We start from the raw sequence: 72,089 nt of genomic DNA, 5'->3' as shown, positions 1-72,089 counted from the left end.
AAGTGGGTCTTCACTTTAGTTGTAATGAATACATAAACTACTTTGATGAAAAGATCATCACCATTAGAAAACAAATAACTGACTCCTCCTTAAATAGTTATGGTCCTCAAAATCTCAGTTGTCCTAAAAATGTCCTGAACCTCCCTGACCAGGTGTCAATGGGGACACTTTCATTTTTTGATACTGTATCGCTCGACACATTTACTAAATTTGTAATGAGTTCTAAACCCACAAACTCTCAGCTAGACCCGATTCCAACAAAATTACTTAAGGAGCTATTTCCTGTGCTAGGTCAACCAATGCTGAACATAATAAATTGCTCCCTTTCCTCCGGATTTGTACCAAACTCACTACAAATAGCGGAAATTAAGCCTCTTCTAAATAAAATTAATCTGGATCCCGACATATTAAACAATGATAGGCCAAAATCGAACCTCCCGTTCCTCTCAAAAATCTTCGAAAAATGTGTTTCCCAACAACTGAATGCCTTCCTAAAGACAAATAACATTTATGAAATACTCCAGTCCAGTTTCAGATCCCATCATAGTACTGAGACTGCACTCGTGAAGGTAACAAATGACCTTCTAATGGCCTCGGACAAAGGTTTCGCATCCGTCCTGTTGCTTCTTGATCTTAGTGCTGCTTTTGACACTATTGATCACTCCCTTCTCTTAGAGAGACTGGAAACCCATATTGGGCTACGTGGACATGTTCTAGCCTGGTTTAAATCTTATTTATCTGAAAGATATCACTTTGTTAGTGTGGATGGCATATCCTCTGACAAGTCAAAAGTATGCTTTGGTGTTCCTCAAGGCTCGGTTCTGGGCCCATTATTGTTCTCACATATATGCTCCCTCTGGGCGATGTAATCCGAAATCACAATGTAAACTTTCACTGTTACGCTGATGACACACAGTTATATATTTCAATGAAGCATGGAGAAGCGCCTAAATTAACTACTTTGGAAACATGCGTTTCAGATATTAGGAAGTGGATGACAGAGAATGTCTTGCTCTTAAACTCAAGGAAAACAGAAATGCTTGTTTTAGGACCCAAGAAACAAATAGCGTTGTTAGCAGATCTCACTGTGAACCTCGATGGCTGCATGGTCATATCCCAAAAAACTGTAAAAAACCTTGGAGTTACCCTTGACCCTGACCTCTCCTTTGAAGAACATATACAATTTGTCTCAAGAGTTGCTTATTTTCATCTTAGAAACATTGCAAAAATTTGAAACTTTCTATCAAAAACTGATGCAGAAAGTGTAATCCATGCTTTCGTTACTTCTAGACTAGATTACTGCAATGCTCTTCTCTCAAAGAGATTATGTTCTTCTCACAAATTAATAAATAAACTTCAATTAGTGCTGCACACGGCTGCTAGAATCCTAAGTAGATTTTATTTTTTTAACACATTACTCCTGTCCTAGCGTCCTTACACTGGCTGCCTGTTAGGGTTAGGGCTGATTTTAAGGCTTTACTCTTAACCTATAAATTAATACATGGACTTGCTCCTACTTACCTTGCTGACATGATCCAGCCATACATACCTACACGTAACATACGATCGCAAGATACAGGCCTTTTAATTGTACCTAGAATTTCTAAACAAACAGCTGGCGGCAGGGCCTTTTCTCATAGAGCTCCACTACTGTGGAATGATCTGCCAATTAAGGTTAGAAATACAAACTCAGTGCAAACTTTCAAGTGTCTACTAAAAACTCATCTCCACAGCACGGTTTATCATTAGGTGTAGACTGGCCCGGGGGTGTGAAGGTGACCAGTAGGCTTGATACTGTCCACCCTTGCTGTCTTGCCAGGTGGGCTCTCGTCGCCACTGGGATGCCCTCCCTCCAATGCCTTTCGGGGGAAGAGTGACTGGCTTGTTGTTGTCTCTCTGTTGCGCACTTGTGCAATTGGGCTGTACGCTGCTGGCAATACTCGGCCCTCTTTCAGGGGGGTTGCGGTTGGTGGGTGTCCCTTTGGTTGATGCCTGGCAATGTGGGTGGATTGATTTCCAGCATGTTGGGCCCTGTCCGGGGCCTCCCCCGGGTAGGGCCACAGTGTCGCCGGACCCCCCCGTCTCAGTTCCAAGGTGTTATGCTGCTATATTATTGTGCTGGGGGATATGAGGAACGCACTTTCTAACTTTTCTCAGTCTCCTCCAGTTTTACATTTTAGGAGGAGATGAGGTCCTGGTCCACACCTGCGGAGTACCTGGTTTGGGGGGCCTGTTGCTGTCCCTGTCCTTGTCCACCTGGTCATACTTTTGACCTAGTCTAGAATCAAATAGACTCTGGATTTAGCCCAGAGAAATTGATTTATTATTCTAATTGGACTCTTAATATCTCTCCTGGCACAGCCAGAAGAGGACTGGTCACCCCTCTGAGCCTGGGTCCTCTCTAGGTTTCTTCCTAAAATTCGGCCTTCTTAGCGAGTTTTTCCTAGCCACTGAAATCCAACACTACTGTTGTTTGCTCGTTGGGGTTTAAGACCGGGTGTCTCTGTACATCACTTTGTGACAACTGGTGTTGTAAAAAGGGCTTTATAAATACATTTGATTGATTGATTGATTGATTGACGACAAGCATGCAGATGAGCTTCCCTGAGACGGTTTCTGACAGTTTGTGCAGAAATTCTTTGGTTATGCAAACCGATTGTTGCAGCAACTGTCCGGGTGGCTGGTGTCAGACAATCTTGGAGGTGAAAATGCTTGATGTGGAGGTCCTGGGCTGGTGTGGTTACACGTGGTCTGCGGTTGAGGCCGGTTGGATGTATTGCCAAATTCTCTGAAACGCCTTTGGAGACGGCTTATGGTAGAGAAATTAACATTCAATTCACGGGCAACAGCTCTGGTGGACATTCCTGCAGTCAGCATGCCAATTGCACACTTCCTCAATCAATCAATCAAATTTATTTATAAAGCCCTTTTTCATGTTTCTTAAGTTATCATCAATCATTAATTAAAGTAATGTAATGTGAACAGTGGATAATTGAGCCCTTATCGTAATATCAGATGTGCAGCGTCATTACTGTAACATAGATTGACATTCAAAGGAAGTTCAACAAAATAACCTGAGATATAAGGAATGTGTGTTTCAAATGTTTTAATTTTCATTGATAAAAGCTAAGACATTATATTAAAATGAATGTACTAACCAGCCAATCATCAATGTTTTAGGAGAAATTTATTTTCATATTTAATCATCAAACAAAGTTGTGATCTTACGAATAGCATCAAATCTACAACTTATAAGCCAAAACAATTAAAATAACAGGCAACTCACACATGAATCTAACTGTGAACCGTATATCAGGGCAAGCATTTTGTCCATGTCAATCTCTGGCAAACATTTCTACAACATTCCTGTAAACTATAATACATACTTATTCTCACATATTTGTTAATACTTTACATGTTAAATTCACAACAAAAATCTGGGTCAACCTTTACACCACATGGTTACCTTATAACAGGGGTGTGTGCACTAGCAATTTATTTCAACATTGATCAGAATATAAAGCAAGGGAGAGAATGAGAGCTTCTGGATAAGGTTAGAGAATTGGGGATGATCCCAGAGAATTGGGGATGAGGTGGACATGGACACATTCCAAGATGTAGGCATGAGACACATTAAAGGGGTGGAGATGGACCCAGTCCAAGAGGTGGACAAAGGCCCCATCAGAGACGTGGCAAAGTGCAAAGAACTGTTGTGGCTGACAAAAAGTCCAGCCAATCGATATTGACCATGAGACTGCAAGATTATTTCCACCTGCACTGCAAAAAACACTTCCTCAAATGTAAGAAAAAACGAATTGAATCAAATCTATCTATATATCAATCTATCTAACCTATCAGAAATACAAAGTAGACATTGTAGATGTTGTAAATCACCATTGTAGCTGGAAAGGGCAGATTCTTTATGCAATTTCTATATAGACATACATAGGCCCATTATCAGCAACCATCAGCCCCGGGTTTCTATGGCACATTGTGTTTGCTAATCCAAGTTTATAATTTTAAAATGGTAATTGATCAATAGAAAACCCTTTTGCAATTATGTTAGCACTGCTGAAAACTGCTGCTGATTAAAGAAGCAATAAAACTGTCCTTTAGACCAACTTGAGTATCTATTGTTCTATTCTTAATAACAAAATTAGAGCAACTTGTAAATAAGCATTAAGTTTAAAGTTATAAGATAAACGTGCTTACTTTGAGTCCGCATTTCAGTATTCTAATGTGTTACAGGAATATGCATTTCTTATGTGTTTCTATTGAGGTCATGGTCACTTGATGATCGAGCTGTTCTAAATTTCCTATTGCGTGATCCGTAGTTGGGAAGCGAACACTTACGCTCTTCATGCGCATTTTCAACAGTTTGCGCGAGTGTTAAATTCACGACGCTTCTATCCTATCTGTCTACTTCTCATGTCTGACGTAGCATCGTCGGTATGTATACTTTGTTTTATGAAATTATCCTGGAAGTATTATTAGCTATTTTTGACAATTTTAAGTTTGTAAAGTGTAATCTGAGGATGGTTTGAATGCACGTCGGCTATGTATATGCTAGCTCTCACGTGTTTGTTTGTTAACGAGCTGCACGGTAAAGGTGCTATGATGTCCTGAATGTAGTTCACATATATTTCTTATTAGTTTTAAAATGAGTACAAACGAAATACAACAGTAATAGTGCAAATTTGCCTTTATTCATGTGTAATTTGTCATTGCTCTTTTGTGTGTTGCACTCCATTAAACCTGTGGAATTAAGCATCGATCTTCAGAGTCTTGGTGTTGGGAAGAAGTTTAGCTGGCTGTCAGGATATTAAGCAGACATATCGAGGACGGCACATCTGTAGCATCAGCAATTTTGGGATTAATTACAGGCTCAAAATGGCTAGAAACAAAGAAGTTTCTTCTGAAACTCAGTTAATTCTTGTTCTGAAATGCAAAAGATTAGATTTTTTTAGCGTTGAAGATTTATTAAGGGTTTGGTCTTTCTTCTGAAACTTTTGTTTATATTGTTCATAAAACCAGTTTTAATGGTAGTGATTGTGAAAAACATTTCTAAATTGTTCATTCGATATGGATGAAAGCACTCAAATAATAGTTTCTTGATTGATTGTCCAACCAGATCTAACTTTTCCATAGCAAGATGCAGGCCAAACAGAAAGTCGAAAGGCCAGGATGACACATTTTATTTGCAAAATGCACTAAGACTAGTAAACATGCACAAATCAACTACTTGCATCCAAAAAGTACCACCCTCTAATATATGAAATGTTTCTCAGACAATCATTACTACATTTCCCAATAAATACCAACTACAATTTAACCTAACACGGTTAAACCTCTTTAATGTCTTTGCCCTTTGCTGATTGTCATCCTGGTCATACTTCAACAGATGACAATATATTACAGCTATAATCACGTGTATGTTATGAAGGAGTTCTTTATTTCAACACAGGTCAGAAACAATGCTCAGGTAGGCCGTGGCATTTAAACGATGCCCAATTGGCACTAAGGGGCCTAAAGTGTGCCAAGAAAACATCCCCCACACCATTACACCACCACCACCAGCCTGCAGAGTGGTAACAAGGCATGATGGATCCATGTTCTCATTCTGTTTCCGCCAATTTCTGACTCTACCATCTGAATGTCTCAACAGAAATCGAGACTCATCAGACCAGGCAACATTCTTCCAGTCTTCAACTGTCCAATTTTGGTGAGCTTGTGCAAATTGTAGCCTCTTTTTCCTAGATGAGTGGTACCCAGTGGGGTCTTCTGCTGTTGTAGCCCATCTGCCTCAAGGTTGTGCGTGTTATGGCTTCACAAATGCTTTGCTGCATACCTCGGTTGTAACGAGTGGTTATTTCAGTCAAAGTTGCTCTTCTATCAGCTTGAATCAGTCGGCCCATTCTCCTCTGACCTCTAGCATCAACAAGGCATTCTCGCCCACAGGACTGCCGCATACTGGATGTTTTTCCCTTTTCACACCATTCTTTGTAAACCCTAGAAATGGTTGTGCGTGAAAATCCCAGTAACTGAGCAGATTGTGAAATACTCAGACCGGCCCGTCTGGCACCAACAACCATGCCACACTCAAAATTGCTTAAATCACCTTTCTTCTCATTCTGACATTCAGTTTGGAGTTCAGGAGATTGTCTTGACCAGGACCACACCCCTAAATGCATTGAAGGAACTGTCATGTGATTGGTTGATTAGATAATTGCATTAATGAGAAATTGAACAGGTGTTCCTAATAATCCTTTAGGTGAGTGTATATTACAGCTATTATCATGCAGTTGTATATTTCAATGAAACATGGAGAAGCCTCAAAATTAGCTACATTGGAAGCATGCATTTCTGATATCAGGAAGTGGACAAAGAACTTCTTGCTTTTAAACTGAAGAAAAAACTAAATGCTTGTTTTAGGACCCAAGAAACAGAGTTTTGTTGGCTGACCTTACAGTGAACCTTGACCGTTGTATGGTTGTCCTTTGATGAACATGTCAAATATATCTCAAGAGCTGCTTTTTTTCATCTTCAGAATATTGAAAAAATCAGAAATTTTGCCTTAAAAATCCATGCTTTTGTCACTTCTAGATTAGATTACTGCAATGCTGTTCTCTCGGGTTACCCTGATAAATCAATTAATATACGTCAATTAGTGCTGAACACAGCTACTAGAATCCTAACTAGAACAAAAAAATTTAAACACGCTACTCCAGTAGTATATTTTTAGGTTTTATTTTTAACTATTAAAGCAATACATGGACTTTCTCCTACAGTACTTACCTTGCTGAAATTATTCAGACATACATACCTACACGTAACCTAAGATTGCAAGATGCAGACCTTCTAATTGTACATAGAATTTCTAAACAAAGTGCTGGAGACAGGGCTATTTTTAATGAGCCTGGGCAAGTCTTTGTTTTCTGGAGACAGCGGCAGAATACAGTTTATGGTCAATGAGATCTGGCAACATTGCATACAGGACCACACGGGTCCAGATTACGCGGAGATGAGCAATGTCTGATCCTAGTTTTCTTTCACACCCAAGCATGTCAAAATATTCCATTAAAATGTAATAACCTCAAACTACATCTAATCCACACATGTTTTTCTACTTTTCAGGTGACTTCTAGTAGCCCAAAATTACAGATTAATAAAATGACAAGTGAAAATACAGAGTAGGGTATGTACTATCACCAAAGGCCTTTGGCTATATATGCAATATATAGAGTAAAAAACATAATTAACTTATTTAAGTTACTAACAATATAAATATATGAACGCGACGACGATTGATCAACAGCAGCAGAGCCTATTACAGCTGAAGGAAGTCGAGGGAGATTAACGATGTGGCGTGAAGGCAAAGATGGCAAAGTCTATATTAACAAGAACATAGCATAACAAAAATAGACAACAATAATATTGACTGCGATTAATTATAAAGCTGATGGGTGATTTCATATTTCTTTTTAAATGACATGTTAATAGTTCTATGTTATGTTAAGAATATATACAGTGTGTATAGAAAATAATCACCCCCCTTTAAAATAATAAAATGTTGTTGCTTTGCAGTCTGAAATGAAAACGGACACAGTTTTTGTTTCATTCAGCTGTATTTACTCAGTGCAACTTATAACATCCAAGTGAAAGATGTAACATCAAATTGTCAGAAAAAATAAAAAAATAAACAGAATCACTGAGTTGGAAAAAGTGACTTGTAAACTCAACCAGGTGTAGTTAATCACCTTCTCAATAGCACACAAAGCCAATTGACTTTCAACTGTGATCCGTTGTGGTCATTTTGATTAGCTCAGCATGAAACAAGCTTTTCCTGAAGCATTTCAGTCCTTGGTAGTGCAACTGAAGAAAACAATCAACTATGGGTGGCAAGACATTGTCAAAAGATCTCCGGGATAAAGTTGTGGACAGGCACAAGTCAGGAGATGGATAAAAAAGAAAATCAGAGGCTTTATCAGTGCCTAGAAGCACAGTGAAGTCTATTATTAAGAAGTGGAAGGTATTTGGTACAACACAGACCCTCCCTGGGTCAGGACATCGCTCCAAACTGGATGAAAGAGCCAGGAGGAAACTGGTCAGAGAGGCTACCAAGAGGCTTACAGCAACTCTGAAACAGTTGCAGGAATTCATAACAAAGCGTACTCATTGTGTGCATGTGACAACTATCACAAATTCTCCACAAATGTGGCTTGTTTGGGAGGGTTGCAAGAAAAAAGTCACTCCTCAAGAAAGGCCACATGCAGTCACGACTGAGCTTTGCCAAAACGCACCTTGAAGATTTTTAAGGCCACGTGGAAAAAGGTGTTATGGTCAGATGAGTCTAAAATTTCATTATTTGGCCTCAATTATTTGTCTACCAATACAGCTTACCATCCAAATAACACCATTCCTACAGTAAAGCATGTTAATATCATGTTATGGGGTTGTTTCCCTGCAGCAGGGACTGGAGCACTTGTCAGGATAGAAGGAAAAATGGATGGGGCAAAATACTGTCAAATTCTTGAGGAAAATCTGCTGTTCTCTGCCAGAAAGTTGTCAATGGGAAGAATATTTACCTTCCAACATGACAATGACCCAAAGCACACAGCAAAACTGACCACACAGTAGTTAAAGGAGAAAAAGGTGAATGTACTTGCATGGCCTAGTCAGAGCCCGGACTTAAACCCCATTGAAAATCTGTGGAATGACTTGAAGACAGCAGTCCACAAATGGTCACCATCATATTTAACTGAACTTGAGCAGATCTGCAAAGAAGAGTGGTCAAATATTCCAACGTCTAGATGTGCAAAGTTAGTAGAGACATATCTCAACAGACTAAAGGCTGTCATTAAAGCAAAAGGTGGCTCAACAAAATACTGACATAAGGGGGTGATCCTTTTTCCAACTAAGTGATTTTTAAAAAAAAATTCTGACATGTTGGTAACATCTTTCACTTGGATGTTATAAGTTGCACTGAGTAAATACAGCTGAATGAAACAAAAAACGTGTCTGTCTTCATTTTAGGCTGCAAAGCAACAAGATGTGATTATTTTAAAGGGGGGGTGATTCTTTTCTATACCCACTGTATATATTGCTTGCATATTTTGGTTGATATTAGGGAGGACATTGTAGCGTGCATTAGCTGCACAAGTGGACATGGACAACAGGGCAGATTGAACACTGCAATAGTTGTCTTTTTCAAGAGTGTAGCCACATTATATAAAGTATTTCACAGAGGGGTGTCCGGTAGAGTGGGGTACCACCTTTGCCTAATAGTGACTGAACCAGTGAACAAGAGAGGCTAAGATGTAGCACACCATAGTCAAATTTTATCAAATAAAACATAATTCCCCAACATCAAAATGGTGGCTAGTGAAAATGTTGAGTGGCTAGTAACTTTGGAAAACCACTAGCCACAGTGGCCACTAGCAACTGATCCTACTCCCCCAGCACAATAATATAGCAACATAAGATCTTGGGACTGAGACGAGGAGGGTCTAGCGACCCTGTTGCGCTACCCGGGGGAGGCCCCGGTCAGGGCACAACAGGCAGGAAATCAATCCACCCACATTGCCAAGCATCAACCAAAGGGACATCCACCAACCGCAACCACCCTGAATGAGGGCAGAGTATTGCCAGCAGAGTACACCCTAATTGCACAAGTGCGCAACAGATAGACAACAACAAGCCAGTGACTCCGCTCCTGAGATGCATTTGGAGGGAGGGCATCCCAGTGGCGACGAGAGCCCACCTGGCAAGACAGCAAGGGTGGACAGTATCAAGCCTTCTGGTCACCTTCACCCCCCTGGGCCGGGCTACACCAAATCATAAACCGTGCTGTAGAGATGAGTTTTTAGTAGACACTTGAAAGTTTGCACTGAGTTTGCATTTCTAACCTTAATTGGCAGATCATTCCACAGTAGTGGAGCTCAATGAGAAAAGGCCCTGCCGCCGGCTGTTTGTTTAGAAATTCTAGGTACAATTAAAAGGCCTGCATCTTGCGATCGTAGGTTACGTGTAGGTATGTATGGCTGGATCATTTCAGCAAAGTGAGTAGGAGCAATTCCTTGTATTGATTTATAGGTTAACAATAAAACATTAAAATCAGCCCTTACAGCCAGTGTAAGGACGCTAGTACAGGAGTAATGTGTTCAATGTTTTAGGATTTTAGCAGCCGTGTGCAGCACTAATTGAAGTTTATTTATTTGTCAGGGTAACCGGAAAGAAGAGCATTGCAGTAATCTAGTCTAGAAGTAACGAAAGCATGGATAGTTTTTGTTAGAAAGTTTCTGATATCTGCAATGTTTCGAAGATGAAAATAAGCAACTCTTGAGACATATTTTATATGTTCATGAGAGGTCAGGTTTTAGGGTAAGGCCAAGGTTTCTTACTGTTTTTAGGGATACGACCATGCAGCCTTCAAAGTTCACAGTGAGATCTGCTAACAACGCTCTTTGTTTCTTGGGTCCTAAAACAAGCATTTCTGTTTTTCTTGAGTTTAAGAGCAAGAAGTTCTCTGTCATCCACTTCCTAATATCTGAAACGCATGCTTCCAAAGTAGCTAATTTTGGGGCTTCTCCATGCTTCATTGAAATATATAACTGTGAAATCAGCAGAACTGTGAATATTTTGATTGTGATTTTGGATTACATAGCCCAGAGTATATAATGAGAACAATAATGGGCCCAGAACCGAGCCTTGAGGAATGCCATAACATACCTTTGACTTGTCAGAGGATATGCCATCCACAGTAACAAACTGATATATTTAAGATAAATAAGATTTTAACCAGGCTAGAACATGTCCACATAGCCCAATATGGGTTTCCAGTCTCTCTAAGAGAAGGGAGTGATCAGTAGTGTAAAAAGCAGCAATAAGATCAAGAAGCAACAGGACGGATGCGGAAACTTTGTCAGAGACCATTAAAAGGCCATTTGTTACCTTCACGAGTGCAGTCTCTGTACTATGATGGGGTCTGAAACCGGACTGGAGCATTTCATAAATGTTATTTGTCTTCAGGAATGCATTCAGTTGTTGGGAAACACATTTTTCTAAGATTTATGAGAGGAACGGCAGGTTCGATAATGGCCTATAATTGTTTAATATGTCTGGATCCAGATACGATTTTTTTAGAAGAGGCATCATTTCCACAATGTGTTGTGAGTTTGGTACACATCCGGAGGAAAGGGAGTTTGGTACACATCCGGAGGAAATGTTAAACTTTGGCTGACCTAGCACGGGAAATAGCTCCTTAAGTAATTTTGTTGGAATCGGATCCAGCTGACAGTTTGTGGGTTTAGAACTCATTACAAATGTAGTGAATGTGTCAAGCGATACGGTATCAAAAAGTGTCCCCATTGACACCTGGTCAGGGAGGTTCAGGACATTCTCAGAACAACTGAGATTTTGAGGACCATAACTATTTAAGGAGTCAGTTATTTGTTTTCTAATGGGCATGATCTTCTCATCAAAAGTAGTTCATGTATTCATTACAGCTAAAGTGAAGACCCACTTCACTTGTTAAGCTTTGCTTTTTTTGTTAACTTTGCAACTGTATCGAAGATACATTGTTGATTGTTTCTGTTTACCTCAATCAAGTTGGAGAAATAAGCTGATCGAGCAGACGTGAGTGGTTTTTGGTATTGTAGTGTACTGTCTATCCAGGCTAGTCTGAATACTTCCAACTTGGTGGAGCGCCACTTTCGCTCCAATTTTCTGGAGGCTTGCTTAAGTACTCTAGTATTGTCTGTGTACCAGGGAGCAAGTTTTTTGTTGTGTATTTCTCTTGTTTTTAGTGGTGCCGCATCTAAAGTATTTCGCAGTGTTGAGTTTAGATCCTCGATTTGATCGTTTGCGGATTTATTTACTCTGTCGTTGATGCGCGAACGTGTAAGAATATCAAGGAATTTATTTGTAGTCCGAGAATTTGATTTCTTGTTTTAACGGTAAATGTAATAAGACAGTGATCCGATAATCCAGGATTTTAGGGGGAAATTATTAGATCTACAATATCTATTTCTCGTGACAGGACTAAAACTAAGGTGTGATTGTGGCAGTCTGCTGGACCAGAGACATGTTTGATTGAGTCAATTATGGTTTCAAAGGTTTTTTGAAGAGGATCATTGGACTTTTCCATATGAATATTGAATACTATATGAAACATTTTAATACTATCTGCCATGACTACACGGTTAGACAAGAATTCTGTAAACTCATTGAGGAACATTGTGTATGGCCCGGGGGGCCTGTAAATAGTAGCTATGTAAAACGATTTATCGGCCTGGTGAACTTTAATGAGTAAAACTTCAAAAGAATGAAAATCAGTGATGTGTTGGATAGTACATTTATATTTACTGTCATAAATATTAGCAACACCCCCTCCTTTTCGGGATGCACAAGGGATATGATCACTAGTATAGCCAGGAAGAGAGGCCTGATTTAGGGCAGTGAATTCATCAGGCTTTAGCCACCCATCCATCCATCCATCCATCATCTTCCGCTTATCCGGGGCCGGGTCGCGGGGGCAGCAGTCTAAGCAGGGATGCCCAGACTTCCCTCTCCCCAGACACTTCCTCCAGCTCTTCTGGGGGGACACCGAGGCGTTCCCAGGCCGGCCGGGAGACATAGTCCCTCCAGCGTGTCCTAGGTCTTCCCCGGGGTCTCCTCCCGGTGGGACGTGACCGGAACACCTTCCCAGGAAGGCGTTCCGGAGGCATCCGAAACAGATGCCCAAGCGACCTCAGCTGACCCCTCTCGATGTGGAGGAGCAGCGGCTCTACTCTGAGCTCCTCCCGGGTGACCGAGCTTCTCACCCTATCTCTAAGGGATCGCCCAGCCACCCTGCGGAGAAAGCTCATTTCGGCCGCCTGTATTCGGGATCTTGTCCTTTCGGTCATGACCCAAAGCTCATGACCATAGGTGAGAGTAGGAACGTAGATTGACCGGTAAATCGAGAGCTTTCGCCTTGCGGCTCACCTCTTTCTTCACCATGACAGACCGATACATCGGCCGCATTACTGCCGAAGCTGCACCGATCCGTCTGTCAATCTCCCGTTCCATCCTTCCCTCACTCGTGAACAGGACCCCTAGATACTTAAAGTCCTCCACTTGAGGCAGGCACTCTCCACCAACCTGAAGTGGGCAAGCCACCCTTTTCCGACTGAGGATCATGGCCTCGGATTTGGAGGTACTGATTTTCATCCCCACCACTTCACACTCGGCTGCAAACCGTCCAAGTGCACGCTGAAGGTCCTGGCTTGAAGGGGCCAACACGACAACATCATCCGCAAAGAGCAGAGACGAAATCGTGTGGACCCTAGAAATTCTGTCCATAAAAATTACGAACAGAACCGGTGACAAAGGGCAGCCCTGCCGGAGTCCAACATGCACAGGGAACAAGTCTGACTTACTGCCGGCAATGCGGACCAAGCTCCTGCTTTGGTCGTACAGGGACCTGACAGCCCTTAGCAAAGGACCCAGGACCCCATATTCCCGAAGCACCCTCCACAGGATGCCGCGAGGGACACAGTCGAATAAACCAATAACATCTAGTTTATGATCAGAGATTAATTAATTTACTGCAACTGCCTTTGGAGCAAGGGATCTAACATTTAGGGGTCCCATTTTGAGATGTGAGGTGATACAGTAATTTTTATTAGTGACTGAGGTGGAGGAAGGCTTTATCTTAATAAGGTTGTTTTGTTAGCACTACCTTGTTTAACTTTTCTTAGCCTGGAACAAGTCACAGTGGCAATATGTAAAGCTGTACTAACTACTCTGGCTATGCTATCAACAGACTCCACTATGCTAGCAGGCTGGCTAGCAGGCTGGCTAACAGCCTGCGGCCTGACCTGCAATCTATCTCATGGTGAGGCTATAGGAGTGAGACTCCTGTCAATGTTCCTAGATAAAAGAAGAGCACCACTCCAGCTAAGATGGAGTCCGTCGCTCCTCAGCAGATCAGGCCTGGCCCTATTTCTGGGAGAGTCCCAAAAAGAGAGCCAGTTATCAACAAACTCTACCTCCTGCGACGGGCAGAACTCTGTTTTAAGCCAGCGATTGAGTTGGCAAGTCTGCTGTAGCTGGGAGGGGGCCAGAGACAATTACTCGATGCCGACACATCTTTCTGGCTAGTTTACACGCTGATGCTATGTTCTGCTTCGTAACCTCAGACTGTTTTATCCTAACGTCGTTGGTGCCAACGTGAATAACAATATCTCTGTACTCTCTATACTTGCCAGTTTTAGACTTCGCTAGCACCAGCCCCAGATTTGCGGCTACATCGGTGGCTCTGCCCCCCGGTAAACAGTGTACGATTGCCAGCTGATTTTTTAGTCTAATACTGCGGGTAATGGAATCGCTGATGACTAAGGTTTTCAGTTTTTCCGGGCCACCAGTAGAACATGCCTGCCGATCATTCCCCTCCGAAGACGGCTCTGGCCTTGACTCCGACTCCAGTGGGGAAAACCTATTGAAAGTCTCAATTGGCTTTAGACCAAGGTTCTAATCGTTAACGAAAACAAACGAAAAAACGAAAACTAGGTGGGAAAAAACATTGTCGTTAACTGAAATATAAATAAAAACGAGGCATTACAAAAAAACGATAACTAACTAAAACTGTAATGTGTGGTTGACAAAACTAACTAAAATAAAATTATAGAGTAAATGTTCTTAGTTTTCGTCTTTGTCAATGTCTTTCCTTTTTTAACGCTATTTAAAACACGCAGAGTATTCGCTCGCTGCACTCCCTCCGCCTCTCTGTCACTCACATATGCACACACACCACTCCTCTCCGTGCACACCGCGTCTCCATGAGAACGTTGAAGCAAGTTCGCGAAAGGTTGGTGTCTCATGAACACCTTTACACAATCACACATTAAAAAGTGGTATAAAAATATTTTACATTCTGAATATAATTTTGTCAGTGTGTTAATGTCTACCCGAGAAGCGATTGCGCCTTCTTTAGAAAGTTAACTAGTCGCAAGTTTGAGGTAAAATGCACTTGGGTTGTCGATGTCAAAACACTATAAGCTGTGATTCAAATATTAAATAATGTTATGTCATTTTTACTTTTGCACTGAATGTTTGCTGCTTCAATCCAGATGAGTAGGCAGAAGGCTATTATATAAATTTAGAATAGGGTGTGAAAATTGTACAGCTCTGGTATTTGTATAGAGTGTGAAGTCTGTTCAGAAGATGTGTAACGTTAGGTTTTTGGTACGGCGTGTGGATTTTGTAAGAGGTAACGTTAACGTTAAAGGAATTTCCATGGGGTGTGAATTTGGTAGGCCTCTAGGGTGTTAAATATGTATATTTTGTGAAGGCGTGAACCATATTTAATATAATAAAGTTCTGTGTAACATTATTAACGAAGGACTTATTTTAACTATCCCTTTCAGAAACTTTTTTTCAAAACATTAAAGCAAATCTACTAAATAGCGATCAGATGGCTAAATCTGTAGTTTTAGTGCTATTTATGCTCTTGGCAAAGGTCATAACAAAACTAGTGCTAGACATATACATGTATGATGATTCATGGTTATCACAGGTTTTGAGTGCTTACATCTGTGAATCTGTGCCTTGCTCCAAATATACATATCATAACACTTTGCCCCTAAACAACATAGTTTTTGTTGAGTTATTATTACACAATACTTTTTCTGACCTTTTTGAATCTTGCCCCTGACAAATAGCCCATATTACAAAAAAAACTAAAACTAACACTAAAACTAATAAAAACTAAACTAAAACTAAGCTTTTTTAAAAATAAAAAATAAACTAGAAACCCACTTTACAAACTAATTAAAACTAAACTGAATTTGAAAACAAAAAGTCAAAACGAAATAAAAATAAAAACTAATATAAAATGCAAAACTATAATAACCTTGCTTTAGACACAGTTTTTTTCTATTTCTACACTAACATAATCCTTGCCTGACATTTGCGTCTGAAGCCGAGCCTCTAACTCTACTACCTGAAGACGATAATTCTCCTCCGTGGCTACAACAATTACAGTGATAAGGCATTGTAATGATACTTACCAGGCTCTAAAGACTCGTTGCTGTGTTGCAGATCAAGTTGATACCTGACGATTCCAGCTGCCAGTCTGATAACCACCTCCCAGCCCCCCCCTCCACCTGGTTGTCCCTGTCCTTGTCCATCTTGTTATGCTTCTGACCCTAATTAGGTTTTATAGACTTTGGACACAATCCAAATGCATTTACAAATTATTACAACTTCTTCTCTTAAAATCTTCACCTGGCACAGCCAGAAGAGGACTGGTCACCCCTTCGAACCAAGTTCCTCTCTAGGTTTCTTCCTAAATCTTTGCCCCTCATAGGGAGTTTTTCCTTGCCACTGTGCTTCAACATTGTTGTTGCTTGCTCCTTAGGGTTTCAGGCTGGGTCTTTTGTAAAAGCACTTTGTGACAACTGCTGATGTAAAAAGGGCTTTATAAATGAATTTTATTGATTGATTAATTGAGTGTATGTTCTGAAAGCATGCAGAATCTTCTTTCCATAAGGGAGCATTTTGAAAATGTAATAACTATCATGCTGAGGATTTCATCTGGATCTCAAATTTTCTTCCTGCATTTGCATTTAAATGTAGCATTACCACAGTAGCTACACTATTGTAATTGAGCCTGCCATAATAGTCTGGTTAAATGGTGTGATGACATACCATATGTTTTAAGATATATGGAAAACTCAGATCAAGTCCTCTTTCATGCAGAGATGTCCTCCCAGAAGCTCCTCCTTTCATCCCTCTTCCTGCGCATGCAAATACAGCTTATTAGTATAGATCCTATGAGACATTTTAACAATTCATGTAAAATATGTTAATTCAAGTAAAAAAAAAGATATATGCAAATCAATACTGAATCTTAAAAATGCTAATAACATTTAAGCAGGCAATGTGTGGACTTGCAAGTCGGAGGGGGTAGGATAAAAAACAATTACGAGGACATTAAGTGGTAATGGCTGCACTAGAGACAGAAGAAGGAATTCCTTCTTCCCTCACCTTTTCCTCACCACAGCATGTAATCAACCAGAAGAAGAACACAATATATCTACTGTGGAAAGTTGAGGCCTGGGAAGGTGTGAATTTTAACATTTACTGTAATCCTGAAAGAAGTGTGCTGGAGAAGTGGGTATGCTCATGAATGTTAAATGCAGAACAGGTTGTGCTGGGAGCCTGGGACTTGGAAGAAGCATTTGTTAAACTGAGTGCATATTTTTCATCTCTGGTAAAATCACATATAAATTCTGATCCAATACATTTCTGGATCACAACCATAATAGCCATTTTTGTTCACATGGAGTCATGGTTACTGATTTACTGGGCTAGGTAGCTTGACTTTCATAAGACTATCAATTTGACTGTTCTAACAGCGTACCATTATAGTTTGTCTTCATAGAGGGCTTTTTAATATAAGGTATCTATTTAATACCAACTATATAGAATTTGGTTTTCTTTGGTCTTCTGTAGAAGCTGTCTATGTTCCAATAACTTCCTCTAAAGGCATAGCCTAGTTTTATCTACAGGTGAATATTGGCAGATTAACCTTTTATTAGGCTTTTGGATTAATTATTTTGACATTTCATAGTAATTGCATGCTTTCTGTCAACAAATACTTTATTTTCCATTTGTTACAACAGTGTTTACTCAAGCAACACATAAACAACTGTCTCAATGGAAACCTAGTCTCTATAAAAACATTACCCTGACCTCATGTCTTATGTTGACATATTTTTACTCCAGGAAAAAAGTATATGTTAAAATGTCTGAAGAAAGGTCATGGTCAGGCTTAGGTGAAGAGACAGTTAAGGAAATGAATTCCCTTTAAATCAGCACCCATTTAAAGAGCCACTGCTAGAGAGCTTGTTTAATTAATCAGGTTTACACAGCTAGAATATCAGAAAATAAGTCCTGGTTGTTATGCATGCCTTTTGGAGTCATCATCCTAAATTATTATTACTGTGTTCCCATATGAACCGTCCTGGCTATCTCCATGCAGACCAATCCAGTCTCTGCCCCTCTGATTGACATTGCTCGATCCCTCTCAAACAAGTCCTTTGCATTAGGGCACTTATTAAAAGGTAATATTATATTCAACCTGCTAAAAGGGTTATTTGTTGCTGGTGTTATAGAAAATAAATAGGTTTTTCAGATTACACAGCTCTCAAATAATTCAGCTGGGAATTTCATTTAAGATGCATGTAATGTCTATGTTAATAGACTGTGGGGAGTGGATTTCATTTTAGTCGTTTTGGAAGCCAGGATTGTATATTCGCCTCAGTGAATCCCACACTTAATTTGTACCATGTTCGAGAATCTAAATTCAGCTTTGAATGACGCGGTGACTGAGTTGTTGAGGAACATTCATATGATAAATGGGATGTTTGGAAGTTGGTGTTTTAATTTGCCTGGATACCACATCTGACAGGGTAAATAAGTTACAACACGAGAGGATAGGATGTGACTGGAGTGACAAGAAAGATCTTAAGTAATCTGTCTTCAAAGAATGCCCAACGGATGGGCATTTAGACAGGCACTTTTGTCAAAGCAGTGGTGCTAGCATACACAGCTCAGTTGTTTGTTTACCTGGGACTTGTTTGTATTCTCAGCAGCAATCTCTCTTCAAAGAGGATCGTGTCACAGAATGGTGTGAGCCAAGCTAATTGAAATATTTTTCTTCAGTTGAAAACAATGTAAAACAAACCACAAGATTCCAACATTTTATGCTGACATTGGCATTTTAGTCAATTAGCAAATGCTCTTATCCAGAGTGGATTACAGGTAACATGTTCATTTTGGCTAGGTACGGCTGGGTCAGACAATCACATATCAAAGTTGTAGTTAGTACATTTCCTCAACAAAGAAGTTATCAGGATGGATAGGGATTCTGGTTTCATATCAGGAGGAAACTGGTTCACTCATTGGGGTGTCTGGACAGAGAAAAGCTTTGGCAGAGCGAGAGCTGTCCTCACATAGACCAGAGGGACAGAATGGAATTTTGCTCCATAGTCAAAAAACACGGTCTTATAGTAAATGTCAGGTAAGACTGGAAGCCAGTGAAGTGTGTTCTGGTAATATAATGTGTGTGTTGATGCTAGTAGTGTAGTAAACAGCTTACATACTGTATGGCCCCTTAAAGATTTGTTCTACTCTAGATATTTATTTAGTGTAGGGATGGCAAGACAACATTTACATGTGTATTTTCCTAGAAGCGATTGTCCATGCTACTGTGAAACAATTTAATATTTTTTTATATTGTCCACATGTGATGGTGTATTAAGCATTTCAAGCCAGCTACATCAGTTTGTTTATTAAATATTTGCTAGGAAGGGACGGCAAAAAAAATCATTGGAATATGTTTACGTTAGACATACAGTGAGCATATCTTTGAAACATTGTTCTCGAAAAAACTGCTGTCTGTGAACCATGGCTCACTCCTAGCAAGCTCTGCACGCTAACTTAATGAGCAGGCAATCCCTCCCTAGCTATATAGTTTTAGCTAAAGATGTTACTGACAAAACTAGATATTACTTATCTAATTCTACATCATCTGACAATAACAGCTTGCTTAACTTGATTTATTTAACATAATATTTGAGACCTGCTGCCACTCAATGTAGACGAGTGTTATTGGAAATCAGTCTGTAGGTCAACATCTGTGCTATGCTTTCGAACAGCTGTTATCAGCAGCTGGCACTGGAGGAATGTACCAGTGTTATGTTCCTGTAGTAGGCATCGGGGCAGCAACAAATAGCTGCCTTTGTGAAAACTCAAAATAACGTTAGCTAGCATCTAACTGAAAAACAGTAACTATATAACTGGTAAAATATGTCTTTGTATGTGCTGCAATAGTTCCAATCCAATTAATATTTTAGAAAGTATCTGTAACTTCCTGGTTTAGCTAATGCGATTCAAGCTTAGTAAATTATTAATGGTGACATAGTTAACCCTGTATAAAACGTGGCTAGTAGTAAAATTACCACAGCATGCTTATCAAATAACTTTGTGTTCATTGTTGCAACCCTGTTTCCAAAAAAATTGGGACGCTAAGTTAAATGTAAATAAAAACACAATGCAATGATGTGCCAATCATTTAAACCCAAAATACAATAGAAAATAGTACAAAGAACTGAAACATTTTGTTTCTTACCCACTTTGAATTTGATGCCTGCAACACATTTCAGAAGTGTTGGGACAAAGTGCAACAATTTAAGAATAAAGTTTCTCAAAGTAAAATTGCAAAGAGTTTGGGGATCTCATCATCTACGCTATGTAATAGCTTTAAAAGATTCAGAGAATCTGGAGAAATCTCTGTATGCCAGGGACAAGGCAGAAAACCAATATTGGAAGGCTGTTATCTTCGGGCCCTCAGGCGGCACTACATTAAAAAAAAGACACGATTCTTTAGTGGAAATCACTGCATGGGCTCAGGAACACCTCCAAAAACCATTGTCTGTGAACAGAATGCATCGCTGCCTCCACAAATGGAAGTTCAAACTCTACCATGCAAAGGAGAAACCATATATAAACAAGATCCAGAACCTCCGCCTCCTTCTCTGGGCTTGAGCACATTTAAAATGGACTGAGGTGAAGTTGAAAATTGTGTTGTGGTCTAACAAATCAACATTTTGAATTATTTTTGGGAATCCTGGACGCCATGTCTTCTGGACTAAACAGGACAAAGACCACCCAGCTTCTTGTCAGTGCACAGTTCAAGAGCCAACTTCTGTGATGGTGTGGGGGTGCATTAGTGCAGATGGCATGGGTTACTTGCACATCTGTGAAGGCACCATTAATACTGAACAATATATACAGGTTTTGGAGTAAAATATGCTGCCATCCGATCAACGTCTTTTTCAGGGAAGGCCTTGCGTATTTTAGCAAAACATTGCCAAACCACATTCTACATGTATTACAAGAGAATAGCTCTGTAGTAAAAGCGTCTGGGTGCTAAACTGGCCTGCGTGCAATCCAGACCTGTCACCCATTGAAAATAACGTGAAATACGACAACATATTTGTATTGTAATACGTGCGGAATGTGGTTTGGCAATGTCTTATCCATTTTTTCCAGCATCACATTTGCAAGTAGAAAGCACTGATTATGTTGAAAGATAAAAGAAATTAGAATCACATTCATTTACACTTTCACAGTGAAAAGTAAGTCATAAATTACAATTTAAGAGTTACTAATAACTTACATGAACTTGAAAAGAGAAAATATTTCTGAAGGACAAGGTATCACCGGTCTAGTTGAATGTAACATCACTGTAGTATTAGTGAACATTTGCAGTTTAGTAGCCATTCTGTTGTTTGAATATAGGAAAAAGCCTATGTTTCCCAGTTTGGCTGTAACAGATTTTTGTTTTTGGGGGTGGGGTTATTAATAGTCAAGCTTAAAAAGAAATGTCACTAACATTTTAGTTGCCTAGGTTTCTCTGCTGCGTCAGGCTGAACACATCAGGCTATTTTTCATGAAGCACATAGATTTTTGCACATGTGCATATTATCTAACAAAACCAAAACTTATATAGTAAAACCGACTACTATAATACATTTTAAATGTGTAAGCTTTCTGTACTACTAGCACAAATACAAGGGTAAATGACCAGAACACCTCTGCGGTTAATGTTTAAAACTTATAGCAAATTTAAACACCCTCGCCCATTTCTTAGTTTGCATTGACATGTCGACTACTTACACTTGATTTAAACACTAGCAACACTATCCCCCCACCCAAGTACCCTTGACTAGCTAATCCTATTCTAGTCTCGTTTGGTAAAGGAAAACAAGTCTTGTTATTGTTTATGTCTTATAATCATTAGAGGCAGGATTCTACACAGTGCCCCTTTAACTTTAAGTCTGGTTAAATATTATATCAGTGCAAACCCAAGAGATAAGCTGCTAAATCTTATACAACGTGCTGACTGGCTTGTGGCCGTGGGTGATTATGTGTGTCAGTCTACAAGGTGGGATGTGGCTGCTGTTTGAAGCGCTGTACAGAATGTAGGCAGTGATTGCTTAGACTTTAATAGCGGGTGGTACGGAAACAGAAAAAAAAAATTGACAACCCAAATCATTGCACAGGCTGCAAAGAAAAGTTTTCTTTGTTATGTTTTTGACCCATGTTGTATTGCATGAACCTGCAGGAGTAAGTCACTGCTTAGATATTTTCAGAAAACGACAGGGTGCTGTCCAGGGTCACGTCAAGGTTCTTTATACCTTGGGAGGTGGACACTGTGGTGTTGTCAACCGTGATGGACAGGTATTGGAGTGGGCAGGCCTTGCCTGGAAGAAGAGCAGCTTTGTCTTGTTGGCTGTGGGCTGACAAAATAACTAAAGCCAAGCTCTGTTGTCAGGCACTTATCTCGCATGCTTGTGTCGCACCCCTCCCCTCTTTCGACGGGTATCCACTGATTTGGTCTTTTCACTTTGTCTCACCTGAGAGCCATCCCGCAGGACACAAAGGTACCTTGATCAGCAGGCCTCTGTCTGGGCAGAAGATTCATACTGAGCCATACGTTCCCTGAGAGTTAGAGACGAGAAGAGAAAGGGTGGGGGGGGGGGGCAATTCTTGGATAAAAGGCTAAGTAGGGTAGAGTGGTGTAAGACACAGGGGAGAGAGAGACAAAGAAGGAGGCATACGGGAGGAGCGCGAGGGAAAAGCAGCCACGTTCCTTGTCTGTATTAAAGGAGGCTACGCGGTTGTGTCTGGTAATGATATTGACCCTTAGAGTTGCAGGCACATGAAGCCTGGAGGGTTGGCTGATGAAAGAGATGGGATATAAACTCGGCTGGTGGACAAAGCTCTGCCCCTTTGAGACGGGGTGGGGTGGGGTACGGTACAAATCAGATCGTCATTATGCCTCTGCAATGAGCAGGACAGGAGCAGGCAGTGGGGGAGCCAGACAGCCACCACCACCACACCAACTTCCTCTTAATCATGGCTGTCTGGAATGTGATGGAATTAGACACATTGACAGGTCTCTCCCTGTGCCTCCTGTCTTCAAGTTCATTCCACACTGACACCTGTGAGATAAGGCCGGGATCCCTGCCCGTCCCCTCCGCCCACCCCCGTTGCCACTGTCAACGAGTGCGTATCAATCCTAACAGCAAACGTCAAAAGCGTTTCCCCCTGGCATGTCAAAAGCTATTAAAACAAAAGTTCAAAATAATTGATCCTGTCCCATTGGAAGCCAGTCATTCCATGAGATCCCTACAGTCGTGGCAGGTACCTTGTGATGGAAGACACAACCACCACCTATCTCCCAAAAATGGGAGCAATGAGTCCCTGATCCCCACAGTCTCTTATGTAATGGATACCGTCAACAATATTCTAAGGTTGTACTATGAAAGGAGCATGCTGTTTTAGTAGATGTGAATGGAGGAAACAGTGAATGGATGGGTACTTACATTGCATTATGCCGAACATAATGTAAAACACTCTGCTATATGGTACATTGTGACATGGCAGTGAATTATGGCATATTGAATAACAAATATTATGGTTTATTGGGTTTACAGGAATAATTTAGGTAAGTATGTGAATACATTTACAGATACTAGCAAATGCTGACTGAAAAACATAAATTAGCCAATGCATGGAACACATTATTTTTAATGGGAAATCTCTTATTTCTTCTGTAGATATGATTTCCTACCATGTGACTTTAAACTGTGCTGTCTTGTATATAACAAAAATACAGAACACAATAATCAAATCATGTTATACAGCAAAAAAATATTATTTGTATCAAATTCGAACAAGTTATCCAATCTAGTAAAATGTACTGTAGTATTTTTCAATGTTGGGTTTGTTTTTGTGAACTTGAAAAGTTCTCTTTTTTTATGTCATATTCAGCATATTCAGTTTTTTGTGGTGAATTACCTATGTACATAGTATGACATACTCCAGACATTATAATTTTAATATTAGAAAAAAAATATACAATCATTCTAAGAAAATTTTCTGACAGTGCAACATTTGCATGAAAGTATATGCAATCTTTTTGCTGGACCGCGTAAGCGGAGCTGGCTTAGAAGAGCAAATGTTTCTTACTGATTGAGTGACTGACTGGTTGACTGCCCCTTGTTAAATAGCTTAGTGGTTAGAGAAGTGGACTTGTGAATTATAGGTCCCGAGTTCGTATCTCTTGATGAAAAAGTTAGTTATTGTCACATTTCTTGATAGTTATTGTATCAATGTCATTCACGAATAAAAGAAAAAAGTATGTTGTTATGCCATGAAAGAAAAAAAAAAATTCTTATGCCATGAAATGAAATAGCTTTGGCCGACTCGCTAGCAATTGTTAGTAGATATTGGTAAATCCTATTATTGGCTAATAAGCTGTACGGACAGTGGCAAAAGCTAACAGTTCATAGACACTATTTGCGGAGGTAAACTTAGTAAGAAAGGTCAGTCAGTTTAACAGTATCACTATCATTCACGAATGGTCAATTAGCTGTTAAAATGGCCAGTGGTAAATGAGGATTTGTTCATAGACACAAGGCTATACTGACACCCATCAATCGTAGAGCTCTGTGGTATAGTGGTTAGCGACACAGCCTTTCACATGGGCGACCCGGGTTTGAATTTTGAGAGGGCAATACTTTCTATCGCGGTCCGGCTGAACTAGGCTTACCTGGTTTCTTGTTTGCCTATATGTTTCTTTTAGGCACAAATATAGAAATATGTTGATGGTACCTACTGTGTTTTGGTGCAGGTAACAGTGAGTGGAGCTGTTTTTTTATTTTGCACCTGTGCAGTCAGCATTTGTTCTACCTGTGCTGGTCATCTCATTAGCAAAGATGTCTTTCACCTGTGCTGGTCCAGCAGATTTTTAAGAGGTGCTGGGACTGTGTTTCAGCTGGAATGGGGGATTTTGAGAGAACAACCCCTTGAATTGTTCTCTCCCACTTTGAGATAATGAAGAGCCTGCATCTTTTGGTTCTTCCTGTTTTGTTGGTTTGATCTTTTGTGTATCACTCCCTATACTGTGTATTTATTGTTTTGTTATTTTGTAGTTAAGGCTCATCAGTTATTCATGTATCTCCCATTCAAGGTTTGAAGTGGAACTGACAGCATTTTAAGTACTTCTGTCAAGTCCTGGCTGGGGGCTTCTAGGCATCTCTATGCGCCTGGGGGCCACAGTCGGGGCCTGACCACAGAGGTGCTTCTTGGCATCTCTGCATTCCATTTTTGATTGTCCCCAATTAGAGTCAGCTGTCCTGCTTTGCCTCTAATTGGGGACCCTATTTAAGTAGCCCTTTTGAGGCCCATTGTTTGTGATGTGCCTCAGTTCGGGGTTTGTCATTTTGTAATTGTTTTGTGTAAAGAACATTAAAAGGATATTTCCCTCTACTCGCTCTGCGCCTCGTGTCCTGCCTACCCTGAACTGTGAAGACTTCACAGATATTATACACAAACATAATATATGCAGAATATTTCAAATTAAAATGTTTATTGCTGCAAAACCAGCTTTTTATGAGGTTTCAAAAATAGATTTTATTTTACTTAAGATTCAGTCATGCTGAGTATGGCATTGTAGGCTTAATTAATTAATGCAGTTCAATGGGTGACTCATAATTCACCTATATATTCCTTGGTAGTCAAATAAATATGAATCAGGTTGTAAATCAATGACTGCCACATAATTTTCTTCCGCAATCCATTAAGTGTTATGCACTCTTCTGGTTAAAATAATTCAATATTTTTCTCAAAAACACATCAACAACATATGGCTAGGAATGACAACTAATGGGGGCTGTGATGATCATAAATCAGTCATAATGTAGCTAACTATTCTATTCTTGGAGCTGGCCATTTATGAGCTTATCACAAGAGTCTATATAGCGATAGGATGGGCAACTTTTTTCTCCTTCCAATACTGTTAATTATTGACTAAAGCTATGTAGTAATTTAGCATATATTATTGTAAATCAAATTAATTTGCATATATTAATGGACACTGTGGTTAGACAGGCAAGTTCCTATTATGATGCAGGTTAGGGTAGAAGCATGCATTAGCAGACCGTCTGCAGGATTAGGAGTAAAATGAAGATACTGAACAATGAGTTTTTTATCTATGTTTCCCTTTAGTTCACCATGACCTGGCTAGTTGATGATCATGTGTTGTTGGTGGACAAGTGAGAGTTTTGCTACTGCCTGTACATTAAGTACAGGTGATGAGATGGCTCTTATTGGCTCTCATACACAGGTACGTGTAGGGTCCAAGACAGACATGTTTTTATTCACTATATGTGTATTCACTATGGTGTCTATTTGATGAAACACACGTCCATACACCACGTAATTCCCCAACATTCTATGAAAATATGGAAATTCGATACATAATATAGAAGTGAGACTGACATTGAGACAATATTTGATGTGTTACTGTAGTCTATTTTAATGTAGAAATGACCAATGATCCATGTTTCAGATTAAATAATGTATTATCAATTCATATAAACAAGGCTAACCCTCTTCTGTCCTGTGCATAATTCCTGAATACAGTTGTGCTCAAAAGTTTGCATACGCTTGGAGAATTGATAATATATGTACCATTTGTAAAGAAAACAAGGGTGAGCAGACAAAACATGTCTTTTATTTCTAATGGGATTCACATCCAACTGTAGGTCATAACAGAATGGCACAATCATAAAGCAAAACATGGAAACAAAGAAAAAAATGTTCAAAAGTCTGCATACACATAGTTCTTAATAATGTGTATTGCCCCCTTTAGCATCAATGACAGTGTGCAGTCTTTTGTAATAGTTGTCTATGATGCCCCAAATTCTTGCAGATTGTATAGCTGCCCATTCGTCTTGGCAAAATGCCTTCAGATCATGCAAAGTCTTTGGTCGTCTTGCATGAACCACACGTTTGAGATTTCCCCAGAGTGATGCTCATTCCAGAACCTTCACCTTTTTCTGCATTAACCACTGGAGGGTCAACTTGGCCTTGTGCTTAGGGTCATTGTCGTGCTGGGAAGTCCAAGAGCATCCCATGTACATCTTTCGTGCAGAAGAATGCAAATTGTCTGCCAGTATTTTCTGATCACATGCTGCATTCATCCATGCTTCACAGTAGTGATGGTTTTCTGTTCACTATAGGCTTTGTAGACCCCTATGGTTGTGACCATAAAGCTCTATTTTGGTCTTGTCACTCCAAATTACAGTGTGCCAGAAGCTGCGAGGCCTGTCAATGTGTTGTAACCTGGCTTTCTAGAGGCATTGGCACAGTAAAGGCTTTTTTTTGGCAACTCGACCATGCAGCTAATTTTTGTTCAAGTATTGTTGCATTGTGCTCCTTGAAACAACCACACCTTCTTTTTCCAGCGACGCCTATATTTCTCCTGAGGTTACCTGCAGGTTTTTTGTATCCTGAACAACTCTTCTGGCAGTTTTGGCTGAAATCTTTTTTGGTCTACCTGACCTTGGCTTGGTATCAAGAGATCCCCAAATGTTTTACTTCTTAATAAGTGATTAAACAGTACTGACTGGCATTTGCAAGGCTTTTGATATCTTTTGATATCCTTTTCCATCTCTATAAAGTTCAAATTTCTTGTTACAGTTCTTTACTGCTCCTCATGGTTGAGTATTTAGCTAGCTCAGTGCATCCACGTGAGAGCTAACAAATTAATTGACTATTTACACACAGACAATAATTGCAATTTAAAAAGCCACAGGTGTGGGAATTTCACCTTGAATTGCCAGTATCACCTGGGTGTGTCACCTCGTGTGTCTGTAACAAGGCCAAACATTCAAGGGCAAGTAAACTTTTGCTGAGGGTGATTTCTGTTATCATCATGATTTAAAAAGGAGCCAAACAACTATGTGATAATAAATTGATTCTTATGATCACTATACTTAAATATATTTTTTTTTGCATGATCAGTACATGTTTCTCAATATGTGACCAGATACTTACATATAGTTTTTCAGTCATTTTCCTAAGTATTGGTGAAAACTCTTTGCATTTAGCTGCAATCGTGTGGAACCATATGTCCAAATTACTGATTATACTATACAGAGCCACATAAAACACTGTTGCAAAATCCACTGTCTGACTTCTGTTCGTTTACTATGTCATCTTCAGTCTCATCAGGGAAATATGTAATTTTTTTATGGCGGCTGCTCTATTCACTATGAAACTGAATAGTTACATCCACATTTAATTTGTTACCATGAAGGCTTCTGTCAGAAGAGCATCCCATTGATTACGCAGAGCCTGTATTTCTTCCTGTAGTGCCTTAATGTGAGCTTCTTTAGTGTCCAGAGAAATATTTCCTGACTGAAGATTTAGGCTTCTATTCTCAATACGCTGCAAAATGTTTACCCAAAAAGTGAGCTGGGAGATTGCCTTGAAAGACATGAAGTAGCTTTTAAGACCTTTTGCCTCAGACGTTTGTCAGGCTGCAGGCAGCAGGAAGCATGTATAGGGCCTTGATGATAGAGGGTAAATGAGTTGCCACTGGTTGGACCGCAGCAATATGTGCCCTCCATCGTGTGTCTGAAAGGGCAGTTAAGACAGCAGCCAGTCTTTTCCTTGAGAATGGTCCATCCCTCCGGGCTGGCACTGAACAGATTATGAAGATGGTTCACACAGTCAAAAATGGTTGATACTTCTGGCCACGACTGAGCTGCACGTACACCCACAAGATTAAGAGTATGGAAGGCACAAGGTGAATATGTTGCCAGTGGATTCTTTTGCAGTATGTGTTAGGGCTGTCACAATATCAGATTTTCACTGCACGATTATCATGGCTGAAATAATTCATGGTATCGATATTATCACGGTATCTATAGAAATTTCGAAAAAACAAAATTATGTCAGTCAAATTCATCTTAAACTTTGTTTAATGTTTTTTTTTAATTTTTTGGCAAATTAATTACCCTCAAAATATGAATGTATGGAGGTGGAGAGAGTCTGTAACCATAACTGTACAAATAAAAAAATAAATGCATACAAAAAGACCAATTACACTTAAAGGATAGTGAAAAGGCAACCAGATAAACTGATGAACAAAAGATCCACAAGGCCTAACATCGAGAGGGTTTTTTGAAAAAAAATACAAAACATTTTCGCCTTGTGAATAGGGTACGAAAATGCAGTAGATCAAATACTAGTGTATAGGTCCAGACTCGTAGTTGAAGCAAATGCATTGTTGAAGCAAATGCAACTCCGAGAGGAGTTTTTTGAAAAATACAATGTCCTTTTAACCATGTGAATAGGCAAAAACGAAAACAAGTTGATTTCAACGATAGTGCATAGGTCCAGTCTCCTTGTTTAAGCACCTGCGTCGTTTGTCTATAAGTGACATGAATAAGGAATTGAAAAACCGAGAGTAGTTTTTGGAAAAACTTCCGTTTCACCTAGTGAATACGATATTATCATGTGTATTACTAACATGATATCAATATTAAATTTTTTAAATATCACGGTTATCGTCAATACGGGTATATTGCGAGACCCCTAATATGTGTGCTTGAACTCCCTTTACTTTCCCTGGCATATTTGCGCCATTATCATAGCCTTGACCACGGCAATCTGCTGTGTCAATACCATCCCCTTCCAATGCACTCAAAATCATTTCAGGAATGTCACTGCCTGTCTTACTAGCAAAGTCTGTAAATTCAAGAAAACGTTCAATAAGTTCCCATTCACCTGTTCCCTGAACTTTATCTTGGTGTACATAGCTCACGAATAATACATCATGCTCAGAATGGGAAATGTCTGGAGTTGCATCACACATAACAGAGTAATAGATTGCATTGTTTCTTTCATAAAGTATTGTTTTCAAAACCCTTTGACCACATATTCCTATGGACTCTCCGGGCTGAGTTGGTAAGTCAGTCGTGCTCCTTTCTTTTTGTCCCTGATATTCTGTAAGTGCTCACGTAATAGTGGGTCATAATTTGACAACAGTTCAAGAAAGCCTAAGTAATAACCATTATGCACATCATCAAGATTGAGTGATTCCCCCTGGAATGGCAGATTTCTAGATGCTAAGTACAATGTCACATTCAAAATCCTTTCTAGAAGTGCTCTGTTTTTATACATTTCTGACTGTATTTGATTCTACTGCTGACTACAGTTTCTACAGGGTAATGGCTTGCCTTGAGTCTGGGGGCATGATTTCGTACAGTTCTCTACTCACCACACCTGTTGGTTAGTCTGTGAACAATAGCTTCTCGTACACAATCTTGTACTTTCTCGGGTCATCTAAAACCTCATCTTGCTCACTTCAAATCTGTCCATACTCTTCCTTATTACTTGCTTGTTCAATATCTTCTGTCACTCCTTCACTGGCACTGTTACTACTCTTTAACTCTTGTTCCCCGTCCTTCCACTCCTCTGCATCAAAGTCTGTCTGACAGCTTTCTCCTGAGATTCTGCCTACCTGGGGTCTTTAGGCACTAGAACGTGAGGTAAACAAAGGGAATTTTATGTTTCATGTTTGCCCCTACAATGGATACCATACAAAAAATCTATTACTGAATTATTATTTTTTTAATAGTATACGTATACAATAAAATAAGTATTTTAGCGTGTCTAAGTCATCATGTGCCTGACTATACAATTGAAACATGGTATGCTGCTGCTGCTGCAGCTACCAAACAAGCCTCACCTCCGTTTCAACTTCATGTGGTAGACACACGTCGGGATCTTTGTCTACAGCAGTAGTAATAGTAGGAGCATCTGCAGTATGGATAGGCTACATGTTTTAATTTTAATCTAGCTAGCTAACAAATACAATGCAAATATTGGGGAATACAGTTATAATTATATCTAAATAATTAGATAGCCATTGCTGGCAGTGTAAGCTCATCATCATCATGTTTATAATTACTGCCCTGACCGAGCCAAGTGAATCCAAGTGAGTCCTACCTGGAGTTAGCTAGCTATCAAACTAGCTGTATTAGCTAGCTGGAATACCCAGTTTCGGTATCCTGTCTGCAATGAGTACCTCCTCGTTTTCATTTTTGGGAAAAAAGTATTGAGTATTTTTTTTTCTGAATTTTGCCTCTGTCTCTGATACCTTTTTTCCTTTTAGGGAAACCTGATTTCGTTTTTGAGGGGGGCACAGTGGTAAACTCTTTTAAATGCTTAGGCTACATGCCAGAGCAACTGTCAGATCATTTGGGGGGTGCGCAAACGTGATTGTTGGGTATGGTATGATCTGATTATAGTTATAATTTATTTTAATTCTCATCAAATATTTTGGGTACAGCATACATACAGTGGGGAGAACAAGTTTTTGATACACTGCCAATTTTGCAGGTTTTCCTACTTACATGCATGTAGAGGTCTGTAATTTTTATCATAGGTACACTTCAACTGTGAGAGACAGAATCTAAAATCCAGAAAATCACATTGTATGATTTTTAAATAATTAATTTGCATTTTATTGCATGACATCAGTATTTGATCACCTAGCAACCAGTAAGAATTCTGGCTCTCACAGACCTGTTCTTTTTTCTTTAAGAAGCCCTCCTGTTCTCCACTCATTACCTGTATTAACTGCACCTGTTTGAACTTGTTACCTATATAAAAGACTCCTGTCCAACAGAAACAGACTCCAACCTCTCCACAATGGCCAAGACCAGAGAGCTGTGTAAGGACATCAGGAATAGAATTGTAGACCTGCACAAGGCTGGGATGGGCTACAGGAGGATAGGCAAGCAGCTTGGTGAGAAGGCAACTGTTGGCGCAATTATTAGAAAATGGAAGAAGTTCAAGATAACGGTCAATCTCCCTCGGTCTGGGGCTCCATGCAAGATCTCACTTCGTGGGGCATCAGTGATCATGAGAAAGGTAAGGGATCAGCCCAGAACTACATGGCAGGACCTGGTCAATGAACTGAAGAGAGCTGGGACCACAGTCTCAAAGAAAACCATTAGTAACACGCCGTCATTGATTAAAATCCTGCAGCGTACACAGGGTCCCCCTGCTCAAGCCAGCGCATGTCCAGGCCCGTCTGAAGTTTGCCAATGACCATCTGGATGATCCAGAAGATGAATGGGAGAAGGTCATGTGGTCTGATGAGACAAAAATAGAGCTTCCTTCAAACACTTGCCGTGTTTGGAGGAAGAAGAGGGATGAGTACAACCCCAATAACACCATCCCAACTGTGAAGCATGGAGGTGGAAACATCATTCTTTGGGGATGCTTTTCTGCAAAGGGGACAGGATGACTGCACTGTATTGAGGGGAGGATGGATGGGGTCATGTATCTTGGCCAACAACCTCCTTCCCTCAGTAAGAGCATTGAAGATGGGTCGTGGCTAGGTCATCCAGCATGACAACGACCACAAACACACAACCAGGGCAACTAAGGAGTGGCTCCGTAAGAAGCATCTCAAGGTCCTGGAGTGGCCTAGCCAGTCTCCAGACCTGAACCCAATAGAAAATCTTCGGAGGGAGCTGAAAGTCTGTATTGCCCAGCGACAGCCCCGAAACCTGAAGGATCTGGAGAAGGTCTGTATGGAGGAGTGGGCCAAAATCCCTGCAGCAGTGTGTGCAAACCTGGTCAAGAACGTATGATCTCTGTAATTGCAAACAAAGGTTTCTGTACCGAATTTTAAGTTCTGCTTTTCTGATGTATCAAATACTTGTGTCATGCAATAAAATGCAAATTAATTACTTAGAAATCATACAATGTGATTTTCTGGATTTTTGTTTTAGATTCTGTCACTCACAGTTGAAGAGTAACTATGATAAAAATGACAGACTTCTACATGCTTTGTAAGTGGGAAAACCTGCAAAATCTGCAGTGTATCAAATACTTGTTCTGCCCACTGTATTTATGTTCTGTCAGTGGAAATGGCTAGCTATTTTAATATTGACGTGTGTATAGCCCACACACACTAGCCACCACAAGATGCTCAGGAATGGAACTTGACTGAATTAACTGTCTTTGTGATGATACAACATTAACAGAAAGTGGAAAATTAGGTCTAACATGCAAAGCTGAAACTGAAATATTCCTTAAAACATGACTTGAGTTGTTACTATGATCAACATGCTAGCAAAGATGCCCCTGGGAGATACTTTTGTAGCTTAGGTTAATTGTCTGTTTTGTGTACGTATAGGCTACATTATCAGGTTAGTTTGTTACTAACCTAAATGTCAAATATCACAAGAGTGTTTTATGTGTATTTTATGCCATGTGTAGCCTGTTAAAAGTTCCTGGAAGGATATTTTTGATGGTAATTATGTGTATATTTTCTGTGTAATGCAGATGAGAATTGAGAGATAGCATGGTTAATAGTTGTCTATATGTGTATCAATTCTGTTTTGAAATTCATGCTGCACTCATTGTTGAAGATCTCAGCTCTCACTGTTGCGCTTTCCTCTTTTAGCTCAGTCAGCACTTTGAAGCATTGAGAGAAGAACAGACATGCGTTAATCTACAGTAACAGCTCAGGCCTGATGTTTAATCAATAACTGCCATTTTGTAAACTAGGTTGGTGAGGCAACTAAGCTTGAACTTTGACAAATGGCTGAAATTACTTAATTTTTATGAATACTTTTTTTACAGAGGTCCTTGTCCCCTGAACCTACTTTTTTATAAAGTTCTTCAAAGTTTAGTCTTTCCAACAAAAAAGTAATGCACCAAGGTTAGCATTTTTTTCTCAGTTGCTGCAAATGTAAACATAAAAACAAATTCTCTGTATTTCAAGGTAAGCAATTTCACAGTAGCTATCCATACCTTCATTTCAAGCTGGACATGAAATGTAGATGCATGACTGCAGTGAGCATATTCTCCCTGCTAGGGCCAATATGGTTGTCTATTGTGTGAAACAGTGCAACATTCATCTAGGTGTTGTCATTGCCTGAGGCTCTGTTTGTATTTATTCCACAACCTCGACAACAATAGGAAGGATACTACTGCAGCATAATGCAACCCAGATTGCACACATTCCCTTCTCTGATAGAAAAACTAAGTGACAGAGGCGGTCAGTGACAGCTGTAATCTGTTTAAACCTACGGTCAGCAGCCTCCTGCTCATATGCTGTGAAGGGCTGGTCACATCTCAAATGTGAGCCATAACATCCACAGACATAGCTATTGTATTCTGTATATGCATGCATGCAGACACACACACCCACACAAAGACACACAGATTTAAATATGCAGAGGGATTTAAATATGAAGCCCTCTCGTGTCCATGCAGTCATTTTCTTCCCCCACCTGCCAGACCACATCCATATCAACAAGGACTTACGTGTTGTGGCATTACTGACCCCAGCTGATAAAAGTTGGATGTGGCAGATTTCAAATAGGGGTATTCTGACAAAAGAAATCCCTCAACATCTACCCATGTAACTTGTCTCACTCATTACTGTCACAGTGATTAAGTCACTCACCGGTCTCTCACCACTGGCTTTGGATCTTAAACATAGAATATTATCATATGTTCATTGGCCAGTTAATCAAAAAGTCATCCACCTGGAATATTACAATCTTAAAGGAAACAAATGCATCTACTGTGGATGTTAAAGAATATTTGGACACTGACACCATTTTCATAATTTTGGCTCTGCACGCCACCACAATAGATTTCAAATGAAACAGCCGAGATACAATTGAAGTGCAGACTTTCAGCTTTAATTCAAGGGTTGAACAAAAATATAGCATGAAATGTTTAGGAACTGTGTACTTTTCATACACAGTCCCCTTATTTCAGGGGCTCAAATGTAATTGGACAAATTAACACAATCATGAATAAAATGTTCATTTTTAATACTTAGTCAAGAATGCTTTGCAGGCAATGACTGCTTGAAGTCTGGAATGCATGGACATCACCAAACGCTGGGCATCCTCTTTTGTGATGCTTCGCCAGGCCTTTACTGCAGCAGTCTTCAGTCGTTGTTTGTTCGTGGGTATTTCTGCCTTACAATTTGTCTTCAGCATGCTCGATCGATTTGAGATCAGGTGATTAACTTGGCTATTGCCGAATATTTTACTTCTTTGCCTTTAAAAAAAATGCCTGTCTTACTGTAAAGTGAAGCGCCGCCCAATCAACTTTGCTGAATTTGGCTGAATCTGATCAGACAACATATCTCTATACACTTCAGAATTCATTCGGCTGCTTCTGTCACATCATCAATAAACACTATGACATTGGAAACAATTGGAAGCATGTCCATGCAATCACACTGCCTCCACCATGTTTTACAGATGATGTGGTATGCTTCGGATCCTGAGCCGTTCCAAGCCTTCTCCATACTTTTTTCTTCCCTTTCATTTTGGTACAAGTTGATCTTAGTTTCATCTGTCCAAATAATGCTGTTCCTGTTAATGAGGCTTATGAATGGTGGATAGTGGTGTTCTTCACTTGGCTGGATGTTGCCAATGGGTTTTCCTTTACCATGGAAAGGACCCTACGCTCATCCACCACTGGACGTCCAGGCCTTCTTGTGTTGCAGAGTTCACCAGTGCATTATTTGTTCTCAGAATGTACCAAACTATTGATTTGTCCACTCCTAATGTTCCCCCTACCTCACTGATATTTTTTTAAGGACGGCTTGTTTCACATGCATTGAGAACTCCTTTGACCTCATGTTGTAGGTTCACAGCAGCATCTTCCAAATATCACACCTGGAATATACTCCAGACCATTTACCTGCTTAATTGATAATGAAATAACAAAGGAATAGCCCACGAAAAAGCTTTTGCGTACATTTTCCAATTACTTTTGGTCCCTTGAAAAAGAGGGGTCTACATATTAAAGAGCTGCAATTCCTAAACATTTCCTCTAATTATTTTAATGTAACTTGAATATATTTAGGTACACAGACAGAATAACTAAACTTGTGTCAGTGTCCAATTATTTCTGGACCTAACTGTATATTTAAAGGAAAAAATTATTTGGCATGACTCGTTTTGATTTCAGCCTTTACATCAACAAAACAATAATTAAATACAAATCTAACTTAGTTGAGAGATAAAAGATATCCTTATCAATAAACAATTTTAATATAGAAAACATAAACCTCACCTAGTTCTTAGAGTCCATGTTGCCATGTATCCTAACAAGGTTCCTAGGCCATTAGAATTAAAACGGATCCACCAATGTACACCAATATACGCAGTGGGAATTAAGTTGTTTTCTGCAAGATCATGGCGCTTTTTAAGCGAAACCCACCTCTTGTGTTTGTTGCCAAAAATGTTTTTCCAATTAAAGTTTTCTTATATTTGTGGTTTGGAGACAGTGGATACTTTTTTCTAGCAACCCTTTAACTTGTATTAACTTGAATTTTTTTGCACTGGTTCTCAAGCTATGGTAACTGGCTAATCTGACATTTTGGACACATCATAGCATTCTGGTTTAATTAATGTCCACCTTAAAAAAAGTGCTGCTCATTGGGCCACAAAACACCTTAGCTGTCAAAGTTAGACTGGTTGTTTAGATCTTTTGATAATTGCAAAGGAATGTCAACAGTATTTTAGCAGAGGCAAGGTGCTGCGTGCATGTGTTGTGTCCAAGTTCTGTTGATGCCTATCACAAATACACAATATACCTTTCATTTCTTTCAGTTTGACTGACTGGAAAAGCTGACATTTGCTAGCTAGCTAGTTCATTTTGGACTTTTGTGTTTTAATACTCAAAGAAGAGTGCACAGATATATTTTCATATCTATTTGGAGATTCTATTTTGGCATGGGGCATATTATTTAAATGTTATCTGAATTTGAATGTAGTCCCAATAACTCTTACTGTTAAACAGGCTTTTACAAAACACTGTTTGAAACATCATTAAAAAGAAGAATGCACTAGTGAGTTCAGCAATTGCAAATGGCCTGGTAGGCCAATCAAAACCTCATTAGTGCATGATTGAAGAATGCTTATTATAATGATGATAAGAACAACAAAAAGATTGACGGATTGGGAACACTCTCTAGAAATTAGGTATGGATATGTCAGCCACTACTATCTGCAAAAGAGTACTCCAGCTGAACAACAGAGGTTATATTGCAAGATGCAAATCACTAGTAAAACCAGGATGGCCAAATTACAGTACCTAAAATCACTCAACACCTGATGAGACAAAGATGAACACGCACCAAAGTGATGGTTGGAGGAAAAAAAAGGTTCTCACCTCTCACTGTCTCATTGATGACTGCTGACAGGATTGCAAAAATACTTCTGAAGTCTACAGACATGTTGTCTGCTGAAGCACAAGCAAAGGCCTCCAAACGACAGTGACCTCAAACATAGAAAGGTCTTGACTAGCCAAGTCAATCTCCATATCATGATATTATTATATATGTCCTTCTTTGCTTGTGATGAAACTCAGGCAAAAGGTTTTAAAAACAAACAATTGATGATGCAGGAATGGCAGAGCAACACCAGACAAGATACCCAGTGTCTGGTTTCATTAATAAGTTGCAGACTTTAGGAAGTTACCCACATACTAACATGAGAACTTCATTTGGACATTAATCTCTCCCAAAACTATGTATAAAAAGATAACATACTTAAAAACTGTGGCACTCCATTGGTAACAATATGTACAAAAGTACTTATTTAAGTGTGAAGTTGACAATCAATGATTTAACAGATTAACAGATTTTAAATACCAACTTATTCGGTGTATAAAGCCAAAAGAAAACATGCTCCACTGTGCCCATTCTTACATCAAAAAGCATTAATAACATTAGGATCATTAAACCACATTTATTTGTCCATAGATTTGACAATTTTATTCCCATTTTTTTCCCCCCCAAATGACCCATCACTAGTAATTCAAACACCCTTAAAACTATTTACACACTAGGTGTCATTTCATCTGTGGTTTCAGTTATGTTGGAATGCAGCATTTAGAACAGGTTTTGAAATGAGCAACTCACTAGTTTGGAAAATGACATATGATAGGACGGCCAATTCAAAGAAGGCAGATTTACACTTATTTGATTGCCTTTCAATAGCTGATGGCTTTTGCCACAGATGACCAATTCACCCGCCCATGCTCTGATGAGCTGGTCTGAGTGAAAGTGGCCTGCAATCCTTTTTACAGCAAACAATTCTGCTTCTCTCTTTCAATCAATAAAGAAAAATATAAAGATGAATGAGTGTGTAATATTTTTGAATCAGCTCTTGAAGCAGGGATCAAGAAAGAGAGATGGATTGTGTTGACCAGTTGGTGGAGGAAGTAGAATGGAAATCCAAAAAAGAACAGCTTCACCATGGAGGTCCCTGACGCTTAAACAACATTACTCATTTTAGAATGTGTATAAGTGCATACAACAATTTAAAAGTGATGTTCTTGAAGTGACCTTAACTTAATGAGAAAAAGCTTGTTGTGAACTGGGGGATGAAGCCACCTGCCATTCTACTGGGAGAGACCATCTAATGATCAATGCACTGATTAGTGGATCAGACAATGTAATTACCTGCTTGGGATCAATATATGGCCAGTAATGTCCTTTCCTATTGCAGTTTCTATCTAACTACAGAAGGCATCTCATTTGTTCTATTGTACTTTGTTGAAAGACTAAAATATACAATTACAATTTATATTGAAATAATAGCTGTACATATTATTACCTCTACTTTATATCAAGTAGAATCATTTTACAACACAAACATTTCAGTTGTATTCCTTTGTCCAGAAAACACATTCTATTATGAGGAAGAAAATAAGGTTTTTCACAACAGCCAACTGATCTAACAAAGCCACTCATTAGTTATTCTTCATGCATGTTGTGAATTATTAATATTCCAATTTATGGCAATATGCATGCCTGGGAGATCACAGCTGAGAGTGTGACCGGGTGTGATTCATGGCTGTGACTTCTGAGTCTGATTGGAGCTATTCTGTAGTTGAATTATAATAAACTACTGGGAAACTATTTGCGACCAACCATGTCCTGCAGGCATTTACAACAAACACTTTTGGACCTTTTGTGCACTTAGTGTTCTCTCAAAGTCTTTTCATTCCTTTTCAATTGTACCTTTATAACAAATAAAACCTTAACATTGATGCATTGCCATTGTAGATAACTGAAGCAGCTGCTTGTGCATATCTGATACCACCGTGCTTGTGTGTCAGGCCGGCCTTTACAATAGTTCTCCTGACATCTCCTGCATATTATCATCAGGCTGCTGGAGAACTGAAAGGAATTGTATACACACAGCAGGAAAACTGGTGCTCCATGAGAAAATATCTATAAGCAGTACCACTTCCTGAAGGCATTTGAAGATACTGGAAGGAATACATCCCACCTGATGATAAAGACTTGTTTTGAGTTTTAATGTGAATGTGAGGAGGATGGTGAGCATGAGACAGAAGGTAGCAAATTGTTGTTGCCTGTACATGTTTAAGTGGGGATATTTGAATAAGCAAATACGCAGATTTTATTTTCAGTGAAAACAATATTTAATGGTATTATGAGAAATAACAAAACACACACGCAAAGGCAAGCAAGCACCTACCTACGCCACACTAATAACAGTACGCAGCATTATGAATAGAGCTCATATAATATTCCCATGAATATAAATTGACCATTTTCTTGGTTTTATTTCCCTCTAAGGTTTAGAAGCCTACAGATACTTGATTTCCCTAAACTCCTCAACCCGAGCCGAGTTCTTGTCTTTACCGAAACCCAATTAAAGGAAAATAGGAATTAGGGAAATGCATCCCCATAAAAAAGCATAATGGGCTTCCTTCCGATAGTGGTTGCCAACACCTTTTAAACAGACTTTTTAGGAAAAGGCAAACTCTGACCTTTAGAAGGACAGTAAACTGCAGGGTGAATTACAACCAGGTGACATTTTTTATGAAATAATAAAATGCTTTATCATTGCTTTACCGAAACCGTGATTTCTTTACCATTTTACCTTTTGCTAAAAAAAAAATTATGCGACAAACAGCTCTACCATGTACAATAAAGTTGAGTCTAATATAATCTAAGTACTATGTTATAATGATATAAAATTATAGTAAGCACAACAATGTGTGTAAACCACTTTTTGTTTTAAAGAATAACTGCATTAAACAGAATAATTCTTATAGAGAATGATCTTAAGGCCCAAAAGGATCTGAGGGACTGTGGTGACTTCAGGTGGTCTGGGATGGCATTTTATACACTGGGGTGGTGAGCTGAATGCCTTTATACTATATGTGTAGCTACATTTAAAGCCCACTGTACTTGCCTATGTACAGAAATACCTAGGTGTTAGCAAAACATGCCCATGTCTAGTGTTTAGCTTGGTCTTACATGGTCATAGCTTATACACTATGCACCCTGGGGGCCTACTGACGTTGACTACACCAAGAGCCCGAAGGTTAATTTGCTGGCCAAGTTATCAGGGAAGGGAAGGCCACAGGCCAATAATTAATTATGTATAGGGAGAGAGGTAGAGAGAGGGAGCGAGAGAGAGACAGAGATATTTACACAAAACAAGATCGAAAGAAAACACAACTCCTTGCCGTACCTGCAGCAACAGAGATATAACATGGCCGGCCATTTTAATTATGGCGTGGCAGTGCTCTCTGTAGATTATGGAGTAAGTTGCCATTTAATGGCAGTTTATTTTATGTTAGCTGTCAGTCAAACTGCTCAAATGTAAAACCGAAACAAACTTCTACAGTTTTGGTATTCACTGTGAATTGTTATGGTAAGGGTAAAGGTTTGTGATGGTTTTAATGTTAAGTTGAGGTAAAATTCTGAGAAATGTTTTGGGTATATGTTTGGTATATGGTTGACATATGGTGAAATTGAAAATCTAAAACAACTGCCACTAAGAATAAACCAGCAATTTTCTGAGCCTTTGCTCAGGGTTTTAACCCATCTCTAATACCCAACATGTGTAGTAATGTGTGATAGGTGCTTTTGATGCCTCAAGCAGAAAGTAGGAAATAAAATGACACTATACTGTATACATACACACTACACCATTCAAAAGTTTGGGGTCACTGAGAAATCTCCTTGTTTTTGAAAGAAAAGCACATTTTTCTTCTATTAATTAAAATAACATCAAATTGATCAGAGATACAATGAAGACTGCCTAGAAGGCCAGCATCCCGGAGTCGCCTCTTCCCTATTGATGCTGAGACTGGTGTTATGCAATTACAATTTCATTAAGCTACCAGTTGAGGATCTGTGTGGTGTTTCTCAAACTAGACCACCTAATGTATTTGTCCTCTTGCTCAGTTGTGCACAGGGGCCTCCCACTGCTCTTTCTATTCTGGTTAGAGACAGTTTGTAAAAGGAGTACGACACCGCTTGTATGACATCTTCAGCTTTTTGGCAGTCTCACACATGGTATTAGCCTTCATTTCTCTGAACAAGAATAGGCTGATGAGTTTTAAAAGAAAGTTATTTTTTTCCAGCCATTTTGAGCCTGTAATTGAACTCACAATTGCTGGTGCTCCAGATACTCAACTAGCCTAAAGGCCAGTTTTATTGCTTCTTTAATCAGCACAACAGTTTTCAGCTGTGCTAACATAGTTGCAAAAGGGCTTTATCACATCGCCATTTAAAATGATAAACTTGGATTAGCAAACTCAAGATGCCATTGCAACACAGGACTGATGTTTGCTTACAATGGGCCTCTGTTCATCTCTGTAGTTATTCTATTATAAATCAACTGGTTCCAGCTACAATAACAATTAGCAACATTAACAATGTCTACACTGCATTTCTGATCATAATGATGTTATTTTAATGGACAAAGAATTTGCTTTTTTCTTTCGAAAACAGGGACATTTCTAAGTGACCCCAAACTTTTAGGATTTAGATTCAAACTTGTCTGCAAAAAGGCAGTAAGGTAACTACACAGCGACAAGGATACAATGGGTCCTTTAACTATACAGTACAGAAATTAGAGTTATAATCACATTGTTCTGATTTAGGCATATCTGCAATAGATACACAGCTAGAACGTTTTTATATGCTTATTTGCATCTAACGGTATTGACGAGACAATTATTATTTTGTTAGGGGCGCCAGGTATTAAATTAGATTCAAATTCATTGTATTTGAACAGTACAAGTACTGTACAATGAAATGTAGTTAGCCTCTAACCAGAAGTGCAAATAGAAGAGGGCCTTCAAGAACAATAATTTACAAATATTAAGTATATGTATATTACCAGTGGAATGTGTAGATGTGCAATAAATGCAAATGCAGTACAAATGGCAATACTAAATGTGCAATAAGGCAAATAGAGGGGGGCAGAAGTTTTACACTATTGGTATTAGTGTATGTTACAAGTGGGATAGTTGATCGGGTGCAAATAGCAATTTCAAAATTGCATTCAAGATGTGCAAACGAGGCAAATGAAGGATTGATGTATTAAGGTAGCATGTGCACCTGAGGTGCAGAGATAGCAGCAGTGAGGTCCCGAGGTAGACATGCGTGTGTAACAACTGTAAGAATGCAAGCACAATGGCAATTCTAAATGTGCAAAGAGGCAAATTGAATGTACAAGGTGTATGTGCAACTGAAATGCAGGGGTGCCAGATATGACGACTTACCAGACTTCTTCTTTTGTTTGAGAGTCAGTCCCAATTTTAAGTCAGTTTTTCTTAGCCAATACCAATGAGTGATGACAACACCAGTCAATTAGTAAATCAATCCAATTCCTCATTATATCTCCCCTGGAGAAAGGCAATGAGGAGAAGTGAGAACCAGTCGGTTCCATGTAAAATATGTGGATGAAAATCTTGGTTAACAACACATCTACACTGAATGTCTAGCTATAAAACAAAACAAACAAACAAACGATGCAGATAGTTTAAACCCTAATATCATGATGCTATCTCATTCAGTCTACTGTCAGCCATTTTGCACAGCTGAAACAAATAAGCTCCATCCTTAAACAAGACCAAATTTGGGTACACTAAACATGCACCCAATATATATTATATAACCATCATATATAATTATGGATATAGACATCTACAGTATGTTTTGGCAAGAAGACTAGAGTACAGTATATCTAGTTAAGTACATTATATTTCTGTACTGTACAGTACATTAGATAGTACTGTAGACCAGAACATTGCACGTCAATAATCATTTAAAATATTTTTTTTATCAAAATGTGATCCCTATTAGATTATGATATGGCAACAGCAAGACATTACATGCAACATTTAATATAATCCTCCTTTTTTTGTAGAAAAATATCAGAAATATATGTTGTTATTCTGAAATGTACAGAAATCAAATAAACCTATGCAGAACAAAATATAAATGTTAATAGTTGGCAGGTGCCTTTACATCAAAAAAATCATGAAAGATTACCTGGACATATATATGTCATTGACTCTTATACACTACGTGTTTGCATACACACACACACAAACAGACACACCTAAGATTATTAACAATCCAATTGCCGGAAATGTGTTTCATTCTTTTCCCCGAGTATAGAGTATCTATGTCAATATCTCTAGATGGATCCCTATAAAGACATCTCAGCATTACATCTAGAAGGTGTGTACCTCAAAGGACTGCGATTTCATTGGCACTAGATTGGCATGAAAAGGCCTCCCTTTGGCAGACCAAGTGCCTGTCATGAATAATTCCAAACGTCTTTCAGCTGTTCAGTTATTTAATCGGGGGAAGTTATGTAATGCTCTCCCTCCTTGCATACACAAGCCATGCCTCTGTGTAGGAGCTTAACCCAAATGCCTCTGACAGATACATTCATTTAATGTACTCATGACACACTCAGGCACCATTTAAAACTGCTAACAACCTGATACAGCAGCATGGAACATCAAACCAAATGTGATACAATAACGCATTGCGTGTGTTGCTGCATTTAATTGTGTTTTGCTTGTAACATTAGGACAAGTGAAATAGATTTGTTATTGCCTAAAACCAATGCCTTCAGTACATCTAAACATCTAAACCTCCTGATGAATTAATAGCATGCATGAGGGTATGTTGTACAACAGTTTGAAGAAGCATTTGAAATCAGAGGCTTTGTTTACTTATTCAGGCAAAACAGTTCTTCACTTTCCATTTCTTTCTCTCTTATTCTCACTCTCCCTCTTTTTCGCAGCCTCCCAAATGCTTTGAAAACCCCTGGGCTTCAATCCGCTCATTATAAGGGGTCCTGCTTGGTGGTTTGAAAAGACAGAAAAGAGTCTGAACATTTCATTAAGAATTTATTGATGAGCTCATAGTCATGTGGAACTCTGTTTACCCAATGTCAGAGCTTTTAGTGTGAGTTCCGGCACTGTGGTAAGTAGGATAAATGACATCACAATGCCGGCCACGTCGCAGGTGCCAAATGGTGAACGGCAAGAAAGAAGGATGATTTTGTGTGTAGTGGTACTAAATGTGCCTGGGTCGAGGACACACAGACCTCTTGGGTCTATGGATTGAACAATGCATTCATGGAAATCATTGGTAGATCTTGAAACTAGGTTGCTCCCCGAAGGCCAGATGGGTATCAGTGCATTGTGTCCTGCTTTTAAAGTGCTTTTCACCTTGAGATATTGCTGCATCAGGTAATAGATACATAGCCAGGTGAGAGTCGGTTCATGTCCCTCCCTGAAACCCAAAGTAGCACTTTTAGTACAGATAATGCCAACCAAACTAAAGCTTCATTCGACAGTCAATGTCAATGTTGTGAAGTGGTAAATACTGGACAACCCACATTTTAAGGGTAAAGAAATGGGTGTAGTGATGCCCACATTCTAAGGATATAATGAAAAGCAGCCCCACCCAAAAAAAGCTTTATTGAATGACAAACGTTCTTATCACCAGGCAGATCAGCATATAGCCATTAATAATATACCTCGCAAACACATAAGGGTTAGGGTTAGCTCAGAAAGCCGTTTTGCTACAATACGCTTGTTCTATTCTTAATAACAAAATTATAGCAACATGTAAATAAGCATTAAGTTTAAAGTTATAGAAGATAAACGTGCTTACTTTTAGTCAGCATTTCAGTATTCTAATGTGTTCCAGGAATATGCATTTCTTATGTATTTCTATTTAGGTCATGGTCACTTTATGATTGCGCCGTTCTAAATTTACTAATTCGTGATCCGTAGTTGGGAAGCGAACACTCACACTCTTCATGCGCGTTTTCAGCAGTTTGCTTGAGTGTGTTAAATTCACGACGCTTCTATCCTGTCTTTCTGCTTCTCATGTCGGACGTAGCATCATCGGTATGTATACTTTGTTTTGTGAAATTATCCTGGAAGTATTATTCATTATTTTTTACAATAATTTTAAGTTTGTAAAGTGTAATCTGAGGATGGTTTGAATGCACGTCGGCTATGTATATGCTAGCTCTCACGTGTTCATTTGTTAACGAGCTGCACGGTAAAGGTGCTACGATGTCCTGAATGTAGTTTACATGTATTTCTTATTAGTTTTAAAATGAGTACAAACGAAATACAACAGTAATAGTGCAAATTTGCCTTTATTCATGTGTAATTTGTCATTGCTCTTTTGTGTGTTGCAGTTTCACTATTTTCCTTGTAACTCCATTAAACCTGTGGAATTAAGAATCAATCTTCAGAGTCTTGGTGTTGGGAACAAGTTTAGCTGGCTGTCAGGATATTAAGCAGACATATCAAGGACGGCACAACGCTATCATCATAACATTCTAAAAAAAATACTTGTGACCCAAGCAAGCCATTGATATTCTGCTTCTAAACAGAACAGGTATTTGCAGATACATACAGTACAGGCCAAAAGTTTGGACACACCTCATTCAATGCAATTCCTTTATTTTCATGACTATTTACATTGTAGATTCTCACTGAAGGCATCAAAACTATGAATGAACACATGTGGAATTATGTACTTAACAAAGAAGTGTGAAATAACTGAAAACATGTCTTATATTCTAGTTTCTTCAAAGTAGTCACCCTTTGCTCTGATTACTGCTTTGCACACACTTGGCATTCTCTTGATGAGCTTCAAGAGGTAGTCACCTGAAATGGTTTTCCAACAGTCTTGAAGGAGTTCCCAGAGATGCTTAGCACTTGTTGGCCCTTTTGCCTTCACTCTGCGGTCCGGCTCACCCCGAACCATCTCGATTGGGTTCAGGTCCGGTTACTGTGGAGGCCAGGTCATCTGGCGCAGCACTCCCATCACTCTCCTTCTTGGTCAAATAGCCCTTACACAGCATGGAGGTGTGTTTGGGGTCATTGACCTGTTGAAAAATAAATGATGGTCCAACTAAACGCAAACTGGATGGGATGGCAGGATGCTGTGGTAGCCATGCTGGTTCATTATGCCTTCAATTTTGAATAAATCCCCAACAGTGTCACAAGCAAAGCACCCCCACACCATCCCACCTCCTCCTCCATGCTTCACAGTGGGAAACAGTCATGTAGAATCCATCCGTTCACCTTTTCTGCGTCGCACAAAGACATGGCGGTTGGAACCAAAGATTTTCCGGACTGACTGACCTTCATTTGTTAAAGTAATGATGGCCACTCATTTCTTTTTACTTAGCTGATTGGTTCTTGCCATAATAGGAATTCTAACAGTTGTCCAATAGGGCTGTGTATCAACCTGACGTCTGCACAACACAACTGATGGTCCCAACCCCATTAATAAGGGAAACAATTCCACTAATTAAACCTGACAAAGCACACCTGTGAAGTGAAAACCATCTCAGGTGACTACCTCATGAAGCTCATTGAAAGAACATCAAGGGTTTGTAGCGCTATCAAAAAAGCAAAGGGTGGCTACTTTGAGGAAACAAAAATGTTTCAGTTATTTCACACTTTTTTGTTAATTACATAATTCCATGTGTGTTCATTCATAGTTTTGATGCCTTCAGTAAGAATCTACATTGTAAATAGTCATGAAAATAAAGAAAATGCATTGAATGAGAAGGTGTGTGCAAACTTTTGGCCTGTCCTCTACTTACATATACACTATCTGACTTGAGACAATGCCACTATGAGTTCATCACCGCAGCACACATACATATCGCCAACGTCGGCCCAGTGTAAGCACGATACATTGAGATGGTGTAGTATGGAGATTGTAGTGGGGGGAGTGAACACCTCCTGACTCATTTCATCACTGTATACTAGGATTTCTTTTGTGTTGGTGCAGGAACTGGCCATCACCCTTTCTACCACCTCTGCAAAGCAGTGATGTGTGACATCACATGCACAGGATGAATATCTGATAGGAAAGTAACTTGAATGGTGAGACAACCCCATTTCAATTCAAACTGTTATAAAAAGCAAGGAATAAAAGCAAGACTGGTTCACTGGTCATGCTCTTTCTTGGTTCCTGTTCTTAGTTGTGGTAACTCTCCTCCCTTTCTCTCTTTGTCTGTCACATTCTGTCTGTCCACCGTATAATTTAGATTTAGGACTTTTAGACCATGCGTGTCATTCATGTTTAGATAATACCGAATGAACAAAGCATTTATATTGTAATAACCAAACCCTGCCTTTTTTAATGTTTTCATCTACAAGGTGAAGTACATTTTTAGACCATTCTCATAGCCTTTCTTGCCATGACTTGCATTGTTTGCTTTCAGTACCTCTTTTTCAATACAGTAGAAATAACAACATGCTTGTGAATACTTTTTGGCATAATTCCATATGACATTCAATAAGTTAAACATTTATTTGAGAAATTATCACTCGACTACAAGATTGTTTGCCTATTGACAAGATGTCACGGAAACGTTTGTCTGATCTCACTTGCCCTTCAGCCCCTGTTTGAACGATGCATGTCAAAGCTTAGTGTTTCCCAGCTGCACTACATACAAAGTTTAACAGACCTTTATTTGAGGTTTGGATCACTTTGGAATAATGTTACACAACCTCAACAACATAGTGACTCTTACAAAATGAACACAAAGTTACATAGAATATGTATTTAATGGTCATACAGGAAATTCTTTTTTGCTAAATCATAACATGCTTTTCTAACTGCTTTTGTGTATTGATAAAATGAAGAGACAAGATACAATCTTAATATCAAATTAATCAGGCTATTAGATTCATTGCCATTACATTCTTAAAAGAAACTCCAGTACAGTGAAAAACATCACATTAAAGAAAATATTTGAAGTGGAGATGAATGATTTGAGGATAAAAAAAAAGGTAACATTTGATATTCTAGCTAAACATCTTACATTGGCAAAATGCTAAAAGCCTAAGAACTGGAGAAATAACAGATAATTTTTTACAGGACTTGTTTGAGAACAGTTGTGTTAAATGGCGAACATGGTAAAAAAATATCTTGATAATTTTCAAGGATAATCTTATACCACAAGACTGATGTTACACCAAATTTTCCATAGCCACATTTGAACATTCTGATCTCACACTCACAGCCGACCTCCCCTTGATGTTCTGAATAGAATGCAATATCCCGATCTTGTGAGTCGTACAGTATGTGTTTGCTATCTAAGCGAGCAATCAAGGCTCATAATAGCGATTACAAAATAGATAGCAAATCTATTTGCATCTGATTGAGTAAAACTGCTGTGGGCAAGCAATGCTAAAATGGAGAATGAAGATCAATCAAGATGACAATGGACAAAGGGTGAACCGTGTTAGATAACCATTGCTTCATTTAAATGTTGGTCCACAATATGGATGTCAACCATGTTGTGGCTTTTGAAACTGACCAACACGATGCCTATAATATATATTCTTAACTGAAAAAGATAAGATAGATCTGATATTCTCAAATAAAGACATGACTTGAAATGCAGAGCATATGGGGAAGGCTCTTGCTTAATAGATGAAAAATGGAAATGCACTCTATCAAGAGTATTGAGTATCCAGGCACACAGACAGTGGCCAACTGGGAATACAAGTGATCAAAACAGATAATATGCGATGGCATAACAGAGGAATGTGAAAATAGCACTGTTCCCTTTAACCAATGATTTAAGAAAGTGTTGCATGGTGCTCGACTGTTATGTTAGACACATTTCATAACCTGCCAGATGATTTAATTTGTTACAATATGTTAAATGATATTTTAAGATAGAGCAAGATGTGGCAATACAGCTAATTCATTAATGGCTGACCAACATAATAAAATCAGATAAATAACCTGTGGAATAGGTGTTATCACATACCATGAATCCAAGTATTTTGTACCCAACACTGCCTTGGCTTTTTTAATCTTTAAATTATTGAAAGCAGACTCAAAACTGTGAATCCTACACATTTACAGAGTACCAGCAAAGAGCCAGACATTTTTAAGATTCAGGTAGTCCAAAAACCACCAACCTCACAAACACTGCAGCAAGCTTTAAGGGTGTGTCTGTGTGCTATTGGATGTCATCATCCATATTCTGAATCTGTCATCTTTCTGTTAGAAGAATAGGTGCAAATATGATCTGTCTGCTCTAGAAGATGGACATCACCCGCAGCGTTTCAGAGAAAGTAAAACACACTGGCAGTGGGGGAGTGTTCTTTCTGGTTGTAAATAGGGGATTTGTCAGTTTATTTCATGCTCTGCTCTCATGGACACACGCTGTACCCTGATCATCCATGGGGCTTCCTTGTTAATTATTTCAGTATTGTTTAATAGTACTCCCTTTGAAGACATCCGCAAAACAAAAATAAGATTTTAATGAACAGTCTGTTCATCTAATTCAAAACTTTCCAAATTGTAGCTAATTAATTACTTTCTGGGAGAGGGGGCTCTATTCCTGGGAATACAAATCCCAGTGTTGGGATGTGCTATCTCAGTTAATACTGTACCCCATAGCAAGAGAGTGAGCAATGTTTTGCACAGGGAACCGCATGGAGGCATTTTACGTTGTCAGACCATTTCTTTCCTACGGTTTGATGACAATTCACAGACTGCTACAGGACCACTCTATTTTGTCCTTTTGCTTATCACACTCGGGAGTCCCAGTTCACAGCGTGAGCCTGCCTGATGAGATTCAGAGTAACACAGCCCCACCCAGAGCAATCAAACATGGACAAACAACACTGCCAGGAGCATTGCATGAATGCACATTGTCCCCCACTGCTGTGTGTTGCTCTGTGAGATCATTGCCAATGTTCTTCAACGTCTGTTCCGTCTAATGACTTGAACATTTTCAAAGTGACCTGAATTAAAAATTCTGCAGTGTTCCTTAGTTTACTCTACTGTAGAATGCTATGCTAGACTCTGTAGTATAATTTATTGTCATCCTGGTTACAATAGAATATTGTATTGTACACTGCATTGATATTCCAATATGTATTGGTATGCTTCACCCATATAACTGAAAATTAGACACCACATGGGTTATGTGGTAAATGGCCAATATACTGTACTATGGCTAAGGTCTGTATTCAGACACTTGGTGTTGCACAGTAAATAAGAACAGCCCTAAACTGTGGCATATTTGCTGCATACTGCAAATTAGTAAAAACTATTGTATTCAATGTAGTGTTTTTGTTTGAAAAAACCCACAGGGAATACTGCTGAACTATTTGTACTTTTTGAAAAACACTGTACAAAAATGCTACAGTGAATACTTTATTTCAATACATAGCATTTAGGTGATTGTGTACTCTGTTATGTTCATCCCATAAACAAAAATAAAGAGGAAATACAGTTTGAAAAAGATATGGCATTGCATATTGAGTTATTTCCAACTGTGGATCAATCCTGTTGTGTTTTTAAATAAAGTGCTCTCCATCCAGCCTGTGGTTCCAGGTGATTGTTTTATTTTGTTTACCTGATAATAACTGTGTAGGACTCCCTGATGATGGCTGAAGGTTTTTGTATAATTCTCTCTTCAACAACAATTGTGTATTAGAAGTGAGCCTTTCAATCTTGCAAATGTTGCTAACTCACTTGTAGAACAATCTTACATCCAAACATGGATCACATAAAGCCTCCAACAAATAACATCACCTGCAAATAGCAAACACAACAATATAATAGATTATTCAAGAATGGACCCTAATGCTTGCATACAATTATCTAACTAACCATCTTTCTAAACAGCCTATGTTGTTTGTGCGCTACTTAATTGGTTTCCAAGGAAACAGGCTACTCTGACAAAATGTTATTGATGAATGTAAAAAGTAGATTTATTAAAGTTTGATCGATGCTAAAAGCTAAATCAATGTCTGCAAGACATAGATAAACATACTGATATTATTGCACATAATAGAACAGTAATATAATAGCTTCCAAAATGGGTTAAGAGAAATCAATTTTAGTGGCTGAAATGAGATGAGGTCCCATGCTTTTAACAATTCCTATATTCCTTATAGGCACTGCTTCAAATAACAAAGTAAATCATAGAAATAACATGTGATGTGAAAGTATCAAAATGCTAACACAACGCAACAACTAGGACCACCAGGCAAAATATTAATTTGGATTTAATTTATATTTAAAATTCAACACGTAAGCTAGACTAGTCCATCTCATCTAAGATTACTAGATGTAAATAATCAAAACAACAGTGTACTAAGACATGCATATTTCCATAAGACAGCACATTACCTTAATTACCCCCCCCCCCCCCCCCCCCCTTGATAAATACATTTTAAAACACAATCCACAGCAGTGTGCTGTGCACTTAGGCAACATAACCTCTGCAACGGAATGCTTTACAGTTCTTCCTACATGTCATTTTTATTGACCTTATTTTCCTTAGACACTTGAGTAGGTATGCTAGAAAATAGCCTAAACATGTCCTTATATTGACAGGGGCCTGGGGAGAGATGGAAAAAGTGAGAGTCTGTACTGAGACTGGCACATGCAAATCAGCATTTATCTGCCTGGCGTATACTGTATGTCTGTGTTATAGCCTTATGGCATGTGACATGGAGCAGTTCTGCCTGCAGTCATATCAATGTCACATCAGCCTTTTTGTCAAAGGTTCTTTAGAGTGATGTTGCTGGTATCCATTTTGTGCACTCTGTTTCATGTTGCCAACATATTTTTTTAACTGGTCAAAAACTGAAAATGGTTGCAATGGTTTGAATGGAGAAAAAAGTTAATTGCATTACTACAAAAAGACTGACGACATACGAAATCACTAATATTGGTAGTAGGAGTAACAAATTCATTATAATGCCTTGTGGCGGTGCTTTTCTTTTAGTTTTCTTCCCATTTTCACAATTTAGTTTTCTGAAGTAAGTCACTTCAAATGGCATGATTATAAACAACGATGGATTGACTTACTGTATTGATGGTCCAGTGCTACTATAAACACTTTAAGCACTTTTACATTTAAATGCTAATACTTTAGCTGCCAGGCCGATTGCTTCTATGTCTTAACATAACCCAAGTTCAAGCTCCTGAGATAAGCAAAGAATGTGTTTCTTCACACAATCTCCATAAAAAATGGAGAGGGGTCACATCTGCTGGTTTAAAACCATTTATTTCATAAACTATATTTTTGTGAAGTCTTGAAATAGACCCTGCAGTCATTCACAGACCATACTTTAAGATATGGTTCACATTTCTTTTCAGAAGGTCATATTGTGGACCTCAAACTGTCGACAGGTCTGGAATGTATTTCCTCATGTATTTTATTATGTCAACGACTAGAGCTGAGCGATAGTGATAAAAATGGACATCAACAGAGTTGATGTGGTAAGAGTAAATAGAATGATACACTGAATATTAATGTGCACAAAACTAGTATGTATTACCCTTTAAAAGAAAGTTTAAAAGTAAGTTGCTTTAGCGATCAGTTATCCCATTAACAATCACCCATATTAGCAAAAGTATTTCATTTCAAACATAAGTTTCTCTAAAGAGGTTAATATGGAACGAATGGTATCAGCAAAACACAAAACATTAAAGCCCCGCTTCATCACAATAATTCCCAGCTGACTTGGGAGACTTGATAGTGAGATATGTGTCTTCCAAAGAATGCTGGATGCTGTTGTGGGTCTTATCACGCTGTTTGCTCAACCAAGTCTAGACTGGAATCCTTACACGCCGAAAGGCCGGTCATCTACCTCAATTGAGCTTACAGCCGCCAAAGAGTCGCTACAGCGCAACACGGTATTTTGGTGTTTGATAACTAATCCCTATCTCTGTCTATTCAGTGCTGGCCAATTGCAATGCCTTCTGGAGGACCCCTGGTGATTAGAACACTGAACACCCAAAATTAAAAGGCTTATTTGCGGGTGGACTAGTGACATTTTCTTTGTTTTATGTTTATTTTATTTTATGTATTATGTAACCATTTCCTAGTATAGGACAAAGACTAGTCCTGATTTTCTGTCTTGTACCTGTAAGCCTCATACAACTGTTGAAAGACCATGGTGTTGTTTTGATCAGGTGAAGGAAGATGTGCTGCTTCTTCTCAACGATCTGTCCCCCAGAGGCCCTTTGTGAATCATAGCCTCTCCTCGCCTTGACTCTGTTAAATGGCCTACAACACTTCACAATAAAACACAACAAGCCTAAGGACCTAATGCACTGGAATAAAACACAATCTCATCAACACATTGATTTTATAAGCACAGACTTGATGTATTACATTGAAATTAAAAAATTATATATATATATATATATAGAATGATATAATTACCTTATCGTTGATTTTATCTGTGTATTCCTCTGCATGTTGTGCTTATTTTATGCTTGTTTAAAGAAATGTTAGAGACTAAATTGTTGGCACTCGCTTCTGCAATAGCCAGAGTTAGATTTCTGTTTTGCTTCTTTGACATGTGGATAACATCAACCTGCTCTTGGACATTGTATTTCTCCTTCGGCCGCTGTGTTGGGGATGGTATGGGGCTAATTAATCTGCTGTACAGCATTTCTCCCACTGGGTCTTTAATTTTAAATCCTTATTGTTTGGGGCAGTGTCGAGCTCTTTATCTTTTATGTCACACTACAGCTCTCTTCCCCTGAGGTGGCTGTCTCAGATCTCACCTTCTCTCTCCATGCCTTCATGTATGTCTCACATTTTATATATCTCTATCCTCTGACCATCATTTTTCAATTAAAGAAAATGCTGTTTATATTTTAGTAGAGAAAATAGCTTAGTTTTTTACAATGTCATAAGGAATGTACTCTTTACTATGTTTGTGGTGCTCCTCAGCTGTTTTCTATGGTACATTACACCTCCCGCTCTCTCAAAGAAGTACACATTAAGCCAGTTCAGATGACAATTCTGTGTAAATGTGTCCCCCCATGAACAAATGGAAAAGTACACTATTAAAGCATCTAATAGTTTTGCTTCACTGGCAACAGTAAGTACATAAAAACATCAAAACCATGGGAAGTTCAGTAATTCAGATCAGGTTATTTATGGTCATGTGTACACAATTTCCACTGCGACATGTAAATGTTGAATTTGCCATTCTTGCTCTATTCCCTATCCTCTCCATCTGTCTCATCTCTATATATACATTTTGTATCCCATCGTACAATCAGGCCTTCGCTCTCACTTACTCACTAGTTTTTTTCTTTTACTATATTCTCTACAGAGGGTTAACCATAATCCTGACGGACAGTAATTCCTTGGTCATCTATATACGGTAGATTATGAAGTTGGAAAGTCAACAGCCAGCTATATGTTTTGAAAAAACCTATAAGCAATCACTTCCAGTGAAAAGCCTCTTTGTTGAGGGGCATGATCCTGAGTAATCTGTTAGTGCTAAGGGTATTGATCACCCTGATAATTTCACCAGGTCATTGCAAGTGATGGGAGATGTTTCTCTGAAAATGGTCATTACGATGCGTATGGAGAGAAGGGGCAGGTGAAAGGGTTTGATGGCTTCCATTACTGCTGAGAAGGAAGTGTTTGTTTAGTTTATTAGTATCCCCATTAGCTATTGCACATGCCGCAGCTACTCTTCCTGATATCCACATAAACATTAAAACACATGAGATAATGGAAGCAGTAGTATAGTACTCAAGTCAGCATGCCATTTATTATACTAGATGAATGAAAAAAAAATACATTTACAAAAATATGAATATATATATATATATATACACACACACACACACACACTTAATATTCAAATTTTTACATAAATATTATTATTGGTACAGCTAAATGAATGCTTTCAGTAGAGGAGAGGATTTTGGCATTTTTCTATAATTCTTCCTTGTAGGTCCTCTGAAGCTTTATCAGATTGGATGGAGAACAACTTTAAACTGCCATCTTCAGGTCTCCCCTCAAATGTTCAGTTGGATTTAACCCTGAACCAGTCTTCCAGTCCCTGCCACTGGGAAATATCCCCATAGCATAATGCTCCCACCATCATGCTTCACCATGAATGCCTAGCCCCTGATTTTGCGCTTGGCATTCATGCTTAATATTTACATTTTGTTTTCATCAGGCCAGTGAAAGATCAGAAAACATTATTTCTCATGCCCTCAGAGTCCTTTAAGTGCTGTTTGGAAAACTCCAGGCAGCATGTCTCATACCTTTTAGTCAGGAATGGCTTCCATCTACACTCTCTACCATTAAGGCCTGATTGATGGAGTGCTGCAAAGATGGTTGCTCTTCTCTACGAAATAATTTCCAAATGTCTGTTACAGTGGTTATTGGGTTCTTGGCCACCTCCCTTACCAAAACCCTTCTTGCCGGTTACTTAGTTTTAGTTTGTAGGGGAATTCAAACTTCTTTCATTTCACAATGATGGAGCCCACAGATTCCTATGAACTTTCAATGCTTTAGCATTTATTTTTTTTTAAACCATCCTCAGTTCTATTACTCACAATTCTCTGAAGTCTAGATTACTCACAAATCTTTGAAGTCTACATAGATTTCTCGGCCATGCGCTGTGATGTGAGGGAATGTAAACTGACAAGTTTTCGCAAATTATGTCCAATCAATTGAATTTGCCATAGGTGGATTCCATTCACATTCTATGGAAATCTTAAGGATGTTTAAAGGACAAAGGACGCGCCTGAGCTCAATTTGATGTGTCAGTGTTCTGAATACTTTTTTTTATAAATATGAATATACAGTATAATTATATCTGAATATACAGTGTATGAGTATAAGTGAGTACACCCATCACATTTTTACAAATATTTGATTATATCTTTTCAAGTGACAACACTGAAGAAATGACACTTTGCTACAATGTAAAGAAGTGAGTGTACAGCTTGTATAACAGTGTAAATGTGCTGCCCACTCAAAATAACTCAACACACAGCCATTAATGTCTAATCCGCTGGCAACAAAAGTGAGTACACCTCTAAGTGAACATGTAATTATAAATTACTCATCAACTTCAAGTTAAGTCACAAGAGTTCTTAATTGACATTATATCAGCCAGTCAGTTAAACTGACTATTTCATTTGCCAACTTTATTTTGCACACGTCATTTTATCATCAATCTAGGTGTTCTCTAACAGTTCTGACATTAAGTTTCTCAACTGACGCATGTTTGTCAACAGTTGGAAAGAACAGGTGTACATATACTTTAAGAGCTACAAGGTATTTTCTTTCCAGATATCAAACCAACATACTGTAACTAGTTGACATCTGCAACATAAAAACTTTTATGAATTCTTATGAATTACATGACATTATATGTAATGTACATTACATTACACGCTGCCTTTGGTACTTTGGCTTTCCTTGCTTTCCTTGCTGCCAGAAGAAGTCGGTAGAGCACAAAAAAGGAAGGCAGCCATATTCAATTTCCAAACCGCCATGCACGGACAATGCTGGCTAATTGCACTGTCCTCAACTGAATCCTTTATTTAATCCCATTTATTTATAGTAAAAAATATTTGCAACTATTACCTAAAAGGAATTCATGGATTCTTTATCAAATGGTGTTCTCCAGATGCCTTATTTGGTGTAGCTCAGCTCCAGCAGTGTCCTGTAATCTGCCTGCCACTGCAGCATACCCGGGTTTTGGGGTTGTTGGTCCCTACTGATTGGGGCGTTGTCCTGTCAGCATGAGGCATAATGGGATGGCGGGGTGGATGGGATTGTCCACTCCGGATGGGGCCCAATGGTGAATGGTTGTGCTGGCCTCTCTGAATGGCGGCTGATTGTTCGGTGTTCTGTAGGACTCGATGGATGAGGGCTGGAGGTGTAGGGTACCTTTAAAGACAGCGGGATGCCTCCAGCTGATTGTATCTTCCTGCGCCAAATCAAACAGACGTGCTGTACCTGTGTACAGCAACACCACCTCTGCAGAGACAGACAAACCCATCACTTCCAATAATAATGTCTGAGAAGGGCTCTGCCTTTGCCCTGAAATTACTGCAGAAAAACAGAACACTCTGGAGTGCTAGGTTTGTGTAGGGCTCTTTACATGAAGTGAAAGCACACATTTAACAGCAAACACAAACACACACGCACACACACACACACACACACACACACAAACATAGCAATTTACCTGCTCTGTAAAAAGTCAATGGTTTAGGCAGCATAATGAAATATCATTAAAATGATTCAATATCAAAAGATGTGTTGTTTGTATGAGTTTCGCACACTTCTTGCCTAAAACCAACCATTTACCTGTACTGCTGCCTGCTTATAATTTGATGCATTTGTATTGCTTCCACTGGTGCACCTCAGTGAAATATGTATCAGAATAAAAAGTGCTTTGATCGCAATCCTCCAGTTTCTATTGGCAAAGGTATAGAGTGCAATCATCCGTTTAGGAGGTGAGTTTACAAACAGACACAAAGCCTGGCATAATGGACTTTAAGCCTAGAGATAAGAGACTGAAATCACACTTTAGTGCCTCTTAGGCTCCAACCCAACCACGTCTCTACACTTTCAAAGATGTGTCTATAACGCCAATAACAGCAAGGGCGTAACCTCATCTTTCCTTCCTATATGCACAGCCAGAAGAAAGTGCACTAAATACGAGACATACTAAAACAGTGATGCTGTGTAATTAGGCCCTCATAACATCAATGCTGCCCTCTATAGATTTTGGATTGCCGGGACGTATTCAGCATGTCAGGGGTGTTTCCTTTTAGAAAGGCTTTTTCTGTTTCCTCCATTACCTGTTTCCTCCAAAATACACTAACTCAGAGTAGGCCTACAGCCAGGATCATTTGAGGCTGAGAAACACAATTCAATATTGAAAATCTTCTAGAGCTTCTTCAATCATTCATGGTCTACAAGCACACAGCTAGGTAATGACAAAAATGTTTGCCATGTGTGCTGCTGTTTTTGCGAGAATTAGTAACTATTGTCTCCTTTAACAATTGGGTCAGGATAAAGCATGTCATTATAGCAGGATTGGTGAATTGATTTCAATAAACAAGCATGAGCCTACGAGGGCGCGGGCTTTGATTGGATTGTATTAACATCCATATGTCATCATTACCACCATGGCGTACTACACTATAGAAATGCCAAAAGCAATAATCCCACCTCAACACAACATCAATGCTGATGCCTGTGTAGGTGACTGTACTGTCATAACTGCCATATTGCTACCCATAATTCTGGACTATATTGCTTTTCCTACCACCTGTAGCATTTATTTCCACTTCCAATGAAATACAATGGTGTGAAGGTCATGGGTCTGTTACAGGATGGTGCTGATGGAAAAACACTTCACTATATTGCAGAATTAAATGGCACTGGAGCTAGGTACTATAAGTGTTCAAGGTTTAGCACTAATTGTAAGCGACAAAAATATTTGCTGCGGTTTCTAATGAAATCAAATGTTATTTTTCATAGGCTTTGTAAACAACGGGTCACTATGAGTGCACTGAGCTTTTCTTTTTATCTGAAAAAAATATTAATTCACTTTCATACTGATGTAAATCGACCATATTATGTGTAAACAGGACTTAAACTGAAGAACGGCATGTCTCCATTGCAAGGAATTGTGGCACACTTTTTCAGCTGAAAAAAAGCATACTATGCCTGGCAAGTCAGGCATCACAGAAAATAAATAGCAGTAAAAATAATCTTGCAGCAACAGTAAATGTCTATTGTTATGAAGATTCTAATGAATGGATGATGTGTTTTTAGTTACAGAAAAAAGGTATTTAATACCTTGAGTTTTCATGTCTTGCTGTTAAGACAATTCCTGCAACAACAAATGGTGAAATTAGGATGCATCATCTGTATGTAGATCTTTCCTACATAGTGTCAAACCTCACAGAAATATTATTGATTATCCTATTGGTAAAATCTGATAACTTGAGGTCTTTGACATATGGACAGTGAGTGTGTATTCAGAATGTATTGTGAATGTACAGTATATGTATTATCAATGCATTGTAAATGTCTGTGTTGCGTATTTACTTTGAAAGTGTATAATATATGTGTATCCTATCTTTTCTACAGAACAGATTGCCGAGGAGAGGACACTATACCCTGTTTTGGTTGACCACTTTGAACTAGCCCTGCACTTTACTAATCTGAGCTACACTGCAATGAATACATTCCCACCACCCCAGATAAGTGTAAGAACATGCCTGCGTCATTAAGCACAGATTGGCCTATCTGTGACCTGCCTATCTTTGACCTGACAGGAATGTGTTATGTGTCAGCCACACTGGACTAATGGATGTGACACACAATGCAATCACATTAAATAGACATGCATGCACAGGCAAATGCATGCACAGGCACACAAGCAAACACACACCCTGTGTGGGGCTTCATGACTGGCTTAGTGGACTTCCCGCAAGGCACCTGTCATGTCATTTTCTTTCATATAAATAGTTTGAATGGAAGGTGTTTGTCTTTCCAATAATCTTATTGCTGACCTATGTCTCTGGCTTCTCATTTACCTTGGACAACCAAAATATGGCAGTGCAGGTAAAACTGAGAGCGTTTGAAAGACCGGCTTGGGGAAACAAGTTATTATTTTGGAGTAAAGGTATACCCAGACACTTGGAAACTTCATCTACAGTGCTTTTGGGAAATAGGCAGACCAGTTTAGTTTCTCCACATTTTGTTGTGTTATGGACAAAATGTATAAATATACTCCAGAAAAAAATCACATCTATGTAAGTATTCAGACACTCAAATTGAGCTCAGATGCATATTATGTCCCTTCATCATTTTTGAGATGTCTTTAGAAAACGTTCCAAATGTGTCAAATTCAATTGAGTGGACATGGTTTAGAAAGGCACACACCTGTCCCTTTAAGGTCCCGCACTTCTTCTATGTCACAGAATAAACATAAAGCCATGAAGTATAAGGAACTTTTTTTATTAAGTTAAAACATGGATTTGGGGGAAGGTAAACAATATAATGCATTGAAAATTAAATTATTGGGAAGCTGAAGACGTTTGGAACCACCAAGAATCTTTGTACTATAGATCTCCCTGTCTGGCCAAACTAAGTAATTCTGCAAGAATTTGAGTTCTTTGTCAGTGAGGTGACAAAGAACTCAATGGCCACAAAACTTCAGATTTTCTCTGCAGAGATGGCAGAAACTGCCAGAATGGACATTCTCTGCAACACTCCATCAATCAGGCCTTTTCAGTGGTGGCAGACGGAAGCCACACCTGAGTAAAAGGCATATGACAAGATGGCACTTAAGGGACCCTGATAGCATGAGGAAAAAGATTATCTGGTCTGATGAGAACAAAATCAAACCTTTAGGCCTGAATGAGTGCAATAACCTGAACCCGAAGCACACAGCCAGGACAACGCTGGAGTGGCTTCAGGGCAAGTCTGAGTGGCCTTGAGTGGCCCATTTAAAGCCTGGCCTTTAACCCCATTGAACTTCTGTGGAGAGACCCAAAGACCACAGTTGACAGACCATTCAAATCTAATGGGTCAGAATTTGAGAAGACATGCAAAGAAGAATGGGAGAAACTGCTAAAATCCAGCTTGGCCAAGCAGGTAGGGGCATTCCCAAGAAATTGCTGCCATACAGTAGGTGATCATTGCCAAAAGTGTTTCTGCAAGGTACTGAATACTTACAGTATGTGCATGACATATTTCAATGCATACATTGGTAGAAACATCTATATGTTTCACTTTTTCATTATAGTGTATGTTTTGTAGATTGCTGACGAAAAATATATAATACATTATAAATTAAGTCCATTACAGCATATCGTGGAAAAAGTGAAGGTGTCTGAAGACAATTACTAAGTATGTAGACAACTATTACAGTGGGGAGAACAAGTATTTGATACACTGCCGATTTTGCAGGTTTTCCTACTTACAAAGCATGTATAGGTCTGACATTATTTTCATAGGTACACTTCAACTGTGAGAGATGGAATCTAAAACAAAAATCCAGAAAATCAGATTGTATGATATTTAAATAAGTATTTGATCACCTACCAACCAGTAAGATTTCCGGCTCTCACAGACATGTTAGTTTTTCTTTAAAAAGCCCTCCTGTTCTCCACTCATTACCTGTTAACTGCACCTGTTTGAACTTGTTACCTGTATAAAAGACACCTGTCCACACACTCAATCAAACAGACTCCAACCTCTCCACAATAGCCAAGACCAGAGAGCTGTGTAAGGACATCAGGGATACAATTGTAAACCTGCACAAGGCTGTGATGGGCTACAGGACAATAGGCAAGCAGCTTAGTGAGACGGCAACAACTGTAGGCGCAATTATTAGAAAATGAAAAGTTCAAAATGACGGCCAATCTTGGTCTGGGGCTCCATGCAAGATCTCACCTCGTGGGGCATCCGTGATCATGAGGAAGGTGAGGGATCAGCCCAAAACTACACGGCAGGACCTGGTCAATGACCTGAAGAGAGCTGGGACCACAGTCTCAAAGAAAACCATTAGTAACACACTACGCCCTCATGGATTAAAATCCTGAAGCACACGCAAGATCCCCCTGCTCAAGCCAGCGCATGTCCAGGCCCGTCTGAAGTTTGCCAATGACCATCTGGATGATCCAGAGGAGGAATGGGAGAAGGTCATGTGGTCTGATGAAACAAAAATAGAGCTCCTTCCCTCAGTAAGAGCATTGAAGATGGGTCGTGGCTGGGTCTTTCAGCATGACAACTACCCGAAACACACAGCCAGGGCAACTAAGGAGTGGCTCCGTAAGAAGCATCTCAAGGTCCTGGAGTGGCCTAGCCAGTCTCCAGACCTGAACTCAATAGAAAATCTTTGGAGGGAGCTGAAAGTCCGTATTGCCCAGCGACAGCCCCGAAACCTGAAGGATCTAGCTGGAGAAGGTCTGTATGGGGGAGTGGCCCAAAATCCCTGTTGCAGTGTGTGCAAACCTGGTCAAGAACTATAGGAAACGTATGATCTCTGTAATTGCAAACAAAGGTTTCTGTACCATATATTAAGTTCTGCTTTTCTGATGTATCAAATACTTGTGTCATGCAATAAAATTATAATTAATTACTTAAAAATCATACAATGCGTGATGGCATTACATACCGCTTGTCAAGCCACCGGATAATGTTTTTAAAACCCTCTTTGGTAACCGTGTTAATTGCTACCATGTCTTTGGCGACGTGAAATGTGATTAAATCTGTGATTTCTCTCTGCCGTCTGGAACCTTTCTTGTATGGTGTAATACTGGCAAATGCACCCGAAATAGATTTTTGCTTTGGACGGCAATGAAATGCTTTGCATTCCTCATTCGAAGATTAAATGATCGAACAAATTGGTCGTGTTGAGGCAACAATTGCAATACTCTCGATAAAGTACCTGTTTTTGGTCAACATCATCCTGTCTGTAGCCGAAATATTTCCATGTTTGACGATGCATTTCTTTTTTCAACCAAATTCTCAATTTCAGTCTTTTTTGCCTGTTCCTCGCTCATCATTTCGTCACACACAAGCAGAGCCTGCATGTCAACTAAGTGCAGCAACGAACTCCATGTTTAAAATAACAATAATTATAAACTGTGTATCCAATAACCCATAAATCTGAGTAAAGTACCTTATATCAGGCAGGTATAATGCTGGTTTTCCATTTGAAAAATAACTTACTAAATCGCACGTTCTGCGATGTGACTATTGCGGATGCGTACATCACAAAGTCGATGCTGAAACGATATATCGTGCAGCCCTACCGGACTGTATAATTTTGGAGTTATAGACATGTTTTATGCACAACATATTTAATCCAAGATTTAAGATAGATGATCAGTCATTTTCATTGTAGAATCCCTTTTTCCTTACATTTTGTATTGTAAGTTGTATACAAGTATGTATTTAGGCATTATGGAAATCTGTTGATGGTAGGCTGGCACTGCTTGATTATGTGGGTGCGAACTCCAAACCTGTTCAGAGATATACGGCTAAGCTACTGGTGTTCATGAATCTATTATGTGACAGTGGCAGGCTTAAGTACACATACAGAACTCTACAGTTTCAGTGAAGAGGTGTGTGTGGGCAGACTCTCTTGTCCCAGCCTCATTGCAAATCCACAGGGTGGTCAAGTGGCATTTGGGAATTAATGGGTTAGCTAGAGTACCAGTGGCACACCAGTTGCATATTTAATTTTGATATTATTCTAATAAGGCGGATGGATGGTGGAATCAAATGCTCTATCCCCAACTGATCTGAGGTTGACAGTTCATCTCTCAGCCATAATGGAGGTTGTTTGTAGCCTTCAGCTAAGAAAGAAAACAAATATACAATAAGAATGTATGCATTTCTGTATGAGTGTGAATATAAATGATTCATGGGAACGAGAAAGCATTCAATTTGGTAACGGGGATAAATATGAAAAGGAAGACAGCCATTAATAGAAATGTTGATAGATGCCAGTTCTCTTTAATCCTTTGCCCTGTATTGTAGACAATGCAGATGCTCCCCTACAGTCATGGGCATATCATGAATACTAAATAAATAAATAGCCTATTTGAACAAGGGTTTGAAAATCCTCTAAAATTTGGTCTAATAATTGCATATTTTCCTACAGGTGTGTGTGTGCACATGTGAGGACAACAAACCCTCTGACGGATTGTGAAAGAAAGTCAGTGTGACCTTTAGACACTCCCCATGTGGAAAGAGGCTATTTTAGACATAGGAGTTTTATCTTGAAAGATCAATTTGGGGTTATAATTAGGGTTGGAAATGATTATCCAAATTCAATACACAGCATTACTGTGTGTGTGTGCGCGTGGGTGCATGTGCATGCTATACAGTAATGAAAACCCTTTGTGTATGACTAATTTTCCCATTACAGTTGTAAGTTTAGAGTTAAGGATAGTTCTCGAAACAAAGTGAGGAGTTATTGTTAGGATATGTTTGTCATTTTGTTGAGAGCACCTCATATGTCTCTCCATAGAGGGGGTAGTATGTTACATCTTCATTAAATCTATTATCTGGACATACTCTGACACTCATGTCAAGGCGTCCAATCCTTATTGACCTTTATGATCTGTTGTCCATTCCCCCACTTTCTCTTTTCCTAAATAATTAACTGATGGTGCGTTATTTGACATACTACGAGCTTTCAGGTGTAGCTTTGTTTATGAGGAAGTTGACCTTCTCTCCAACATAATTGAACCAAAACATTTTCTCTTGTTGATGTTTTGTCTATATCCCTAGTTGTTTTCTAAAGGTCCAGATGAAATTACAACTTATGGTTTGATGCAGTGCATTGAATTGAGTTTAATTTCCTATTTCTGACAGCAAACATGATCTATCAGTAAATATGCAGAGAAGCTAGAAGGCCACAGAGATCTTTAGGCAGCATGATGAGTCCATCTCTGTGTGTAAGGTTTAATTTCTGCAGTTTTTTGTGTGGGAAGTGATTAATTCTGTGACAGTTCTTTTAAATGAGGGTATTGGAAAGATGCCAAGAAGAGCTTGTGAGAAGTCAATAAACATGATGTAAAAAAGTCAGTTTGCCATCTAGTAACTGACTTGACACAGAAATAAATATTACGTGATAAAGACACATTATAACCTCCAGGCGTCATTTTTGATTTAGAGCCTAAGACCATTACAAAATGAATAGACATGTTTGAGACAATGAAGTGTGGGTAATGACAAGTTAGCAATTTCTGTAACTTTACTTGACTGGCCCATTTAACAAATGACATGCACATGGTTTGAAGTTAGGCCCTTTGTTCCAAGTGGTTATCCGATCTCAAATCCGCTCTGAATCAAATAAGGGAGTCAGCCAAGCCAAGTCAAGGCTTAGATTTGTCGATTACCCCTTCCACCTCTCTTTCCCATCAACAGCCCCACCTCATCACCCCCTCTCTGCCCCAGAGCCCTGGAACCAAAGACCAGCTCACCTAAAACTAGCAGACCCCAGCTGTAAATGGGTCTGGGAACACCAAGCTTTCTTTATCAGATAATCCCAGATAGGGCCCTATCTGACACTGATTTACAAAGATCAATTCTCCATTAAAAATGAACATTGCCTCAGAAGTTCATTTGTCAGAGTAGGGGCGTGCTGCGATGTGTGATGCGTTGTCTGGCTGCTGCGGCATAAAGGGGCTCATGAATATGACTAGAGCACCGCATGCAGAAATGTGAAGTAAAAATGTAAGGTATATTACTTAATTCCACAGTCAAATGTTTTGCAATTGTGGTTATTGGATACAAAGATTAGGTGAAAGAAAACAACTAAACTGACAGATCTCTGAAAGAGAGTGTATTTGACTTTCTGGTGGCCTTGGAGTAGCTTGAAAGCACCATGGATATTTCTTGTTTGGCATGCTTATTTCCTCTCAAAATGTCAACATTGCATTGTAACTTACTGTTTTCTCCTTTGAAACCTCTTCTCCAGGAGCAGTGGAGGCTGTTGTTTTTGGTGAGTCATATTTAAGAGGGAAAGGAAAGTGTTCTGCCTACATGGGTCACGGTGGGACTTTGATATGCATCCTGGGTCACTCATGTGTTCATTTGGCTTTGACAAAACAGATAAAAACATAAAATTACAGTCAATTTATTTTGTAGCAAAATAGGGATAGAACAATTATTTTAGTCTTACATTGGCAACGGTGGATTAACATTGTTTTAACTAGAGAAACAGCACATCATTTGTATACCTGCGTTAGATTAGTTATGGTTTGATCATTAGTACCTTCAACGTGAAAACTATTACACCTCACTGTCATTCACCTATTCCACCTGATTTCAAAGTAAAATCTTAATGAACCATGTGATCTTCATCAATGGAGATTAGTGCAAATCTCTCTTTAGTTTTACAAGATAAGAATTTTTTTTTCAAAAATCAAATTAAAAGTTCCATTTAGTTTCCTCTGGCTAATTAAAATGATATTTGTATAAGAGAATTAACTGGTATCTCTGTAATAACCTACATCAAGCAAGGTGTGGGCTATAGGGATCCATATGAGATAAAAGTAAGAAGAAAACTTTAAAAAGTTACTTACTCTTTGCAACTATACAGATGGGAGCCTGAAGCTGTGATGAGGTACTTGGTTTTAACCCACTGACAAAAAAGTCTCTGACTCCTGTGTTAATATTTTAGACGAATTTGGTCTTAGTTATTACCTCAGTGATTTTCCAGTGGACCAGGCAATGACCTTGACATCCACATCATTCGGTATGGTATCTATTATATAAGTCCATTTGAAATTGGTGTAATGGAACTCCCAGTAGTCGCAGCGGTCTATGGTGCCCTTCCGCACCAATCTGACCACCACAGTCAAGATTCAAGCCTGGTCTGTGCTGCCAGCTAACGAGTGTCTGGGAAACCTCATGGGCACTGCAAATTGGCAAGCAACACTCGGGGAGGGGGGAGCCATTGTCAGCAGGGATTTTCTGGTCTCATATCACGCTCAAGCGACTTGCTCAGTTGGTTTGGTTTGCCAGCTGAGGTCTTTTTGACAGTGAATGTGCCCTTACAGTGTTGACTTGTGACTTCTTGGCTGAAAGAGCAGTGGGCAAAAAAGCCAAATGGCTTGGTATGGATGCCTAGGGGGAATTCTTGCTGCAATTTTCAGTTCTGTCAAACTCATTGGAAGTTACGGCAATGTATTGGATTTGATGAAATACAGCAAAAGACAAAAATGGTCTAAAGAAAATGGAAACAAAAATAAATGTAAAACATCTGCTAAACACATTCAAAGGATTTTTTTAAAACTAAAAATTAAATATGTTTCTCACATGGAGACTGATGATTTACACCTGCCTTTATTTTTCATGTTTGATAGCTTTGAGGAGATCCCATCAGAGATTATTGGAAACACTGAGCACAATACAACACTGTAGGAAGTCCAAGCTCTTTGAAATCCTAATCGTAAAAAAAAAGTCACACATTAGTTGGAAATTCTTGTTTATTTGTTTAAAAATAGTGGAAACAAATAAACAGGAATTTCTAGCGAATGTGTGACATTTTTATTTTATAACAAAATAGTATTGTATTTATTCCTCCCTGACTATAGGCGAGATCGTTGAAGTTGAGAGAAAAAAATTTGAGGTTAGAGAGAAAAAAAGGGAAGGCTTTTGATTGTTATTTCTCACCTCTCTTTCCTCATCTCGTTCTTAAAAGCCATTGGATGAGAAAGCCAGGGGTGTCTCTAATCTGACTTTCTCCCCCAGTGGTTTTTCAGAAGATATTAGGCACAGGAGGCAAGGAAGAAGCAGCAAAGAAAAGCCTGCGTCTGTCCACATTAAAGGGGCTACATGTAAAATGAAGACCCACCTTGCAGTGTCGCATTTGAAAGAACACTGTGCTATATACTAATAACCCTGTTTCTCAGCAGTGGAATTTACAAAAAAATAATACTTTTGTATGAAAATGTCAATTACAATTATTTTGTTTATATTTAATTGTGGACAGTAATAACGTAAGTGGTTTTCGTCCGGGCCGTGGAACACTGGACCAGCTCTATACCCTCTACAGGGTGATGGAGGGTTCATGGGAGTTTGCCCAACCAATGTGTTTTGTGGATTTGGAGAAGGCATTCGACTGTGTCCCTCACGGCATCCTGTGGAGGGTGCTTCGGGAGTATGGGGTCCTGGGTCCTTTGCTAAGGGCTGTCAGGTCCCTGTACGACCGAAGCAGGAGCTTGGTCCGCATTGGCGGCAGTAAGTCAGACTTGTTCCCAGTGCATGTTGGACTCCGGCAGGGCTGCCCTTTGGCGCCGGTTCGGATCTTAATTTTTATAGACAGAATTTCTAGGCGCAGCCAGGGGCCGGAGGGTGTCAGTTATGGGGACCACATGATTTTGTCTCTGCTCTTTGCGGATGATGTTGTTGTGTTGGCCCCTTCAAACCAGAACCTTCAGCATGCACTGGGACGGTTTGCAGCCGAGTGTGAAGTGGTTGGGATGAAAATCAGTACCTCCAAATCCGAGGCCATGGTCCTCAGTCGGAAAAGGGTGGCTTGCCCACTTCAGGTTGGTGGAGAGTTCTTGCCTCAAGTGGAGGAGTTTAAGTATCTAGGGGTCTTGTTCACGAGTGAGGGAAGGATGGAACGGGAGATTGACAGACGGATCGGTGCAGCTTCTGCAGTAATGCGGTTGATGTATCGGTCTGTCGTGGTGAAGAAAGAGCTGAGCCGCAAGGCGAAGCTCTCGATTTACCGGTCAATCTACGTTCCTACTCTCACCTATGGTAGGAGACCCCAGGGAAGACCTAGGACACGCTGGAGGGACTATGTCTCCCGGCTGGCCTGGGAACGCCTCGGTGTCCCCCCGGAAGAGCTAGAGGAAGTGTCTAGGGAGAGGGAAGTCTGGGCATCTCTGCTTAGATTGCTGCCCCCGCGACCCGGCCCCAGATTAGCAGAAGAAGATGATGATGATGTTATTATGAAATATGGATCACAACATGAATATATGTAAATCATTTTTTAATATTTTATAATATTAATTTTGAAAACAACTTCCAAATTACAATAATTATTTTTCAGCTAAGTACAATTTACCACAGTAGGCCTTATGGAATAATTACTGTATTAGGCCATGTACAACTATATAAGGTTCAGTATTGAGTGCTATGAAAGCTTTTCTATCAATAAAAAATCTCTGCTTCAACATTTGACATTTTAGTCTACATTATTCTTTACCAGCATGACAATGAACAGGTCTAAAACATAACTTTCCACTGCATAACTTAATGAACATTTTTGTAACACCTGTGTCATTCATATGATATATTATTTCATTGTAGCTTAATTAGCCTTTTCATAATATTTTATGTTAGTTTTTCATGTATTTATTGAAACAAGCAATGCCTGTGCAGCATTGGAATTTAACTATAAACGTTTTTGTAATTTAGTTTCAGAGTCTTTGGAAAAATTCTGAAGAAAATAAAACATAAAAAATGTACTGCGTGACTGTCCCTGCAGTGTCTTTCCTGTCGGTAAGTATTGTAGTCACAATACCCAATTACAATCAAACAGGACCCTAGCCGGGCCCAAGGGACACGTTTCAATTTTGGACAGGTTGAATTCCTCTGTCTGAGCTGTTCATCAGCTGTGTCACAATGTAACTTAACAAAATGCCTTACATCTTGCTGAGCAAGCACTGGTGTGTCTACACTGTAGAGAACTGTGAGGCACTTTACATCAACATGAAGTCTCTTGTACACCCCGGGCACACTTAGCACTTAGCATAGTAAATGTGCATGTATTACCTATAGGGAACTTGTTGCACAGTGTTTATATCGAGACATTCTATGACACCTGAGCTAACACAGGCACTGCCTGAAGTAGTGACACACAACCATATGTCTGTCTACAACCTGAATTCAATTTTTGCAGTCTAACTTTCAAAAACTAAAAGTATCTGAAACTCTTTTTTAGCAACTGCTGCCTTTGGTCCCAATAAATCAATGACATGCATACATTTCCATACATTTGGGCTGGTGATGAGGTGAAAGACGTCATGCATGGCCTCTGGAGTGCCTCTTATTTATTAGAATCAGCCGTGGGGAAGCAGTCCGTGGCAGAAGGCCTCCCTTGCCTCGCGTCAACCCACTGTCTCATCAGTGTTGATTATCTGCTCTCCGAAGCATCTTATATGAGCCCGGGCAAAATTGGCAATTGATTACCCAATTGAACCCGACCACATGCTGTGCCCACTGTTTGAAATGGGAGAAGCCTGTATCCTGTCGGTATTGATCGAATAGTCTGGAGTGGCAGTGCTACAATGCAAGAGCACCCAGCTGAAGGACTAGACTCACACACTCTGATGAACTGTGCTGGAATTTCTGCTCTGTGAGGGCAGAAAACCCAGCCACCTATTAGGCCTCGGACATTGCTGATTAATTGACCATATGTAAATAATTAGAAGGGGTATTTACTGATTGTCTTGCCATTATTATCACAAGACTAGCACTGCTGATTTTAGTTGGTCTTGATGAGATTTTAATGTAAGCCTCTTTGCGTACTGTGCCTTGAGGGTGGCCTTCAAGTGAATAGATCAATTGATTGATTAATCAACATGAGCAGTGATAATAACCAAAGCGAATAAGGCAAGAGCGCTTGTATCTCACAGATTCCAGAGTCTAATTTCTAATTATGCGACGAAGGTAACTTTCAGTGCTCCATGCTGACTCAGCAGACCCCATTAATAACAGCTTTCCCTCTGATCAACATGGGAGAGGACATTTCTCTGGATTAGAGAAGATCGCACAGAATGTATGGCCACATTGGTCCATGTATCCATATTTTCAGCAGGTGCAAGTACCAATACATGCACGCGAAAACAAAAACACAGTCCTTTCCTTCTTAATGCATTAGGGTGGGTAGACAGAGGGTGACAAGATAGGGTGGTATACAGAAGACCATTATCATGAGTCCAAATTTGAGATTTTTAGTTCCAACTGCTGTTATTTTGTGAGACCCAGAGTGGGTGAATGGAGAATATCAGCATGTGTGGTTCCCGCACTGTGAAGACTGGAGAAGGAGGTGTGATGGTGTCGGGGTGCTTTGCTAGTGACTGTGTCAGTGATTTAATTTAATTTTAATGGAACTATAATTTGTTTTTCAAAAAGACAATGACTAAAATCACACCTCCAGGCTGTGTAAGGGCTGTTTGACCAAGAGTGACGAGGCTGCATCAGATGAACTTGCCTTCACAATCACCCAATCTCAATTCTACAGTTTAGAAAATAGGAAAAACTGCGTTTCAAAAGAAGTTGTGACGCTGCGTAAATTTAACCCCAATATTCAAGAGAAAATAGGCAAAGACACAATAACAACAAATCAAATATTGAAACTGAGAAATGTTATTGTTTCTTGAAAAATGTATGCCCACTTTGAATTTGATGCCAGCAAGCACAGGTTTCAAAAAAGTTGGGACAGAGGCAACAAATACTGGAGAAATTGTGCAATGCTGAAAACCTAAACCTGGTGGAATATCACACAACTAATTAGGTCAATTGGAAACAGGTCAGTAACATGATTTGGTATGAAAAGATCATTCCAGGGAGGATAGGTCGGTCAGGAGTGAGGATGGGGAGGGGTTAACCACTCCCCACTATGACTGTGTGGGAATATAGTGCAAACATTTCAGAATAACATTTCTCAACATAACACAGCGAAGAGTTTGGGGATCTCATCATCTATGGTACATAATATCATTAAATGATTCAGAGAATCCGGATAAATCTCTGTACACAAGGGACAAGGCCGAAAACCAATATTGAATGGCCGTGATCTTCGGGCCCTCAGGCGGCACTGCATTAAAAACAGACATGATTCTGTAGCAGAAATCACTGCATGGGCTCAGGAACACTTCGGAAAACCATTGTCTGTGAACACAGTATGTCACTGCATCCACAAATGCAAGTTAAACTTCTACCACGCTAAGAAGAAACCATACATAAACAAGATCCAGAACCACTGCCGCTGCCTTCTCTGTGCCCAAGCTCATTTAAGTTGTACTGAGGTGAAGTGGAAAACTGTCTTGTGCTCTGACGAATCAAAATTTGAAATTATTTTGGGGAATCATGAGCTAAAAAGGAGAGGGACCATCTGGGCTTCTTATCAGCACACAGTTCAAAAGCCAGCATCTGTGATGGTACAGGGTGCATTAGTGCACATGGCATGGGTGACTTGCACATTTGTGCTGAAAATATACACAGGTTTAGGAGCAACATATGCTGCCATACAGGCAATCTCTTTTTCAGGGAAGGCCTTGCATGTTTCAGCAAGACAATGCCAAACCACATTCTGCACGTATTACAACAGCATGGCTCTGTAGTAAAAGAGAATGAAAAATATGACAAAGGAGACACCAAACTGTTGAGCAGCGGAAATCCTATATCAAGCAAGAATGGGAGTACATTTAACTTTTAAAACTATAGCAATTGGTGTCCTCAGTTCCC

The sequence above is a fragment of the Esox lucius genome, chromosome 2, assembly GCF_011004845.1.
Source record: "Esox lucius isolate fEsoLuc1 chromosome 2, fEsoLuc1.pri, whole genome shotgun sequence".
In the NCBI taxonomy this organism is placed as follows: Eukaryota; Metazoa; Chordata; class Actinopteri; order Esociformes; family Esocidae; genus Esox; species Esox lucius.
The sequence above is the reverse complement of the archived record's forward strand: the minus strand, read 5'-3'. Positions refer to the sequence as shown.